The sequence below is a fragment of the Lissotriton helveticus genome, chromosome 7, assembly GCF_964261635.1.
Source record: "Lissotriton helveticus chromosome 7, aLisHel1.1, whole genome shotgun sequence".
In the NCBI taxonomy this organism is placed as follows: Eukaryota; Metazoa; Chordata; class Amphibia; order Caudata; family Salamandridae; genus Lissotriton; species Lissotriton helveticus.
This window is the reverse complement of record NC_136068.1, coordinates 893,609,140-893,681,228: the sequence shown is the minus strand read 5'-3', so window position 1 is coordinate 893,681,228 and position 72,089 is coordinate 893,609,140.

Sequence of the window (72,089 nt, the reverse complement as noted above, 5' to 3'; positions counted from 1 at the left end):
GTTTGTTGTAGTAATCAATAGAATTCGATCACTAGATAAGCCAATCCATTTAATGAAGGCCAAAAGTAAGTGGAGAAGAGTAATTAACAGAAGTAATTTTTCTGAGGTTTTTTGGGGTGAATGGAAACATAGTTCAAGTTCTGAGCTTTTTTTAATGAAGAAATTTATCTTCAGAGTAATGATTTGTTGCATGCAGTTGGAGGAGGCACACTTATCCGTGCTGGGGGACGAGGGAGTCCTCTTCTGCCCACGCAGCCACCGCCAGGAGTCTTGACACTGCTGTGACAGCGCCGCCGCCCCGGGACTGCAACTCCCGGCTGCCTTAGCGGCGGCGCTGCATTTCCACGACCCAGAAGCGCCAGGAGGCGCCTGCAGGCGGCGCTCTGCGCGGCGGGGCGGGGGGGAGGCACACTTGTCCGTGCTGGGGGACGGGGGAGTCCTCTACTGCCCACGCCGCCACCGCCGGGGGTCTTGACACTGCTGTGACAGCGCCGCCGCCCCGGGACTGCAACTCCCGGCTGCCTTAGCGGCGGCTCTGCATTTCCACGACCCAGAAGCGCCAGGAGGCGCCTACAAACAGCGCTCTGCTCTGCCTCGCGGGACGCCGGGCTAAGCCTGGGCAAAGGGCGGGCCCTCTAAGGCCCTCTGAGGCCCGAGAAGGACGGGACGGGCCACACCCCTTGGCCTCTACTGATTAAGGTATAGTGTGCCTTTGACCTACACCTCTACAAACACTGCAGAGTTACCAGGACTTCTATTGACTTCCATTGACTCTATGCGGGGCTTTGCCTGCTGCACTGTTGCACTGTCGCTATGTCTCATAAGGGGGCTCTCAATCCTTGTACTCTCCCAAGTGATCCTAGTAGGGGGAGGTTTGACTGCTATGTAGAAAGGATAGACAGGGCATTATTACCTGTTATTTGTGAGTTGGAAGACCTAGAAACTCGCTTGCCCTCTCACAGCGTAGACTGCAAACAACCCGAGGTGCAGCTAGTCAACACTACATCTAGTGTGTCCTGGTTGAAGGAATTGAATGCCCTTTGTCATATTCAATATGTACCAGTTGAGAATATAGTCGACCCACCTCAAGCCCTACCCAGCTCTGCACTTCCCGTACATCTGCCGACCAATTCATTATTGAACGCAAATGATAATATCCTGGATGCCCCACTCTTATCCCCGTTAGTAGAAGTAAACATTAAACAACTAGGGCTCCCCAATTCTCCTATGGTCACAAGAAAGCGCCCCGGGGATAACAGCATGGGGAGGGAAGCTAAACTACTCAAGCCTTGTACAAATCCCTTACCGTCCTTCAGCACGTCATCTATAGTACCCGAGGTCAGTGATAGTATTGAATCCTTTGCATCTCCCCAACAGGCAGCCCTTCTGGCCCTGATTGAGCGAGTGGTCTCCTCTCTACTATCCCCCTTGACTACAAGAATCAACTCCTTAGGGGATAGACTAAGCGATATTGAGACCTCATTTAGGGCACCGAATCAACCTAATAAGAACTTGACAGGAGTGGGTCCATCACAGCCCTTATCTGCTACCAAGGTTTCCAAGTTAACACCTCAAAGAGGAAGCATCTCTCCTAATAGACCTATGGTCCCACAGATCTCCTCGCCACCCGTCACCGAATCCATTACCACGAAGAGTATCTTCGCTGATGTAGGGGTGCCAAATGTTAACCCTCTATATGAGGAGAAATCTAGTACTAACCCAGTTTACACTAAGCATATATATCTGCCCCCAATTGCCGCCCCCTTTGTTTGTGTCCTCACTGGTGTTTTACCAATTACAAAGGGAAAAACCAAGAGACCGGAGGATTTAAAACACAAGGTCATCTATTGGCTGTCTAGGAATCGACCCTTGCCAGCGAACATTGATGGTGCTATTCGAAGTGTTAGAAGGGTGGGATGGCTCGGCCCCCTTCCAAAGGCCCTTTCAGGCGACCTGGTGCTAGTTAGATTCTGGAGCGATCGGGTGGTGCCTTATCTACAATCTTGGTTTCCACAATTAAGGGATGGCCCGATATCTGTCTGGGGTCTCCAAGATTTTTACCCCAGGTTCCGCTATCCTCGGCCCTCAAAGACAAGACCAGAGAGAAAACACTACTTCCCAGAAAGTATTAACTTAGAGAATAATTATTGGCTGGATTGGAGTGTGTATGTACAGAATGGCTCCAACATCCCCACCCGAAATTAATTCCTATGAAGTGTCTTCTAGCAGTGATATCCTGTGTTTAGTTAATCACTTGAATCGATTTATTTCATCAACTATTGTATTGATCTATAACTAATGATTATGTAATTTATGTATTAATTTGCTTTTGATCGTTTACAACAACTGGAGAATAGGGACGTGATACTTATTAACTCATTATGATGTGACATGAATTTGCATATTTAGTGATTGCTTTTTGAACTTTTTTAATTGTCTGTATGGAAAATGTTAACTCATCTGTTCCCTGTGAAGATCCATTTTTCTTCTGGCATTTTTTATTTGGATTTTAATTATAAACTGATTAATGTAATGTACGCTTTTATGATATCCTTGTGATAATCGAATAAAGCTCTTTGATATGATATGCATGCAGTTGACACTAGTGGTTGTGGTTATGAGGTTAGAAATGGTTGTCCTATTGAGAAAGAGAAAATTGTTTCTAGAAATGCAGAAGAGGTGTTAACTGATGACGTTTTAGGGAGACGTCCTAAAGCTCCAGTGTACACTTGGAATTGCAGCAGTATTCGTAGTGTACAGCAAGAATCTATTGATTTTTTACGCAATTTCTTATGTAACTATACTAAGAAAAGTGTTAAATTAAAGATTAAGATGTTGCAAGGACGAGACCCTTGCAGAGTGAGAGAAAATACTAGTTTGCAAGGTCATTCTCTGCTTGTCTTTCTAAAAAAGTATGTCGAAGTGTTTTTAACCAGTTCAGGATGTTAGCAGTTCATCATACTCAAATGAGGAAATTAGTCAGAAGATTGCATTATGCAAAAAGTCCAGCACTAATGTTAAAAAAGTTGAACATTGCTCTTTTGCGTGGATCTGTATCAGATGTAATGAATGTTTGTGATGAAATTCAGGCTAGTTACTTTGGTCCTCAGGAAGACAGTGCAGAAACTGAGACATTAATAGAAGGAAATGTGGAAGAGAATGTACAACATTGTAGTGTAGAACATTTTAGCAAGAAATTACAAAGTTTAAGGTGATTTCAGGTGAAAGGTCAAATTATTCTTGTATCTGTTGTTGACAAACTCATTATAAAAATCAGACCAGGACTGTTGATTTGTATTTAAAAAGTGAAAAGGAAAATAATAATGAAGGGAAGGATATTGCAACTTATTTGTTGGTAGAGAATTGTTATGATTTGAGATCTGATCAGTGTATTTGTATATATGGTTATTACAAATTAGATGAGAACAAAATGCCTGCTAGAGCTGTGCATAATAATTTTGAGTTGGTAAATATTCCTTCTGAACTGATTTAAATACGTATGAGTCTATTCTTATTCAATGTGTGCATCCATTTCAGGCTATTGTTCGTATGGAGCATGAGACAGGAAAGTTGCCCCCTTCAGATTTACAGAGAGGATTAAAGGGAAGAGTTGCATATTTGCCTCTAGATTTAAATAAAAATATTTAAACAATTGGTGTAGAAAATTTAGAAGATGAACCTTTAGGTATTTTTGTTAATGGCGTTCCTACTAAGAGTAAGAAAATCTGGCAAGAATTAGGATGTTAGGAAAGTGAAAAAGGCAATGTTGTATCTGATAAAAAATAATCAATATTATAAAAATGTGTATGTGAGAGAAGAAGAAATAATTGTAGAAGAAGAAAGTGACTTGTCATTTGGACAAATTGAAAAAGTGGATGTGTCCAGAAGTGAAGAAATCTACGAACATTGCAGTGTTCATCCACTTCATTCTAAAGATGTGATGGGGAATACTATAGAGTTATTCCAAATGAAAGAAGCAAAGGGAAGTCCCATTAGTGTATGGGAAAAAAGCTTGGAAGCTCGTTGTTTCCCTCAGTTGTTTCCAACAGGGAAAGGAGGACGATATAATGACCGACCTGTGCAGATTCCTGCATCTGAATACCGGACATCAAGATTGTATGCAGAAGATCCAAGATTTCAACAATGTATTCCGTATTTGTTTCATCTTTTGTTTGAGAGTGATTTGTCTGGACTTTCTTATGCAGTATATTGAAAACAGGTGTACATCTGCAAAATGTTTCGGCAAAGGAATTTATGGATAAAGTACTGCAGAAAGACAATGTTTTGGAATCTCAGCTAATTAATCTCATGGCATGTCAGCGTGGTACTAATGAGTACTGGTACTGTCGTCAACGAGAACTTAAATGTATGCTAAGGAACTTAGGAACTCCTACATGGTTCCTTACTCTAAGTTGTGCTGAATATACCTGGGATGATTTACTTCAATTTCTTTGAGAGGCAAATCCAAATGTACCAAATATTGAATACATGACACCTGTAGAATTGTGTTCTTTGGATCCAGTTAATGTATGCAGGTTTTTTAATCATAGATTTGAAGCTATGATGTTTTTTATCACCAATAGAAAAAATCCCCCTCTTGGAGAGGTTCTGGATTTCTTTTGGAGAAAGGAGTATCAAGCGAGAGGTGCTCCTCACATACATATGCTAATATGGATCAAAGATGGTGCCAAATTCGGAACAGACTCAGATGATACTGTGTTGTCTTTTATTGAAGAATATGCTTCATGTGATATACCCAAAAGTACATTAGATAAGGACTTAAGACAACAAGTTTTCGATTCCAAAGCCATCGTCGTGGGAAATACTGTCGCCGAAAGTACAAATCTAAGGACAAGTTCTACACCAAATGTCGTTTTGGATTTCCATGTCCTGTAATATCGAAAGGAAGAGTGAACAGTTTTATGTCATCTTTGCAACATACTATCACAAGAAAATCTCCAAAAAATACCTACAACTTAAGAAGAAATGAAGAGTCAAAATACATAAATGTCTTACACAACCCAGTCATTTTGTCCATGTGGAATGCTAACATGGATATTCAATACGTTGCGGACAATTCCATTGCTGTAGCTCGATATGTAACATCCTACATAACCAAATCAGAAGAGACAGAATTGAAGGAAATGTGGGAAGAAATTTCTCATGAGAAGAATTAAGTAAGAAATTATATAGTTACAGTTTGAAGATGTTATCTCATCAAGAAATTGGAGCATATGAATGTTCGGATCGCTTATCATCAGCAGGCCTATACTCCAAATCTAGAAGAATCATTTGGGTGAGTCTAGGTCTTGCTGCAACACGAAATCAAGTACTTAAATCTGGACAAGAAATTGAATATTTAGCTGAAAAAGAGCCAGAAAGTACAGATATTGTAAAAACAAATTTGTTGGATACATAGTATCCAAATAGAAGTCATCATCTTGAGAACATGTGTCTCTATGAAGTGCTGCAAAACTATATTTTTAAATGGAATGTTACTGAAAATATCAATAATGGTATATATGCTGTGATTGGTTCTGAAGGATGTTTAGTGAAACAAAGAAAAGGACATTTGATTAATCACCGTAAACTGAGTTTCGAAACTCCTGACAAAAGGGAATTTTACTATTTAGCTCTTTTGCAACTTTTCAAGCCATGGCGTTCAGAATTGGGATTACTTGGAGATTTTGAGAGCTATGAAGATTCATTCAACGCAAGTAAAGATACTATAGAATGTCCTGTTTTTGCTAACTATGTGAACATATTGATCTACTAAATTGAGCAAGAAGCTACAATTGCAGCTGAGATTGCTAGAGACAGTTCTCAAGATAGTCAAACTTCTGCTCCGTTGAGTCAGGATCCACTAGGAGAACCAATTGTTCAAAATAAAGCAGCAACTGCTATGGAGGAGGTGGAAACAGCAATGTATCAAGCTCAAGAAGATGTAACAAACTTAGGAAACTTGGAAGAACAACTAAATGTTGAGCAGAAACAAATATATGAGCAAGTGAGAGAACAGATTGATGATAGATTACTTCATGAGAAGAAACAGTGCTCTTGCTCATCATTTCAACCTACCCAAATGTACGTGAGTGGACAAGCTGGAACAGGGAAACGTTTTTTAATTAAAGTAATCACAACTTTTCTACAGAAAACAACTGAGTCGCATTTGTCTTGTGTTGTCACTGCTCCAACTGGATTGGCAGCACACATTATTAAAGGAATTACTTTACTTCGTTTATTTATGCTACCAGTAGAGCATGAAAACAAATTGGAATATCACAAGCTATCTGGAGAAGCTTGTTGTGAAGTTTCAAGAGTCTTGAAGAAAATGAAACTTCTCATTATTGATGAGGTAAGCATGGTATCAAACTTAATGCTTGCATTTGTGCATTTAAGAATGCAGCAAATTCTTAAAACAAAGTGTGACATATTATTTGGAGGAAAACACGTCATCGTTTTTGGAGATCTACTACAACTTACTCCTGTCAAAGGACAACCAGTGTTTAAAACACTGGTGCATGAAGATACCAGAAAGTCTTTGGGGAGCATTGGAAATGTTAACATTTGGTCATATTTTGAGTATACGGAACTTATTACAAATATGCGACAGGCAAATGTTACTGATTATGGAACTATTCTTCAAGATATAAGAATTGGAAAAGTGACTAAACATGGCAAAGAAGCTTTAAAGGGACGATTACTTTCCAATTTGTTTCCAAATGAAAATATTGTTCCTGAGAAAATATATATGAGAAATGCAGAAAACAAATCTGTAATCTGCTTAATGCCAACACTGCGTGAATGTTCTATATTCAATGAAGACATTTTAAAGTTGGAAAATGAAGAAATTATAAAATTTTAAGCTATTGATAAAATAGAACATGAAGGAATCACTATTATTTTGACTGAAAATTTGAAGGATGAAATTGGATTCTTCAGAGAAATCGATAAGTAAAACTGCTGCTTTAGAAAAGAATTTATATGCATGTTTAAACTGTAGGGTAATTTTACGATGTAATTTGAATGTAGAAAAAGGTTTAGTAAATGGACCAATGGGTAAAATTGTTGATTTCGTTAATTATGTAAATAGAGATGGTATTGAATTTTTGAAAATCAAATTTGATGAAATTGCAGAAGTACAACAATTTAGTTGTTGTTCAGCTCGGTTTTTGCTCCTAAAAGATTTGTATGTACGCAGAAAACAGTTTCCTATTTCTTTGGCGTATGCGGTGACCATTCATAAATCTCAAGGTTTAAGTGTAGATAGTGCTTTAGTGAATATTGGAAGTACCGTGTTTAAAGAGGGTACGGCATATGTTGCATTGTCTCAAGTGAGAACTTTATCTGGATTGTACTTGATTGATTTTGATGAGACAAAGGTTAGTGCAGATGTAAATTGTGTGAAAGAGTATAATAGGTTAAGAAGAGAATATGCACCCAATTTAGGTCAATATCCAGTATTTGTAAAGCGTGTGGTAGGTAGAAAAAATAAGATTTGATAATATCTGTAGTGAAACTGTAGAGAAAGAAAAAAAACAAGATGAAGTTGTGATTGCAAGCAAAAAGAAAAAGGACAGTGTTGATGAGAATGTTGGTTATCAGTTTGAAAATAGTTCTGGTGTCAACTGCTATGCTAATCTAGTTGTTAATGCTTTTTTTCTTGAAAGTTTGCCACAGCAAATTGTTGAAAATCGGGAAGAAAGATTTTGTTCGTTGTTGTATTCTGTTTTTGAGAAATGTACTCAATTTACACAGGATATTCAGCAAGATTGTCAGGAATTTGTAATGTTTATGCTTGGTGTATTGGAAGATGAAGGTATAGATATTAAAAACCTTTTTGGTCTTTCTTATAAATGGCAACATGACTGTGAAAATTGTTTGTTTACATGTAGCACTAACATAGACACTGAAAGATTCATATATTTGACTTTTTTAATTGACTGTGAATCAGTGTATTTTAACAATCTAGTTAAAGGAGCAAGTCAAAACATGGAGTGTAGCCAATGTAAATCAGATATGTCATCAACATTATTCATACAAAGATATGGACAGTATGTAATTTTAATGCTGCAACGGTGTAGAGCTGATGGATGAACATTGGAAACTTTAATCAAGTATCAATATCAGAAAGAACTTTTGTAGCTGTTGCAATTATTTTTCTTGATGGTCCTTTTACAACATCTGGACATTACACTGTTTATTTAAAATGTCTGAAAGGTTGGATACATTGTAATGATAGTCAATTGGTTTTTAAACAGCGTTTGCCTAAAGAGTTACCAAATTCTTACTTAATATTTTTAAAGCCAAAATTTTGGAACAATATTTGGCCTTTCAACATTACTGATGTTTAGGTAGGTTGGTCTGGTGTTGTAGCGTACTTTGTAAGTGAGGGTGAGGAACTTGAAGGTTATCTTCTTGTTGCAAGCAAAGAGAAAAAGGACAGTGTTGATGAGAATGTTAGTTATCAGTTTGAAAATAGTTCTGGTGTCAACTGCTATGCTAATCTAGTTGTTAATGCTTTTTTTCTTGAAAGTTTGCCACAGCAAATTGTTGAAAATCGGGAAGAAAGATTCTGTTCGTTGTTGTATTCTGTTTTTGAGAAATGTAGTACTGATAAAAGTAAAATACAAAGTGTTTCTGATATTTGAAATGTTTTAGACATATGTTCTGGTTCTACTCAATTTACACAAGATATTCAGCAAGATTGTCAGGAATTTGTAATGTTTATGCTTGGTGTATTGGAAGATGAAGGTATAGATATTAAAAACCTTTTTGGTCTTTCTTATAAATGGCAACATGACTGTGAAAATTGTTTGTTTACATGTAGCACTAACATAGACACTGAAAGATTCATATATTTGACTTTTTTAATTGACTGTGAATCAGTGTATTTTAACAATCTAGTTAAAGGAGAAACTCAAAACATGGAGTGTAGCCAATGTAAATCAGATATGTCACCAACATTATTCATACAAAGATATGGACAGTATGTCATTTTAATGCTGCAACGGTGTAGAGCTGATGGATGAAAATTGGAAACTTTAATCAAGTATCAATATCAGAAAGAACTTTTGTAGCTGTTGCAATTATTTTTCTTGATGGTCCTTTTACAACATCTGGACATTACACTGTTTATTTAAAATGTCTGAAAGGTTGGATACATTGTAATGATAGTCAATTGGTTTTTAAACAGCGTTTGCCTAAAGAGTTACCAAATTCTTACCTAATATTTTTAAAGCCAACATTTTTGGAACAATATTTGGCCTTTCAGCATTACTGCTGTTTAGGTAGGTTGGTCTGGTAATGTACCGTACTTTGTAAGTGAGGGTGAGGAACTTGAAGGTTATCTTCTTGTTGACGTGAAGCCAGTGTAGATCTCTCAGGTGGTGGGTGATGTGGATGCGGCAGGGGACATTGATGATCAGTTGGGGGGAAGTGTTTTGGACTCATTGTAGTCGTTGTAAATGTTTGTCCGAGTTGAGATTTAGAGAGTTGATCCTTATACAGTTGGTGACGTCTTTCAGTGGTATGTGGCTCCTTGCTGAGGGAGAAGATGAGTTGGGTGTCGTTGTCTTAGCAGATAATGTTCAGGTTGTGATGGTGGGCCACTTGTGTGAGGGTGCTATGTAGATGTTAAATAGTGTCAAGTTGAGGGATGAGTCCTGGGGGATGTTGCAAATGATGTCGCTGGTTTTGGATCAGAAAGGTGAGAGACGGATGCTTAGTATTGAAGAACTTCAAAGCTAAGAAATTTCGATATACTATTTGGCCATGAGGAAAAGTATGTAAAACCATTAAGGACTATTTGTTGTATATTTTGTCAGCATATATTTGCAGTGTATGAAAATTAATGATAGTGTTTTGTTATTTTAGAATTGTTTGACATATCTCATAGTTACGTAAGAAATTGCTGTTAGAAAAAACATTTAACATATGTTTTATTTCCATTTTTTAGAATGTTATTGAGAATGTTGAATTTTTTTTAAGATAATCTTATTGATTGTCTTTTTTTGCCCGCTGTTATCTGATGAGTACTATTGAACTCACTGTTACTAGTGAAATTCAATATATTCTGAGAACAGCAAAAAAGGCAAATAAAATGCTTTACAAATTATTTTGTGATGTAAAAGATATATTGTAACTCTATTTCTTTTGTCTTCCACAGATGCTAATTGTGTGAGGGTGCTATGTAGATGTTGAATAGTGTCAAGTTGAGGGATGAGCCCTGAGGGATGTTGCAAATGATGTCGCTGGTTTTGGATCAGAAAGGTGAGAGACGGATGCTGAGGATTAGTATTGAAGAACTTCGAAGCTAAGAAATTTAGATATACTATTTGGCCATGAGGAAAAGAATGTAAAACCATTAAGGACTATTTGTTGTATATTTTGTCAGCATATATTTGCAGTGTATGAAAATTAATGATAGTGTTTTGTTATTTTAGAATTGTTTGACATATCTCATAGTTACGTAAGAAATTGCTGTTAGAAAAAACATTTAACATATGTTTTATTTCTATTTTTTAGATTGTTATTGAGAATGTTGAATGTTTTTTTTAAGATAATCTTATTGATTGTCTTTTTTTAGCCCGCTGTCATGTGATGAGTACTATTGAACTCATGGTTTCTAGTGAAATTCAATATATTCTGAGAACAGCAAAAAAGGCAAATGAAATGCTTTTCAAATTATTTTGTGTTGTAAAAGATATATTGTAACTCTATTTTTTTTGTCTTCCACAGATGCAAATTTTATAATATATGACTTTTTTATTCTTTATTATGTTTAAGGTAAGTATAAAAAACTGTTAAAAATGATCGATGGTATGTGTCTACAGAGCTGAAGTAACAAAACATGGATGTAATACATAAGTGTGTAAAGATGGTTTGTATCTTTTAAACATATTTCAAAAAATGAATATATATATACTGAGTGTACCAGTATTCTTTGCAGTTTACTGCAACACATCTACTAGCTTAGAACAGGTAAGGTGAATACACATATTGTACTTTTTTTAGTACTGCATTTTAATATAGCAGCCTGAGTTTTAAGGAGTGAGTGGTTTGAAAATTTAAGAACATTTAAAAACTGAACATTCATATTAATAATTATATTTATATTATCTTGTAAAGTAGTTGAGAATGGTATTTGTATAATATGTTTTAAAGGGCAAAATAGTTGATAAAGCTAGTTTTGTGTTATGTATTAGGAAAAATGATAAAATGAAGTGTTTATGTTTTTGTACAAGGACCTACAACATAAAAAATTCACTATTGAAAAACAACAGAACAATATGGAAGACGATTTCGAAATTAGTAGGAGTCTCATAGAAGAACTAAACACACATTTCACGGGCAGCGAGAATGAAGAGGAAAAAATTAGTGTAGCAGATATCAGCTGTGATTTCCTAAACGAAACCTTGGATGCTGATTTTGTGGAAGCATTAGATGACATTGAGTTTGATCATATGACTTTTGAAATTGAGAACCAGAAAAGAGAAATACCTGATGAAATTATTTTAGAAGCTCCATTAAATTATGAGATGTTACAAGAATAAATGTATTATTATATTATAATAATGGTTTGAGACACTCTTCTTGCAGAATTGTAATCATTCAGCTAGTACTGAAGTACTCATGGTGCGAAGTGGGCCTCAGGGCATGGACTGCTTCAAACCCCTATAGACTATGCATGCACTCTTCTATGCACTGGCAAACTTGTCTTTTATAGGTTCTATTTCCCAGTCTATATCCTTACATTTCCAGCAAACTCTCTGTGATGGCTGATTCAGTATTGTACTGAGCTATTCAGCAGAATGTCCTTATCAATGCACTGTGCTGAAAATGAAGCTCTTTTAAATTCAGTCAGACACGCTCCTTGCAGAACTGTAATTATCCATTCAGTACCCAAGTAATCATGAAGCAAAGTAGGCCTTAGGCCTTGGACTGCTTTAAACCCGTATAGACTATGCATGCAGTCTTCCATGTACCTGCAAACTTGTTTTTTATACATTCAATTCCCAGTCTGTATTATTAGACTTTCACCAATCACTCTCACTCTACTGTTTCAATATTGTAGTGAGCCATTCAGCATTATTTTCTCATATATGTACTGTGGTAAAACAGAAGCTGTTAGAAATTCAGTCAGGCACTTTCTTTGCATAACTGTAATCATCCACTCAGTACCTAAGTACTCATGCATTAAAGTTGGCCTTCAGTCATAGACTGCTTCAAACTGCTATACACTTTGCGTACAGTCTTTTATGCACCGGTAAACTTGTCTTTTATCCCTTCAATTCCCCAGTCTGTATCCTTACTCTTACAGCAATCACTATCACAGTACTGTTTCAGTATTATATTGAGCCATACAGTACTATGTGCTTATGTATACACTGTTCTAAAAGTGAAGCTGCTATACTCATGTGGTAAAGTGAGCCTTAGGGCATGCACTGCTTAAAACTCCTATAGACTATGCATGCACTTTTCTATGCACCGGCAAACTTGTGTTTTATACCTTCAATTCCCAGTCTCTATCCTTACATTTCCAGCAAACACTCTGTCATTGCAGATTCAGTATTGTACTGAGCTATTCAGCAGAATGTCCTTATGTATGCAGTGTGCTAAAACTGAAGCTCTTATAAATTTAGTTAGTCACTCTCCTTGCAGAACTGTAATCATCCAGTCAGTACCCAAGTAATCATGGAGCAAAGTAGACCAAACACTCTCACACTACTGTTTCAGTATTGTAGTGAACCATACAGCAGTGTGTGCTTATCTATACACTGTTCTAAAAGTGAAGCAGTTACACATTCAGCTTGACACTGCTTGCAGAACACTTATCATCCAGTCAGTACCCAAATATTCATGTAGTAAAGTAGGCCTTAGTATATGGACTGCTTCAAACTCCTATTTACTATGCATGTACTCTTCTATGCACCTGAAAACTTTTCTTTTAAACTTGTAATTACCTAGGGCCTCATTTATGAGGCCTTGCGTGAGTTTTGCGCTTCCGATGCGTCACTTTTTGTGACACATCGGCGGCGTAAAACATGCCTCCTGATGCGCACTATTTACAAAGTGATGCATCTAAGCAGATGCGTCACTTTGTAAACCCCTGCGCTACATTATACCTGCGTCAGGTATAATGTATGCAGAGGGGGCGTTCACCCGCAAAAAGCCTCGTAATAGTGACGCAGTGAAATCTATGAGATTTTACTGCGTCACTTTTAGGTCGCTGTTGCATCAAAATCTTGCACCTGCCTCACAGCAGGCGTAAGACTGACGCAAGCCCTTTCACATGGGGCTTTCCCCATGTGAAAGGAAGCATTGCTGGAGTTGCATCACTTTTGTGACACACTCCAGCAATGCGTCACTTTTGCGCCTACAGATACGTCAGAAATACTGACGTATCTGTAACTCCTTGCGACATGATGCGTCATATTATAAATATGACACATCAATCATGTCGCAGGGAGAGCGCAGTGAAAAGTGACGCATCGCTGCGTGAAAACATAAATGAGGCCCAAGGTCTCTATCCGGGAAACAACCTTTACAACGCAACTTTTACAACGCACTACCATTACAACGAAACTTTTACAACGCAAAAACTTTTACAACGCATACCATTACAACGCATGTTTTTACAACGCAAGTACTTTTACAACGCATGCCATTACAACGTAAGTATTGGTAAGTATATAATTATATTTAATATTTTATATGTTTTTTTTTTTTTACGTTTTCAGTTTTTGGGTAAAGGGGTATTTTTAGGGTTTAGGGTCAGTTTTCAGTTTTTGGGTAAAGGGGTATTTTTAGGGTTCAGGGTCAGTTTTCAGTTTTTGGGTAAAGGGGTATTTTTAGGGTTCAGGGTCAGTTTTCAGTTTTTGGGTAAAGGGGTATTTTTAGGGTTTAGGGTCAGTTTTCAGTTTTTGGGTAAAGGGGTATTTTTAGGGTTCAGGGTCAGTTTTCAGTTTTTGGGTAAAGGGGTATTTTTAGGGTTTAGGGTCAGTTTTCAGTTTTTTGGTAAAGGGGTATTTTTAGGGTTCAGGGTCAGTTTTCAGTTTTTGGGTAAAGGGGTATTTTTAGGGTTCAGGGTCAGTTTTCAGTTTTTGGGTAAAGGGGTATTTTTAGGGTTTAGGGTCAGTTTTCAGTTTTTGGGTAAAGGGGTATTTTTAGGGTTCAGGGTCAGTTTTCAGTTTTTGGGTAAAGGGGTATTTTTAGGGTTCAGGGTCAGTTTTCAGTTTTTGGGTAAAGGGGTATTTTTAGGGTTCAGGGTCAGTTTTCAGTTTTTGGGTAAAGGGGTATTTTTAGGGTTCAGGGTCTGTTTTCAGTTTTTGGGTAAAGGGGTATTTTTAGGGTTCAGGGTCAGTTTTCAGTTTTTGGGTACAGGGGTATTTTTAGGGTTCAGGGTCAGTTTTCAGTTTTTGGGGTACAGGGGTATTTTTAGGGTTCAGGGACAGTTTTCAGTTTTTGGGGTACAGGGGTATTTTTAGGGTTCAGGGACAGTTTGGGGTTTTTGGGGTACAGGGGTATTTTTAGGGTTCTGGGTTAATTTGGGTTTTTGGGGTACAGGGGTACAGGGTAAATTAAATTAATTAAATTAAATTAAATTATATTAATTACAATTAATTAAAAAAAAAAATATTATATACTTACCAATACTTACATTGTAATGGCATGCGTTGTAAAAGTTTTTGCGTTGTAAAAACATGCGTTGTAATGGTATGCGTTGTAAAAGTATGCGTTGTAACGTCATACATCCCTCTATCCTTATACTCCCACCAAACACTTTGCCACTACTATTTCAATATTGTAGTGAGCCATATAGCAATATATGCTTATCAATACACTGTACAAAAAAAGTAGCAGTTATACATTCAGCTCTACACTCTCCTTGGAGAAGTGTGATCATTCTGCCACTACCCAAGTAGTCATGCAGCAAAGTAGGCCTAAGAGCATGGACTGCTTCAAACACCTATAGATAATAAATGCACTTTTCTAAACATCTGCAAACTTTGCTTTTAAAGTTTGAATTGCCCAGTCTGCATTCTGACACTACCGCCAATCATTTTGCTACTGCTATTTTAGTATTGTAGTGAGTTATACATCAGTATGTTCTTATGTATGCACTGCTCTAAAAGTGTAGGTGCTATATATACAGCTAGACAATCTCTTTGTAGAAGTGTAAGTATTCAGTTGCTTTCCAAGTAGTCATGCACCAAAGTAGGCCTTAGGGCATGGACTGCTTCAAATCCCTATAGACTATGTATTCACTGTTCTATACACCAGCAAACTTGCCTTTTATACCTTCAATTGCCCAGTCTGTATCGTTACACTTTCACCAAACACTCTCACACTACTGTTTCAGTATTGTAGTGAACCGTACAGCAGTATGTGCGTATCTATACACTGTTCTAAAAGTGAAACTGCTATACATTCAGCTACATACTCTCCTTGCAGAATTGTAATCATTCAGCCAGTACCTAAGTACTCATGGTGCAAAGTGGGCCTTAGGGCATGGACTTTTTCCAACTCCTTTAGACTATGCATGCACTGTTCTATGCACCTGCAAATTTACCTTTTATATGTTCAATTGCCCGGTCTCTATCCTTACACTGTCACCAAACACTCTGTCATTCCTGTTATAGTTTTGTACTGACTCATTGATCAGTGTGTAGTAATCCGTTCACTACATACAAACAGTAATCAGCAGATGTACAATAAGTGGTACATCCCCAGAGATACGCCAGTTATTGTGCACTGTGACATCACAAACAATGGATGCACTGTATTTACAATGTGGTGTCTTATGGGGCAAAAACGGCACAGATATGTGATGTATTTGTGTTGTGAAGGTGGCACATTACTTGACTTGCATTGCAAGCGCAATGCAGCTCCAGCAATGCTCTTGGGACCGTATGCTTACAATGCTGTGTCAATCCTTACACCTGTTTCAAGCAGATGCAGGGTTTTGACGCAGCATAAGCCTAAAAGTGACTGAATGAAATCTTATAGATTTCACTCAGTCACTTTTAGGAGGCGTTCCTGCGCCAGAACACCCCCACCCCCCTTCGTAGGAAAGCCTCCTTCTGGTGCTGGGCTTTACAATGTGATTAACCTTCCATATGCGTCACATTGTAAATACCACACACCATGGCACATCTTTTGCACCACCACTGCATCAGAGAAGTGACGCAACAGAAGTGTAACAGAGGCACAAGGGGGTTGTAAATCCGCTCCTAACACAGACAAATTCACCCAGGCAGTTTCACCAGCAGTGCAAATTGAAGCATTGGCTTGTAACATATTTATATGCATATGTTACATTCTAGTGCTTCGGAGGTACTACAGTATACTATAGGTAAATACCTTATAGATTTATGCTGTAGCACTTCCTTATAGTTCTACACTTTCACATTCATCATACACTAGTAATGTATTCATTCATTCATTTATGAACTACACATTCATTCTGACAAACTTTTTTAAACCAAAAAAATGGACCTCAAACCCAAAAAGTGTCCAACAGGAACAAAAGAATGAAAAAAAAAACTAATGACGAGGAGAGCGATGCTCCTGCTTCCTGCGTTTTATCAGGTAGATAGACTGTTCCCCGTAACATAAAAGTTTGTCGCAATAACTGCAAAGGATTTTAAGTTCACCGAAATCAGGTTCAATCTGTGGGTGTGAACTGCTTCCCAAAGGTGGTTGTGGTGCATTTGATGTACTTGGTACAGCAGCAGATGGATTCTCTTGCAACCTCCGTGTTGCAGCTCTCGCAAAGTTGTTGGGGTGCAAGGTTTTCACGTGCCGCACCATACTCTCAGTGCCAAATTAGTATTTCTTTGCAGGATTGCCCCATGAAAGCGTTGTTTGGCATATTTTGCACGTTACAAGTGGAGCATTAACCTTTTTTTCCCCTTCAGGGAAAGTAAAACATTTCCAAAAGAGTACCTCTTTTTTCTTCCTCTGCAACAAATTCTCCATCAGATGAGTGGCTGGAAGACGACTCCATAGGTGTTGTCATGGTTGTCTTCCTTCTAATTTTGACCGGCTTCCGAGAAGAGATGCTTCTTCTTAGAAAGTCAAAGTAGAATGATTAAAAGGCCCCCCGTCCACTTTTTGCCCAGCACCTTTTGATACCGTAGTGAAAAGTGAGGTAGAGGCTGCCATAAACAAGATCGTCCTGGCAAAAGCCCCTGGTCAAGATGGGTTACCAGGTGATTTATTCCGAGCAAATCCCAGTAAACGGGCCACATATTTCGTTCTTCTTATTAACGCTCTTCTGAAAGGGGCCCCCGTCCCCGATTCATGGAAGGGGCGAAGTAATTCCCATCTATAAGAGGGGCCCCCGCAGGGTCCTACTGGAGAGAGGAGAACAATATTCTGTCGCAATTCCAGGCAGGGTTTAGGGCATGCACAAGTACGGTTGATCAGGCCTTTAGGCTGGCACTTTTGTAGTGGAAAGTGGTGGTCATTGGCAAGGGCAGTCTTTATATTGCTTTTATCAACCTAAAGACTGCCTTTGACTTGGTCCCTAGAGACCGCCTATGGTCGGTCCTACATGGGATGGGGTTTCCTCAGCCTATCTTAAATCTCTTGGCCCGTATGCATGAGGACAACTACGCCCGAATCTGGTGGGGGTCACAGGAGCAGAAAACAGACAGAATCCCTGTTAACAGAGGCGTCCGTCAGGCATGCGTCATGGCTCCCACCCTCTTTTCACTGTTCGTGAATGGGGTGGTCTCTTTTTTATTGGAAGTAAATGCTGATGCCCCTGCTCTTGCGGGCGATAAAGGGCCTGTTCTACTCTTTGCGGACAACACTTTATTAATATCTAAAACCCCTGTCGGACTACAGAAATTGTTAAACAGGTTCCACCTTTTTTGCCACTTGAGGGACTTAGCAATTAATACCTCTAAAACAAAGCTTCTCTACTTCAATCCCAGCAGGTCAGCCAAGTCCCCCCTTACTCTTGATGGGGCTCCATTAGAGTGTGTCAAAAACATTTGATTACTTGGGAATCAGAATTTCTGATAACTTAAGTTGGCGCCCACACATTGACAAAATGGCTTTGAATCACAAGCGTGTTGTGGGTGTGATAGGAAGGGAACATTGTGCTTCAAAATCCAGGCCAATTGCTCCCGCTCTTGAAATGTATTCTGCCAGGGCCGTAGGTACGGCACTATATGGTGCCGAGCTTTGGGGCTATGACAGTGTTGATTTCATTACAAAAGCGGAAAATAAATTTTTGGGAGAATTGACCTCCTTTCCGCAGGGAACCCCTACCAAGCCACTCCTAAGTGATTTGGGACGCCGCTCAATCAAGGATCTTGCCACCTCACGCCCTCTTCACTATTGGGCACGTCTTTGGCGAACACCTGAGTTATCTAAATATGCTGACGGCCTTTGAGAGGTGAAGAATCTTGCGGGATCCCATAAGATTAGTTGGCTAACAAACACAAAAAAGTTTCTCTTGGCATTGGGATTTAAAGGGGCATGGGAGTTAGAGACCCTGTTGACCAAGGCAGAGATTAAGGGAGCCCACTGGGCATGGGTTGATAGTCAGGAAACCAGAAACCCTAGCTCAGGTAGACTGACCGATGAGTTTCATCAGCACAAGCAGGTTTCCCGCTTGGAGCCCTATCTGGATTTTATTCAGAAACCCAGGGATAGGGCCCTTTTTATTCAGTTTAGATTAGGCACGCTTCCTGTGCGTGAACAAACAAACAAATGAAACCCCCCTATCAAACTCTTCCAAATTGCCCGCACTGTGAAGGAGTAGTTGAAAGTGTTCCACATCTCTTGTTCGAATGCCCAGCCTACATTAATCCAAGAACTAAGTGGCTGAAACCCATTTGTTGGCAACTTGGAACTAGGAACCACCGCGAAGCGCTTAGAATTTTGCAAGCTGATGCTAACACAACTATTGCCTGCGGTGTGGTTAAATTCTTAAGCTGGGCTTGGGCGATAAGATTAAAAGCGATGGGACCTGCTTGAAGATTTTATCCTTTTTTAAACCTGTTTTGTACCAAAGCTGATATAGTTTAATCAATTTTTAACTTTTCCCTGTGGGGTTCTCAATTTTTTATCTCGTATTAAATTGTTATTTATTGACCAAATGATTACGATCAATGAATCTCTCAGGTCATGGTATGCAGTTGATTAATTGTTTAGAATTCTGAACAGCCACTACATTGTCCTGTACAGTAACCTGCACCCCTTGAGAGTTGTTTTTTTCCCCTAATTTAACTTTTATGTGTATCCTTTTTAAAATGTGCTTTTTTATTTACCTTGCAAAATGATTTTAAGATATTTTTATATCGAAATAAAGCTTTGTTGATGATGATTAAAATGGGAGGGGTCTTTCAACAGTTGGACTAGGAAGTGTTATGAACCAATCAAATCTCTTCTTTTTAAGTCACATGGCTTTGCGTACGCTTACGGTGCGCTAACGGTGCTCTTATGCTGCGAGTATGTACGACGTACCTCCGCGATTTGCGTAATTGCTTTTAAAAGTAATATACGCTAATTAAAAGTTTAAAAAAACTATTTTCATGATTATCCCAGATAATGTCTTCCCTCAATATGTACATTAAATACATAAATATATGTTTTTGAACAATTAGAAACTTTCGCGCCGTACGCGTATGGGGCATGTACATGACGTCACTCAGAAGCGTTGATGCGACTTTTTTGCACTTTTTTTGCATCACTTTTAACATGGCTATGTAACACAAAGAAACAAAATCTATTTGTAAAACACTTGACACAAAGCAACATTTTAAATACACAACTTTCTTCATAATTTTCTCCCTAAACCATACTATTCTCTACCTAAATTAAATGAATCTTTTCTCACCTTAGCAAATACTTTATGAGTTTCAAAACAGTCTCAGAAACACACCAAATTGTCTTTAGCAGAGCAAAAGGTATGCACTCCAGAGTCTGCAGCTATGAAAAGCACAGAAATGCTGTAACTCATCACACATATCTCTCATGTCACCCAATCAAAACTCTTCCCTCACTTTTTTCAAATCAACACCCTTCCCCCCTCTGGCCTTTCTGCCTTTTTTGCATAGCAACCACCTCCTGAAAGACCTCTCATGTTTGCAAGTTCACACAACAATGTTTCAATTGAACTCTGAACTCTCAGTGCACCTGCGTATCCAGTGCAATCTTTCATTAAATGATTTTTTCTTGATCATTCAAATTACATCTTTCAAACAACACATCCATGCACCCTAACTTTCTGTTTTCAGCAATCAAAATCCACCAATCACTGCTACTCCTTCCTTAACACATAAAACTCCACAGTTTTTTTCATTTTAAACTCTTATTTTTCCAACTTCCATTTCATTGCCACACTTCATCTGACTGCAGCAGAACCTTCTCTCACCATGTTTTCTGTCTGGATTGTTGGACATAGTTACATCTACTGGGCTCAAAGGTATGCTGAGAACAGAAATGTACCTAACCTCAATTTACAAGATGTGGAAATTAAGTGGTTTGGCCACAGAGGATTAAAATGTCACCAATTGATACCATTGGTGAAAACCTTTATGCATTTGCCTAAACCTGACCTGTTAATTTTGCACTGTGGAGGTAATGACTTGGGCACTTTGACTGGTGTAGGTCTGGAAATGCTTTTAAAGGACACCTTTGAGCAATTGATGGCACTTTTTCCTCAAACTGCCTTGGTATATTCAAATATATGCCAAAGACAGAAATGGAGGTGGTCGAACCAATTTTGTCCACAAATTGAGAAGTCGAGGAAGCATGTAAACAAATCTGTTTCAGCTTACATGAGAGACCATGGAATGGGCTCCATGTACAACAATAACTTGCGTTACTACATGCAAGATATCTACAGAGGAGATGGAGTTCACTTCTCAGATGAGGGCAACAGAGTTTTCATTTTGAATTTAAGACTGTGCATTGGTACCTACTTATAAGTACCTAAATGTACCATAAACCCAAAAGCTCTTCTCAGAGCTACCCTACATCTGATCACTCTCAATTATTATTTGACTCTAACTTTTTTCACAAATTTTCAACAAAGTACGCTCCCCGGAGCGCTACCCGGTACGCGAACCGGAAGCTAACCGCGCGAAATTTTTTAAATTTTTTTTTATGGGCCTCCTCAGCCACCCTCAGAAAACCTAGGGGGTCAAAATACGTCTACCGTGCCCCCTTCTACCCATTCTGAACATTATTTGCTCTCCATCTTGTATTTTAATTTGACCGAAACAAAAAATGGTGGACTCCCGTAACGCTGCAGGTTCACGTACCGGGGCGCTCACCGGGAAGCGCTCCATCAAAAAAGGTGGGAAAGTAATTTACAGAAGAAACCCTGGAGACACTTTCACCAAATATAGATTTGCTCATACTACATACCAATCCCTACCATTTTCACAAATTTGGTTGGAATTCCATTTAGCCATTTAGCCTGTAGACCTCTCTAAATACCCTGAGGTAAATTACTTCACAAAACACATCTGAAGTGTTGGAATTCACAACCAATTAAAATGTTACTTTCATTTTCTATTTTTTTTTACCTGACATTTGATTGGTTATGTACCTGAATATATATAAAGGAAGAGAAGGAAACACAGCCATTTTGACTACTACTTCCTGGTGTACATTTCAATAGGATTTTCACTAATAACTTCAAGTTCTTTTTAAAGGTAAGTTGTTATTTTAAAAACTCAACTATATTGTGCACTTTAAGTTAATATGGTAAACTTTTTCTGATAGTTATATACTATCCCTCTGTAGTAGTTATACATTTAGATAGACTTCTCTGTTATAGTTATGGATGGAGTTAGGCTTGTCTTGTATAATTATGAATTTACTTACGTTAAATCACATACACTTTTTTATATTCCTACTTCCACTCTGATACTATACACTGCCCAAAGATAAATTCACTGTTAAAAACTGCCTATCTAAAATTAATCCCAACAGTGCCCTATCTCTACTAATATATATTTTTTTTAATGCAAATTTCAGACAAAATGGAAGGCGAACAGAAAATTTCATTTGAAATTCTCCTTGCAGAGACCAACCAAGAAATCATTGATCCAAATGACATTGATTTTATGGATGAAACTTGGGACCAAGAACTACTACAATGTGTGCAATCAGTAGATGTCCTCCTTGAAAATGAGGACATTTTACACACTCTAACATTACAAGCTATGTTCAATGAAAATAACGACATTTCAAACAGTGAAATGTTAGACATTTTATTAAATTTTGAAACACAATCACAATAATAAATAATTGCTTAAAAAATAAAGAAATAAAAAAAAATCAACAAAACAAACAATCAATTAACATACAATATTTGAAAAGTCTATCATTCTTTTTTCCTTATAGTACGCTCCCCGGACCGCTTCCCGGTTCGCGAACCGGGCGCTACCCACGCAAAAAAAACAAAAACATTTTTTTTTTTTGCCCCGCGGGGCCCTTTTAAAGCCTCCACATCAAACCTAGGGGGTCAGGGAGGATCTACTATGCCCCCTTATGGTCATTTCCCCCTTTGTTTTGGCCTCCTCTTGTCTCTCGATCCTACCGAGAGACAAGATGGTGGCCGCTCCGGACTGTTTAGAATGTTGACAGACACCGGAGAGCCACTACGCGAAGTTCCGTTACGCGTCAAGTACGCGAACCGGAGCGCTACCCGGAACGCGCCTACAGATATATATCTTTTTTTGAACGTTAATTTCTCAAAATCCACTGGATCACATATATTGAGACCTAGCAAAGGCACATCGGGCTACCAGTCCCTACAATTTTGCCAAGTTTCGTGCAAATCCATTCAGCCGTTCGGGCTAAAAGTGAGGCCAACCGCCCTATGGAAATTAACATGGGAAAAACACGTTTTGGGACCCCCCTTTTTTCTCAGCCCCCCCTTGACAAACCCCCCCCCCAAATTGTCAGTTGCTGCTCAGAAACAAAATGTTCCATTTTCCTGAAAATTTCTGCCAAAATCCGTCCACAAACGCCAAAGTTATTAGACATAGAATTTTCAAAAATCCCATAGAGAAAAAATCCTAACTATATATACCTACTGGCGACCGCCAGTAGGTAATATATATATATATATATATATATATATATATATATATATATATCAATGCAGTTTCTCCCACCTTGGAAGAATCAGAGGCCACAACGGAGACACTGGTGGAAGCGCTTTATTTGAAAAATCGGCAAGATGCATTTCGGCCAAATGTGGCCTTCCTCAGTTGCAATTGAATGATGAACTGGAGAACACAGTCACGCGTTAAAATCACCCTGCCGCCTTCCCATTGGTGATGGGTCACCACACCCCCTTGTAAAGTTACAACACGGCTTGTAGTTAATGCATACTACAGACCCCAGGATGCATTTCCAGGTAAGTGTTGAATGCGGTGTGTCACTGTGGATTTCCCAAAATTGCGGCAGGTTCACGACATGACGGGCAGTCAATATCCAGTAATTGAAATCATTAAGTGCTTCCTCCGGTCTCCGAACGTTCCAGCCACTCAAAACACTTGTCAGACGGGCATGGGTGGAAATGACATGCAGATTTCCACCTTCGTGAAGTCACGATCCACTTTTGCGGCAGCCCTGTAATCCGAATGTGAAGAGGGGCGAGCACCGGGCTGTTGCAATACCTTGCAGTGATGAGAAAACCGCCGAAGCTGGAACCAGTTGAATCCCGGGCCACTTTGTAGAACGGAACCTCTGCAGCGCGTTACTGGAAACCGCGCAATAATGTCAATGCAGTTTCTCCCACCTTGGAAGAATCAGAGGCCACAACAGAGACACTGGTGAAAGTGCTTTATTTGAAAAATCGGCAAGATGCATTTTGGCCAAATGTGGCCTTCCTCAGTTGCCATTGAATGTTGAACTGGAGAACACAGTCACGCATTAAAATCACCCTGCCGCCTTCCCATTGGTGATGGGTCGCCACACCCCCTTGTAAAGTTACAACACGGCTTGTAGTTAATGCATACTACAGACCCCAGGATGCATTTCCAGGTAAGTGTTGAATGCGGTGTGTCACTGTGGATTTCGCAAAATTGCGGCAGGTTCACGACATGACGGGCAGTCAATATCCAGTAATTGAAATCATTAAGTGCTTCCTCCGGTCTCCGAACGTTCCAGCCACTCAAAACACTTGTCAGACGGGCATGGGTGGAAATGACATGCAGATTTCCACCTTCGTGAAGTCACGATCCACTTTTGCGGCAGCCCTGTAATCCGAATGTGAAGAGGGGCGAGCACCGGGCTGTTGCAATACCTTGCAGTGATGAGAAAACCGCCGAAGCTGGAACCAGTTGAATCCCGGACCACTTTGTAGAACGGAACCTCTGCAGCGCGTTACTGGAAACCACGCAATAATGTCAATGCAGTTTCTCCCACCTTGGAAGAATCAGAGGCCACAACGGAGACACTGGTGGAAGCGCTTTATTCGAAAAATCGGCAAGATGCATTTCGGCCAAATGTGGCCTTCCTCAGTTGCCATTGAATGTTGAACTGGAGAACACAGTCACGCGTTAAAATCACCCTGCCGCCTTCCCATTGGTGATGGGTCGCCACACCCCCTTGTAAAGTTACAACACGGCTTGTAGTTAATGCATACTACAGACCCCAGGATGCATTTCCAGGTAAGTGTTGAATGCGGTGTGTCACTGTGGATTTCGTGGTCGCCAGTAGGTAGTTATAGTTAGGATTGTTTTCCATAGGGAAATCGCAACATTCTATTAGGAATAACTTTGGCGCCGGTTGAGGAATCTGCCTGAATTTGTCCTCAACTTTGCCTCGCGGTTCTCTGCTCCTTCCCTGAAAGTTTGGGGGTGATTCGTCAATCGGGGGCCGAGATAAAAGGGGGGTCCCAAAACGTGTTTTCCCAATGTTAATTTCCATAGGGCGGTCGAACTCACTTTTAGCTCGAACGGCTGAATGGATTTCCACCAAACTTGGCAAAATTGTAGGGACTGGTAGCCCGATGTGCCTTTGCTATGTCTCAAGATATGTGCTCCAGTGGATTTTGAGTAATTTAGGTTCAAAAAAATATATATATCTATAGGCGCGCCCCAGTACGCGTACTGGGCGCGTACCAGCGCGCCACGCGAGTTCGCGAGCGGAAAGCAGATTGGCTCTCGGGTGTCTGTAAACATTCCAAACAGTCCGGAGCAGCCGCCATCTTGTGTCTCGGTAGGATCGAGACACAAGAAGTGGCAAAAAACAAAGGGGCAAATGACCAAAAGGGGGCAGGGTAGACCCCCCCCTGCCCCCCTAGGTTTGATGTGGGGGCCATAAAAGGCCCCGCGGGGCAAAAAAAAAAAAAAAAAAATTCGATTTTCGCTGGGGGAGCGCCTGGTACGCGCACCGGGGAGCGTACCGGGGAGCGTAGCATGGGGAAAACCCAGTTCATTCACTGCGTCACCTCTACGACCCTTTCTTGCGTCAATACACTCTTTTTGCACACATTACACCTGACGTAGGTATAATGTGGCGCAGGGGTTTACAAAGTGACGCATCTGCCTAGATGCGTCACTTTGTAAATATGACTGAATAAGGTGCATTTTTAACAGCACTGGTGCGTCACAAAAAGTGACGCACCGGTGGCGTAAAAGTGACGCATGGCCTCATAAATGAGGCCTTCAGTCTTCTACTCATGCGTCATATTAAATATATGACGTATTATGTCGCAAGTACTTTTAGATACGTCAGTATTTCAGACGTATCTGTAAGCGCAAAAGTGATGCATTGCTGGAGAGTGTCACAAAAATGATGCAACTCCAGCAATGCATCTTTTCTTACCCTTCCACACCCCCGTTCCTTTTCTACATGTTGTTTGAATAACCACATTCCCCATGTTCACTCTCCTTCTCCTTACTTTTGTTCCCAACACTCACCTTCTTTCAGTCCTCCTACTTCACTTCCTTTCTCCTCTCATACTTTTCTGTTCTTTCTTACTCATTTTCCTTTCATTTATCAAGCACTCCACTTCACGTACTCTTTTTATTTTTTTAAGAATATAGCTCTTTGATGAGAATTGGAGGTAGTTCTGAAAAGAACTTTTTTTTTTCTTCTTTTTTATTTTTTTAGAACTACAACAAAAACAGGGAATGGAAACTGCTCAACAGGAGCAAAAAAAATAAAAATAATAATAAATTAGGGCTGGATGCTCGAACCATGAGCAGAACACTTTGCTCCCCACAGGAAAGTAGCTGATCACAGTATCTGCATTTAAGGGCGCCTTTGTTAAATGCAGGCTGAATGTTCGGAACCTGCTCTTGTGATCTCCCCCTCACCGATGGTGTTCGTCCTCCGGTTGATGTAGAGGCCCCATCACTGGGAACCTTTTGTGCCAGAGCCCTGACACTTTCCCGGGCAAAATTCTGGGGGTGCCTTCTCTCCACATGGCGAATCATTGTGGAGTTCCCAAAATAATATTTTTTATTGGGGTTACCCCGTGACAGGACTGTGTGACAGATCCTGCACTCCACTTTTGGAGCATTTACCTTCTTCTGGTGATCAGGTATGGAAAAAAATTCCAGATGAAATGTTCTTTGTATTTTGGCTGAGGAGGCTCTTCATCAATGAATTCATTGGAGTCATCTTCACTGCTGGATGGTCTGGCAGCCATGATAATCCAAGATATCCAACAAAGAACCGACAGCAAAACAGGCAGGTCTTTCAGTCACAGAAGTGAAAGAAGAAGTGAAGGAAATGGGTGGGGATTTCATTCTTTATAAAAAAAACGTTAGCAACCAATGAAAAGTGTTATTTTCAGGTCACATGACCCGATGCGCTTACGCTGCGCCCCCCGGGGCGCGCCCCCGGGAGCTTACGTAGCGCGTTCGTATGCGCGTGGGTACTTCCGGGTATGCTTACGCCGTGCGTATCACGCAGACGCGGCTACGCGATACGTTACAATGTTGTTTTCGTTCGCGGCAATAGCGCTAACGGGACGCTCACCGGTACGCGCCCCGGGGCGCGCTGTATCACTGCGCTTACCGGTGAGCGCACCAGTACGCGCCCCGGGAGCGCTCCGGACAAAAAATCTTTTTTTTTTTTAAACTATTACATAATTATACAATATAAAATTCAATTCAATATCACATTTCATACCTATAGAGATTTGCTATTAAAAAACCTATGAAATTCACTGAAAAAACCATAGGTTTCACACCAGTTATAGTTAGGAATTAGCATTTAAAAAACCTATCATAAATTCACTGAAAAAACCATAGGTTTCACACCAGTTATAGTTAGCTGGAAGTTTTACTCGCATAAAACCATTGAAATTCCCACGTTATAGTTAGTTGGACTCACTATAACTTGCGCGTGCAATGCACTGCTGATGACGTCACATATTACATCACTCATGACATGGTCAGTGACATCACTCATGACATCACTGATGACACCATCCTTGTGACAGAGTGACAGACCTCCTTTCACTATAATGTAACCCTTGAAACACATATTCAAAAATAGAAACTAAAATTTTCCCAAAAATGGAGATACCCATATCTGTTACAACAACCAATTCAGTAATTCCACCATCTATATACACATCCACTCATTGACAAACAGTTCTATATAGTCACTCATACATATACTCACTCATCATATGTAGTGATACACCTATACATCCTGTTACACACCGACAGTTATCCATAAGTTACTCACACACATACTCACACATGCAAATAAACTATTGAACATCCATTTATTTGCATATACAGCTATACACACACTACCACTTTACTTCTAAGGAAACTTACACATACTTACTCTTTTAAACAATCACTTATAGAAACACATACTAATTTAAACAAGAACTCTTACCATCCCTCTCTCTCACATATACTCACTTATATACATCAATATTCACATATACTAGATTAAAACATATGTAGTTACTGATAAAAACACTAGTGAGACAGTCATTCACTCACTAACACACACATATACACACTCATCCACCCATACAGTCCTGCACATATGCTGTCTTCAAAAAACATACAAAGAGAGAGTCAGTCATTCATGCATCTATGTGCTAAGTAATACCCCCACCAAACCATAGAAAAACTCATACTGCTACTAAGAAAAACATCTAATAACCCATATACATACACATGTAGCTACTCACCAACCCATGCAGCCACGTATACACAAAGTGAAACACTATAACATATATTTAAATATTTAAACATTACTCACCAATATTTATTTTTCAGAAAGACACACATTCACTGGATGGTGTCATCAGTGATGTCATGAGTGATGTTGCTGACCATGTCATGAGTGATGTAATATGTGACGTCCTCAGCAGTGCATTGCACGCGCAAGTTATAGTGAGTCCAACTAACTAAAACGTGGGAATTTCAATGGTTTTATGCGAGTAAAACTTCCAGCTAACTATAACTGGTGTGAAACCTATGGTTTTTTCAGTGAATTTATATATATATATATATATATATATATATATATATATATATATATATATATATATATATATATATACAAAAATGTATATATTACCTACTGGCGGTCGCCAGTTAAAGTTAGGACCTATTTTCCATTGGAAATCTGCAACTTTCTATTTGGAATAGCTTTGTTGCCGGTTGATGAATCTCCGCGGAATTTTCAAACTTGGTGGGGCGTTCTGGTCCGGTCCTATCCTGAAAATCTTGGGGTGATTTTTGAAGCAGGGCTGAGAAAAAAGGGGGGTCCCAAAACGTGTTTTCCACATTAAATTTTCCATAGGTACCGTTCATCACGGCCACAGCCCGAACGGCTGAACGGAATTACACCAAATTTGGCAAAGTTGTAGGCCTCGGTTCAGACTTGTGCCTTTTTCTTACGTAGTGTAAATTTGTTCAATAGTTCCTGAGAAAATTACAATTAAAAGTACATATATATCTATGTCCTCGGTGGATGCGCGCATCCTGCATGCACACTAAGAGCTCCATCCCAATCACGCGCTGAATGCTAATTGGCTGTCAAGTGGTAGTCAACATTCGAAACCAGGAAGTGTTGGCAGTCATTTTGTGGCTCGGTAGAAGCGAGGATTTAGAAATTTGTGGAACAAGTTTTCAAAATGTATAAAGGGGGCAGGTAAGAAATATTTTGACCCTCTAGACATGCTCAGGGGGTCCATCAAGGACCCCTAGGGCCCACAAAAAAGTATTTTATTCTATTTTTTTTTTACTGAGAAATGTGCGTTGGATGCATGGATCTGCCGTAATAAAAATAAAAATAAAAATGAAGCGGGGGCTCCTGTGCTTGTTTAAAAATTAGCTACCTGGGAGGGCCATATCCCGGGGTCTAAAATATTAAATTTGATGGGGGTTCCGAGCGGTCGTGTAGCCCAGGGACCGCAATTCCTCGGAGCTAGAAAATAAATGGGTGCGGGAGCTCAAAGTTCCATTTAAACCAGGGGATTACCACCCTCCTAGGCTTTTTATATTTTGAGAGCGGGGCCGCGTGTTTTCTATTCTGGAGCAACCGAAAGCCTTGGGGAACACCACCTCCCAGGAGCGGCTCCTGCTGTGTCTCGGGTTGCCTAACCCCGGGACATTGCTGTTTGCTATAGCAGGGCGGAGTCAAGGTTCCCGCTGTGTCATAGGAAGTTTGAGGGCATATTAACAAGTGCGATTTTGCCGCAATTTTTTAAAAAAAAGCCAAAAATGCGGTGAAAATTATATCGCCCTATTTACTAGGTGACGCTATGATGCATTAATGCATGTTAGCAGCCAGTTTCATAAGGGCCAATGAGTTGCAATGTAGCTGTTTTCAGGGTTTTCAGTGGCAAGGTAGGTGTTTCTATGAGAATATAAAAAGGAAGAGGGAGGTATGGCAATAGCGTTGTATTTACAAGTCGGCCCTGGATTTGAGGGCTGATAAGAAAACTCTAACTAATTGCAATTTTAACACCGTCCTTGTAAATATGCCCCTAAGTATTGTAATGTCGATAATCCCGTCTCCCATTTAAATAGGTGCAAAATATTTAGTGAAGTGCATTGTGAATCGTGAAGCAACACTGTCTAATTGTGATCGATAAAGAACTTATAGTGGAGTTTAAAAAAAAAATCATAGGAGACGTTAATGAAAGGTATAGAGTTTGGTAAAGAGTTGTAAAGAGTTAACCTCAGTATTATACTTCTAGTTATAAACATCATTTCTATTTTTAATTGTAAGTATGATAATCACACTAAATAATAGTGAAATGTTGTTAGAAAAAGAAGACATATATACTTGTTTAATTAACTTTTATTAAAACAACAATAAATAACTAGAAACATAACTTTAACATAACAATTTAATAAACAAAATGTGAGATGGAGTCCAATGGAAGGAGAGTAGGTTACCTGCAAAACAAAAATGAAAATAAGTGTTTAAAATTAGATCTATGAGACTGAATGAGGTCAAAGATCACAAATTAAGGTAACACTTGGCCATATTAGTTAATTTGCACGTCTGCAATGTGCCTGATACATTCCACCTCTCTTATAGGCCCGCGTTGAAGTGGTGTCTGTAAGGAAGTGCCTACTGCGTCAGATTTATAGTATGGATTAACAGGTCTTTAAAATGATTCAGAGATGAGACAGAATTAATTGAGAGATCACGTCATTATGCAGGACAATATTTTTAATTTTGAATGCATTTAATCTGAGCCATTGTGTACAGAGGAAGCCAGGAGGATCCTGGATAATGGAGACCCGGCAGCCATCATCCTCCTCAACCTAAGTGCCACCTTCGACACTGTAAACCACATCATCCTACTGCACCGACTCAGCAGGAAGGGAATCTCAGGAACGGCAGTCACCTGGTTGAAGTCTTTCCTCTCCAATCGCTCCTTCCAGGTATTCAAGAGTGAATGTTCCTCTTCCAGCAAGCCCTTGAACTGTGGCGACCCGCAGGGCTCCTACCTAAGCCCCACGCTATTCAATATATACATGAGCCCCCTAGCTGAGATCGTCTACCCCTTCGGAGTAAAAATCAATACCAATGCGGACGATACCCAGCTAGTGGTGGCTCGCAATCCCCCGCAAAATGCTCCCTACGGCCTAAATAACTGCCTGGAACAAGTCACCGAATGGATGACATCCTCCCGCCTTAAATTAAATGGGGATAAAACGGAGCTTATGCTCCTCGGCAACTCCATTAACAGCACTATTGACCCTCTCTGGCCCCCCTGCCTGGGACCTGCCCCCACACCAAAAGATTCGATCAAAAGCCTGGGCATCTGGCTAGACAAGTCACTTGACTTCAACAACCAGGCAACTAAACTTTCAGCCACCTGTTTTGGCCTGCTAAGACTCCGGCGCAAAATCTTTCCCTTGCTACCTTTTCACGCTAGACAGATAATGGTCCAGGGTCTGATCTTGTCCCGTCTAGACTTTGGGAATGCTCTGTATCTAGGGGCATCCCAGGCCACTCTAAACAAGCTGCAGATTATTCAGAACTGTGCAGCCAGAACCCTCCTCCAAATTCCCCGTCGAGCCTCAATCAAACCCAGACTGAAGGACCTCCACTGGCTCCCAGTGAGGGCAAGGATCGAATTCAAGGCAATGTGCCTTGCACATCGATCCTTCTGGAAAACAGGCGCTATCATCAATCAACCCCTGATAACCGCCTACCACCCAACCAGACAGCTCAGATCTGGGTCCTCCTTCCTGGCTGTAATACCCAGGTTCAAGAAAGCTAGGTGTGGAGGCCGCTCATTCTCCCACAATCTCGCCAGGCTCTGGAAGTCCCTCCCTCTTCTTCTCAGATCAGAGCCCAAACTACTCACCTTCCGTAAACTCCTAAAAACCCTGCTTTTAATAAACCAGAGTAGTTCTCAACTGTTTTGCAATAAGCGTGACTTCTGCAGCGCTAGGACGCCTAAGGGTAGCTATCGCGCTATATAAATGGTCTTTTCATTTCATTTAATTTCATTTCTAGGCCGCTCTGCTTTCCTTGTGTAAACACTGTGACCAACAGAGTTCACAACTTGCACCCTGAAGCTTTACATCTAAAAGATAGTAAAAGAAAGATGTTATGATTGATAATTGTTACTATCTTAATGTGGAGTAGAATTACATTGCCCTTTCACACACCTTCCCTCCCGCATTTAAAACACAACTATTTGTACAGCTCCAACTTGTTAAATAGGCTTTGATTTTTGAAAAATGATTATAATAGTAATGTTCTTATCCGGTTGTGAAAGCAAGTGGTGCGCAATGATACACATGGTTTCGATCATCACGAGCGTCGAACATTTGACCGATTATAAAAAAAATTCTGCTATTGGAAAAAAAATACAAATGCTATAGGGTACGGTATATAGGACTGCGTCTGCCCAAATCGCTGCCTCGCCTTTTTGTATCCAGTCTTCTGCACCCCATCTACTACCTCCGCTGCACATCCAGGCCTCACTGCTCACCTTTTCGCAGACAGGGCACCTTGTACATCACGCTCTTCCACCAAGAAGTCTCACAAATGGTGCCGAGTCTTGATATCGCTATGGCTAACGATATACTCGTACTCCCATCATCATCGCAGGTTCCTCACCCGCTCAGTTTAAAGTCCTACAACATGGCCAACATGGAAGGTACTGGGTATCACTGACTCTATTTTCATTCATAGTTGCATACATAAAAGATGGTGGACATGACGCATTTCTGTGTATATGAATGTTTGTTGTACATTCAGTGGAGTGTTGTAGCTGTAGTAATGTAGGGCTATGAAAGCTTTAGGTTGCAGTTTTTGGCACATATACGTATGTGGTCATTCGGGTATACTGTTGAACTTGGTGCTGGAAATCAGTGTTCCATGCTCGGAGTCGTGTCCACATCCTGTTATTGAAGAGAAATTATGTCATCTACGCATGCCTGAAAATGTACTGTAAATACAGTGGTCATGTAAAGTGTTGATATAGTTTTGGGTTGACTTTGTGCTATATAAATATGCTAAAAAATAAAATAAAAAAAAGAAATAGAACACATTTATAAATTGACTATACAGTTTATTTGCAGCATTGTAAGGATCCATTTTGTATGTTCGTATTTGTAGAATGATCGAGAGAAAGTTATACAATCGAAGTTTTTGTTATTGGCAGAGGTAAGATGGTTGCATATGCTGTTTACAGCACAATATAATGTGGTAGGGCGCAGGAGCAGCATTTTACAAACATAAGTACACTGACACAGATAGATAGTTGGCACGGGCACGTCTGCTCGACTCCATTTTAATGCGTTTCTGTTGGTAAGAAGTAGATTACTAATCATGATATCATACACAGATATTCAATCATAAACGGTTTATAAAATCCGCTGTACAAAGGTAGGAGCATTATATGTGAAATAATACACAGAAGATTCTATCCTAAAGGGTTTATGAGTTGTGGTACTCTGAGGTAGGGGTGGATTGTCTAGAGCCTGCAATGATGCGTGGTTCAAGCAGAACGCACTGGTAAAAATGTCTTTTGGCAACTGATTTTTGTCTTAATAAGGCCACGTGGCGATTATTTATGGTGCACTGAGTTAGTGGTACAAGTGGTGCTCTGCGTGTGTTCACCCTGCGATGATGCATGGTTCTAGCGGTCTGTGCTCAAAATATTGAGTGTTGCATACTCGTCTGCATGAACTTTGAGGTTAAAAAAAAAAACTACCATCAATAGTTATCAATTGCTCTGCAAACTAGATCTACTGATTGCTCCCCATAACAAATTAAACGATTGCATTTCATGCAGTGCATTCTAACTTTCTCAAAATGGAGATGTATGTCTGGTGGTGTTGTTGGAGGTGATACCCCAGAGGTACTTGGTATTGCCGGTGGTGGAGTTACATTTTGGCGCTGTGTTCTACATTTTTGTAAACATAGTTCACAGGATGTAGGGATTAAAGGGGCTTGCGCATACTAGCAGTGCCACAGGAGCATTTTTTGTCTGTGCCTTAAATAAATCAAGGCTAAATTCTCTACTGTCTGTAGTGTAGATCCAAAGCTGATTTCAAGTTGTAAACCCTGCTGTCCACAGAGTAGATCTTAGGGTGGACTGCATTATCTGCAATCATGATTGAAATGAAAGATAGAACATGTATGTAGCGTAAATTCTGTTTTTCAACTAAATTTATTTGATATAAAAGAAGTTTTTGAAGGAAGCATAAAAAAGGGATTTTGTGTAGGTTTGATAGGTGTTATATTTAGTTTGGTTTGCACTGAGTTAGTGGTATCTGAAACAACAAGGTTCTGTGGAGCCTGCCATGATGCGTGGTCCGGGCAGGCCGTACTGATAGTAATGTTTTTGTGTTGTGAATGCTGCCTTAGTAAGGCCACCTGATAATGAATTTTGGTGCACTGAGATACTAGTACCTTTGGTGCTTAGCGTGTACGTATCCTGCGATGATGCGTGGTCTGGGGGGTAGGAGGGGCACAGTAATTGGAGTAATGTCTTTTGTTGATTAGATTCTGCATGAATTCACTTAAAAGTGATAGTATGCCTCATTGCTGACATAAAACTGTTCACTCTTCTTTCCGATGATTTATGGTGCACTGAGTTAGTAGTATCTTTGGTGCTGAGTTTGTACGTACCCTGCGATAATGCGTAATGCAGGGGGTCTGTACTGGGAGCAATGTTTCATGCCTAGTGAATTCTGCTTTATTAAGGCTACGGGGAAATGACTTGTGGTGCAGTGAATTTGTGGTACCAAAAGAATTAATCGGGTGAGTACCCTGCGATGATTCGTGGTTCGGGGGGGTCGCAGTGGTATAATGTCTCTTGTCTACTGGAATTGGTCATGTACAATCATCATTCTACCTGAATGGTGAGCCCTCACAATGTAGATTGCAGGCAGTAGTCATCACTGACATCAAGAAAATGTTTTTGTTGTATCTTTTATTAAGATCTGAGGACATAAAGTACAATTAACTATACCTTAAAAAAAACAGACTAAATTTCATGCTGTTCGTAGTATAGATTCAAAGCTGGATTCAAGATGTGAACCCTGCTGTCCGCACTGTAAATCGCAGGCAGTAGTCAGCAGAGATATCGACAAATGATTTTTGTCACTTATTTTAACAAAATCAGAGCACATGCAGTAAAATTGTCTCTGCATTAAATTAATCAAGGTTGAATTCCTTAGTGTCCGTATTATACATGCAAAGTTGACTTCAAGTTGTGAACCCTGCCTTCCGCAGAGTACATCGAAGGCAGTAGTTGACACAGACATTGAGGAATGCTTTTTTGTCACATACTTTAAAAAAATCTGAGGACACAGTACTATTGTCTCTGCCTTAAATAAATCGAAACTGAATTTTATGTTGTCTGTGGTGCTTATGCGCCACTGGTATCAAGTGGTAAACTCTTTTGATGGCAGTGTACATTTGAAAACAGAACTCAGTACAGTCATTGAGGAATGTTTTTTGTGGCATCCTTTAACAAAATAGTCTTTGCCTTACATAAATCAAGGATAACTTGAATGCTGTCCGTAGCGTAGTTGGAAAGCTGAATTGAAGTTGTGAACCCTACTGTCCGCAGTGTAGATTGAAGGCAGTAGTCGACATAAACATCGATGAATGCTATTTTGTCACAGTTAACAAAATCCGAGGACACAGTACAGTTGTCTCTGCCTTAAATAAATCGAGAATGAATTTAATGTTGTTTGTAGTGCTGATGCGCTTCTGGTATGAAGTAGTGTACTCTGTTGATCACAGTGTACATTTCGAGGCAGTACTCAGTACAGAGATTGAAGAATATTTTTTGTTGCATCATTTAACAAAATTGTCTCTGCCTTACATGAATCAAGGTTACCTTCAATGCTGTCCGTAGTGTACAAGGAAAGCTGAATTCAAGTTGTGAACCTTGCTGTCCGCAGTGTAGATCCAAAGCTGAATTCAAGTTGTGAATCCTGCTGTCTGCAGTGTAGATTGAAGGCAGTAGTTGATACAAACATAAGTCTGCGGTGCTGTGGCACTGAGTTCGCAATGGGCCTGAATCGAGGTCATGGCGGCAGCCACGTGGCAAGGTGAGAACCTTCGCTGTGGTGGAGTCTCTTATCTTTGCAGAAGTGAACCACGCCCAAGGCGTAGCCTAATTATTTATAGTCTTAAGCTGATGTTGCGTACGTTGGACCAGCCCACTTCGCTTCTGCTTCAAGGGGGGGATGGAAACACAGCTACATGACCGAAATATTCCCCAGTGTCTGAGATAATATGGTTGCGCCCACTATGCAGTACACTACACATATCAATAGTATATCTACACACTGAATCGTTTTTGGTTTCTATAGTGATTTGTGTATAGCATTTCACCAGTAGTCTTGCCATTGTGTAAATTATTGTTGATGTGCGAGTTCCTTCCCTTATTCATAGTGGGTTCCTACATCTCTGACATTGAGCTAATGTGCTGTTGAGGGGATATATTATTTTGGGAAGGTCGTTGTCCTATTTTGCGATGCCTGTGAAGTAGTAGAGGGGGAGGGGTTAGGAGAGGTGGTTGTAGTGGTGGTGGCGCCAGGTATTCTGATTTTGATTGGTGCTGGAAGTGTAGAATTAGTACCTCTATCACATATGGCTCTTTAAATATGGGTGTGAGTTGGATGTAATTCACACAGTACATAGTCGACGTCCTTACACTAGTTAAATGTTGATGCTAATTTGTTAGTGGCAAGTGGAACTATTGACTGTTTTTTTAGGTAGCATTGCAGACTTGGTTTCTTGTTGAAAATATGGGGAAGTGGTCAACATTATAACTGGGAATTGTCATTTAAAAAACCTTTGAAATTCACTGAAAAAACCATAGGTTTCAGGCAGGTTATAGTTAGGAATTATCATTTATAAAACCTTTGAAATTCACTGAAAAAAACATAGGTTTCAGGTAGGTTATAGTTAGGAATTATCCTTTAAAAAACCTTAGAAATTCATTGAAAAAACATAGGTTTCAGGGGTGTTATAGTTAGCTGGACATTTCACTCATACAAAACCATTGAAATTCCTCTGTTACAGTTAGTTGTACTAACTGTAACTCTTGCGCCAGCAATCCACTGGTGATGATGTCACATATTACATCATTCATGATATGGTCAGTGACAACACTGATGACATCCCAAATGACATCACTGATGACATCACTGATGACATCAGTGATGTCATCAGTGATTCCTTGGAAAAAGTAACAAATCAGGATGGATGGCTAGGAAACATATCCGGACATTACAGCAGTCTTCACCAACATTGCCAGGAATCCATTCATAGCATTGGACATTCAGAGTGACAGCTTCTGAATTCTTGAATACTTCACTGTAATCTCGTACCAGAGAACAAGCTAACTGGAGTCATTAAATAAAGCCCGTAGAGTTAGCAAAACAAGACAATGGAAGCCATCCTACCAACACAGTCTGCTCTTATTGAACATACAAAGGGTGCTGTTTAGTAAGCAGGGATCTGGTCCACATGTGACATACCTCAGCAAGAGCTACTCACTCCATAGGGATGGGGGTGGAAAATTGACTGAGACAGTCAGTGCTGGACCCCATTGTGAACAGCACTACCAGTGACATCTAAGGCATGTGGTGTACTTGTCAAGTGTGACTGAAAACCTGCAGCTGGGTGCATAGGCAAGTGTGCTTGCAAGAAACTGCTGCTTTTCTAATACTGAACTTTGCAAATGTAATGGTATCAGAAACAGAGCTCATATAAGAATTTTTCTAGAAACGTTTATTAAACACAGAACATATCTGCAGATTTCAAAGTGCTGTTTTAACCTATGATGGTTTTTTTTAAGTTCATTTAATATAGTAGAAATCTGTAATTAAAGTGAAGTCAATAACAGAAGTATTCAAGGTTAGCCTGTTCTTTAGTGCCCATTGCTCAGCCCAATTTCTGAAAAATGTTACGTGCCAGGATTCATCAGCACTGATCGCATGGATCCTTCCAAAAACTATTAGCATACGACCAAACAAAAATCCACACACAGTTTGGTGCTTTTATTCAACCTGCCCCTTTTGATCTTGCTAAGGGGCCTCACTAAAATACTCACCTGTTTCTTCACAGTGAGGGCCTCAACGCATCTTTAAAAGCAATATTTCTTTGGTTCCCCTTCTGGGTTGTGACGATGGAACACTGCCCAGACTGATGTGGCAGTTTCCAGCCTGCACAAAAGTGAACGCATGAAATTAAGTGGAGTTTAGGGAAATAAAGGAGTGCTGCGATCTGACTAGTGTAATGCCGCTCTGAGCAGCAGTGCTGAGCTGTGCAATTTGCTTGGTTTCAGCTGGCTTCCTGCTTTACGGCTTCCCGTTCCGTCCTACTGGGATTTCCAGATCGTCTGTTATGTTCTGACCCTGCTCCCTAAAGTAAGGTGAGATGCATTATGAATGGCACAGATCAGTAACTTAACCGGTGATTATCTTGCTGACAAGATCTTCACAGTTGTGCCATATTATTGCTTTGACTCTTCTGCCAGCAAACTATGCAAAGCTTTTGTGTCTGGCTCTTTTTTTGATTTCCAGTCCAATATCTCAAAGCATTTGTTGAGGACCCATGAAAGGTGGTAGTGGACAAAGAGGGAACTGCTTTGGGGCCTGGCTTCAATCAAGGTCCAAGGAATGATAAATGGGATAAAAACCTATCTACTGTACATTTTAAGACTACTGTATTTAACAAAGCAGTTTTGTGACTATATAGAGAAACTATGTAGAGGGCTAAGCTTTTATAAGGTAATGTGACTTGCATAGCGTTACAATGTAAGGAATACTTTATTCCTTATAATACATGGTTACACCATCACCATTCGGCAATGTGTATTTTATAAATGAGTAAGTATTGGGGTCCAAAGGTCTGCTAAGATGTCCACGGATGAAACTCTTGAATGTCAATGTGGCAAATTCCAAGGCAACAGAGTCTTGATTCCACCCCAGGCCTGTTTAATTCATCCCAATCACTTTATGCCCCTATAGCTCACTCCTGCAGCTCTTTTTCATAGCTGCTTTCTCCCTTTGTCCTATTTTCTCCATCTTTCACTTTCTCCTTCTATCATCCTTGTGTATTTTTCTCTCTCTTTTTCTGGGCCAAAGTCTAATGAGGAAAAATAAGTGCCGACATTCAGAAATGTGTGCCATTGGACTCCACCTGTAACCACCTGCTCAAATTAAGCACTGCTATGCCTTCATATCACTTTTAAAACCATGGGTTTTGTACCTTCTGAATGTAGAATATGCACTGTTAAAACAAATGCATCAAAAATTTAAGAGAAACACAAAGATAGGTATAAAACCAATTAAATTGAGGAAAGGCAACAAAAAGTTGTGGTGTTAAAACATAAGAAACCGAGATACAAATAGTACTTTACGTGGTTTATGGGTTTAGTTTGTGTTCAAGTATTTCCTCGTGTAGTCTATGCTGAATTTTCAACCTCCACAGGGAACTTAGAATGGCCCCTGCAAGATAGTTAACATTGTGCAATGCTCAGTATTTGCTGAAACGGGCCTTGAGTTGCTTGTGTTTCAGTTCAGAAATGACCTAGCTTGACAGTCTTGGCTGGACTGTTCCTATTGGAGAAGGATGAAGGCTGTTTTGTATATTGCTAGGTTTACTCTGGTGCTGGGATAAAAATGATGGCTTGGAATACAGCCCAAGTAATTACCAGCGGCTGAGATAAATTCAGGCATTCATCACTTTTTTGTGTTCTTCATTGCTCAGTTTTTAATCAACAAGGGGGTATATTCACAAGAATGTTTGATAAATACCGCAAGAGTAGCGTAACGCAACTTTCAACATTGCAGCCTATCTCGGGAAAATAACCCTGTGTCAACGTGGAATTCACAACGCGGCTGTAGCATTCGATAGAAACCAGATAATGCGTCAAATGGCCGCGTACAATTCAATGCCATGCCACAAAAATGCGATACCCGAACGCTAAAAAACATGCGATGAGGCCAACCGCGGTACAAAAAGCGAAAACCAGCCTCAGGCCTGCAATTCCCATGCGTCTGTTGGGACAATGCACCATAAAAACCACAGAAAAAACACACCATAAACAAGCCACAGCACAAAGCAGCATGGATGCACCCTGACCCAGCGCGGAGGCCAACTCAAACCCCACAACCCCCACAGACCACCAGTAAGGAACAACAGGGTCGGGACGGCCAAGGAGAAGAGGGAGAGGAAGACAGGGTGCAGATCAGGGAAAACAAGACCAGGGTCACGGAGGTGACAGAACCATACCAGCAACTGATCCATTGGAATGCAGTCGGAGTGCCGAGGAGGCCAATAGGCGCCGGCATGATGTGACAACCTAAACCAGGCACAAACCCGCTGGCAAAATGAAGGCAGCAACGGAGACAGGAGGTGGCAGTCCAGCGCTACAGAAGGAGCAGGAGGAAACCCAGGCCACAGTCATCAGTGTGGAGATGGTGCAAGGAGTAGGGAGTACGGACACAGCTCGAGAGGACCTGACACAACATCAACAGGGAGTGCAATGAACAGGGATGGGGGGACGGGGGGATGGGCACCACAACATGGTGTAGCACACTGCACAGCCACAATCACCCAAGATCATGTCCCAGATCCCCATGGCACACTGCAGCACACACACATAGCAAGAACAGCATACCCACATTGATTGGTACAATGCGCATAGCCGATACTGCAGAACAGAGGACACAACTGGCTCCGCACATGCCCAGAAACATGCCTACTACATCTGACAGAGCCGGAAACTGTGAAATGGAAATGTACGCGTACGACCTCACATCTGTCATGCAGTCCAAATGTACACTGTCCTGCAGAAGAATCCAGCACCCGCCAAACAGTCACAATGTACATTGCCAATACAATCTGCATGCAAACCAGCACAATGCGCCAACATACATGTCAACACAAAGTCAACAAGCATCTCCCCTTCACATAATAGAGGGGCACACAACACCTTCAGCAGAGCACAGAATACAACACATCTGTGATGCTAGAGAGGACCACCACACTGTCAACACTGACACCCTATGACAGCCCATGGATATCCCACGCAACCCCCTACCAGGACCCGGTCAGCCAAGCTACTCAGAGAAGAACACAGAGCCTGCAGCTGACCACACAGCAGGAAGCACCCACAAGCACATCTGGCTCACAACACTTCACCCACCCACACATGGCACCCCAATTCCATGTGTCAGCACGACAAAAGGAGGTGGCCCAAAAGGCGTTGGTGGGGGCTGAACCCATGGAATGCAAACTAGGACACACACTAGGTGTCTATCACCCTTCAGGGCCCACCCACACCCCACTAAGGAGACCCACACTGCCATAAATACACATGCAGATGCACATTCACAGTACAGAACCACGCTCAGGGGCGCTCAAATAGCAGTTACATACCCATGTTGGCTCTGTGTACGACGGCCCTGGCCACTCCCCTTACAAACTGAGTGGGTGAAGACAAAGCTACATGTCCAAGCTCCAACCAGCTGCCTGCGATGACATGGTTTCATCCGATTTAGACAGCACAATGTAATGTCTTAGGGCCCAGGGCCCTCCTGCATATAACCAGACCACAGGGACACACGCATATCTCATGTTGAACTGGGTATGGGCACATGCGCCCGGCCCCTTTATTCGCAGGGCCACATGTACAGTGACGCCTGTGCTGGATGTGTGTGGGGTGAGTGTAAGCCATTCCGCACGGAATGTCTGGTGCTGGCAACCACTTGAACATTGGACACCAGTGCACCGTAACAGAAAAAACATGCATAAACTGCTGAGGAACATGGAGTGAGCCGGAGAAAGTCCAGAGGACAGTCAACATGCATACAAAAGTGTACGTGAGTTGCAGTGCACTGGGGTTGGGTAGCATCAGTTACAGGTTGGGTAGAAATGAGTGCGCTCATGTGAAGAAAATACCTTGGATTGTGTCCCTTCAATATATTCCTGATGCAGACGCAGTGGGGTGTGTTAGACCTGCATCATCTTCCCCATCAACGTCTCAGGGCCCCCACACTGTTTGAGGTGACATAGCTGCGCAACCGCTCCACAGCACAAAACACTCAGCCACAGGACGGTGATTTGCAGTGCAGTCAGATGGGCTATGAAACCTGAGCGGGTCCTCATCAATGTCTGAGGTGTATGTTGCAGAGGGTTGCGGGGACAGTGAAGGTGTCCTCCAGGGCATGACGTGGAAGGTTTGATTTTATCTGGAAGCAGCAAATTGTGCGGTGGAAAGCGCAAGCCTCATTTTTACCAACAATTCGGTTTCAGCTACATGAGGATGAAAACTAGCCCCTAGTCCATAGACTCAGACGCCACCAATGTACGACCAGTGAGTGTCCATGAATGTCGGGGAACAGACTAAGTGGCACCGGGGCGAGAGGGGATGCAGTCTGCGATGATGCTGGTACACTGATATGAACTCCGCTATTGCTAAAGCAAGACTCTGTGACCTACTGAACCGCAGCATAGGCCGGAGGCAGCAGTCAGCAGTGGCCCACAGCCAGATGTCATTGGCTCACGATGCACAGAGTTAGTGACACCAGGGCAGTTGTTGGTAGTGTATGCTCACCTCCGTAACAATGATCCTTTTTTTCCGCTATGATGCAACGCATCATCCTCTTACACCTGTCCTTGCGTGCAATGACATGTAATCTGCCTTTGCATACTCGATATTCAGTTCCAAATCTGTGACCTACTTGAGCGCAGCCTAGGCCGAGAGCAGTGTAGGCCAGAGGCAGCGGTCAGCATGGGCCATTCACTGTGTGTCACCAACATAGGTTGGTGGCTTCACCGGCCTGCCTAGTTCAGGTTCAGTGGCACCACGTGTTCAGTCACCTCCGTGACTGTGACCCGGCTTTTGTACGGACTGAGCCAGATCTTCCTCTTACTCGTCTTCCTGCGACCACTGGTGTGGACTCTGGCATTCGTGATTCCCGACTAGGTGCTGGATGTGAAACTTACTGGCCTGCAGGGTAGTCCTGGTTTCTCATCTACGTGTCGCTGGCTGGCGTTGAACAGGGTTTGTGGCAGCACTTGTTGCTAGCTGGCGTGGAACAGGGTTTGTGGCAGCATGTGTCACAGGCTGACGTTGAACATCATTTGTGACAGCACATGTTCCCGGCTGGCATTGAACTGGGTTAGTGGCACCAGGTGTTGCAAGATGCCCATATGGAACTATGCCCTACGGATTGGGGGTCTGGTGCTTTGGCCGCTGGCCCAGATTTGGGGACACTGCTATTCAGGACCCAGGACACATTTTCACATTTGGGACCTACTGGGCCACAGAGGACGCAGGTGGAGCATGTAAATGAGGAAGGAGTAATGTGGGCCAGCGTCGGGGGCAGCGATGGTCTGAGAGGCTGGCAGAATCGTGTGCCTCGGGCTTGGGACTTACATAGGCACATGGTGGGCCCTCCTTGACACACGCCGGTGTCGGCAGGTGATCAGTGTGGCCTGGCTGTGCAGGGGGGACCTGACGGGTTTGTAGTCCAGCGGGCCGGGGTACGGCAGTTGCACAGGATCGCAGGCAACTCCGCTAACAAGGACAGCATCGAACTCGGGGTGGGGTGGGATTCACTGCCCTGGCAGAGACATTGGGCTTTCCAGAAGAGGACCACGCCCAGGGCTACGTGCTTTTTATTCACAACCCTAAGCTGGCCTGACGTAAGCCGGGCCATCCCATTCTGGACACGCTTATGGGGGGGTGTAACAGGCAACATTTCCATGAGGACCCCCACTGGCTGGGGTGACATGGTTGCGTCCACTGTCCACTACACTCCATACACCAGAGGTGTATGTCGCCATAGATATGGGTGTGTTCTGCATACTGCGGTCAGTCCAGCACATCGCCGCCACTCTTGGCATTGTGTTCGTTCCCAATCATGGTTCTACTGCATCCTTCACACATGCATTTTTGCCACCTCTCCCCACATTTGGCTATTGTGTGGCTGAGGTGCCATGCCGTTGATGGATCATGCTCACGGCTTGCTCAAGTTACCATTGCAAGTTGTTCAGTCGTGTCTGGTGGGTGGGCATGTTGTTGTGCATGTTGGTTGTGATTTTGTGACGTGCGCATTGCCAAAGTTGTGGATTGCATGGTGTGGAGTTGGGGAGAGTGGGGTGTTAATTTGGAACTTGCCAAGGGGCTGTGTATTTCCCTTGGTGCCATCCTGGGAACGCTGGTTGCTGATGGTCTGTCGAAGGGTGAAGGGATCATGCACACTGGCAGTGTATTTTGAGGCAACATTGGTGAAGGTCCCACGGTGTTCTGATGTTGCCTGCACATTGATGTGTGACGTGTGTTTCCTGTTGCGGTCATTGTGTGCTGTGTCACCAGGGGCCACAGGTAGGACATGTGTGCTGTGGATTGCCCACAACACGTGCGTGCATCCGGCTATGGCGTATGGTCCTTGTTTGGTCTCCAGCGGTTCCTGCACATTGTCTTGGATGTATGGGGACTGGGGTACCAGAGTGATGGTGATATCCAGGACAGGTGTGGGGGGCTTGGATGTGGCTGGTTGTGAGACTCCGCCGACTCTGGCGGTTGTTGGTTGGGGTGTGCCAGGGGCCAACAGATGCAGCACAGCCAGCAGCTTGGTGTGGGGTGGGATGTTGGTTGTCTGCTGTGTTGGTGCCGTAGGCCTATTAGGCGATGATGGTTAGGATGCATAGGATGGTTGTCCCTTTCAGCCTGTAGTGGATAGTGACATTGTCAGATGTTGGGCCTGTGAGGCAGGTGACTTTCCTGGGGGGCCGCTGTCTTTGTCTGCGCTGTCTCTGTAGTGGTTCGGGGGGAGTGTTCTAGGTGGGGGTTGGGGTCCAGGGATGGTGGCGGTGGGTGTTGTGGCCCTCTTGGGTGTCCGGGCGTGCAAGATGAGTGGCTCCATGGTATCTGTTGCCCTTCCGATGATGCCCTGGGCTGTGCTCCCATTTGTGGTGCAGACTGTGGTCCAACTTTACACCATGTCAGAGCAGGTGTTCATTTCCTGCTGCTAACGTGCCTTATTGCATGTTTTGTGCTCTTATCGCCAATCTGGCTGGTCGTTGTGAATTTTGCGCCGTCGCGTTGTCGCGGCTTTTCGTATGGGAACACCTACTCTGCATCTCATTTATTTATTTATTTATTTAGTCATTTGTAAAGCGCATAACAGCTACCCCCAACGGGGGTGTCCCGGCGCTAACAGCAAGTGAGGTCCCAGAAGGTTCAGTAGAGAGTTCCTGCAGGTTAAATCTGAGAGAAAAACCAGGTTTTAAGTTTACTGCGAAAAACAGCCTCGGATGACAGGAGTCTAAGTTCTACTGGCAGAGCATTCCACAGTCTAGAAGTGGCCACGACGAATGCTCTACCGCCTGTTCGGGCCAGACGAAAACGAGGGCAAAACATAAGTCCAAGATGGTTGGATCTTAAATCCCTCGTAGCAAGAGATCGTCTGATTCTGTGCCTCAAGAAAGCCGGGCCACGATCGTTAAGAGCTCTAAAGGCCAGGACTAGAGCCTTGAACTGGATGCGATATCTCACAGGTAGCCAGTGGAGTTTGGCTAGGTAGGGAGAAATCGAGTGGCGATAAGGGATGTTACATATTAGCCGGGCTGCTGAATTCTGCACAAGTTGCAACTGATTAATAAGATAGGCAGGGGCACCTACATAAAGGCTGTTTGAATAATCCAGATGGGATGTGATTAGAGCATGTACCACTGCTCTACGGGAAGCGAGAGGTATAAAAGGAATGATTTTTTTAATCATTCGAAGTTTACCAAAACAGGCTGATGAAACCTTAGTGATTTGGGTTTTGCAAGACAATGCTGTGTCAAATTGAAAACCCAGGTTACGGGCCGCTTGCACCGGTACAGGGGGGGGATTGAGTTGGGAGGGCCACCAGATGTTGGAGGGGATAGGGGACTTTTGATTAAAAAATAGCACCTCAGTTTTGTCGGTGTTCAATTTTAAGTTATTAGTGGACATCCATGAGGCGATGTTAACTAGACAGTGGCGGAAGTGGGCCATGGTGCTGTCAGAGTGATCCCTAAAAGAAAACACTAACTGAGTATCATCAGCATAGGAAATCACTCTGACGCCACTCGCCTCAACTAACTCCGCCAATGGCCTCAGGTATACATTAAATAAAAGGGGACTGAGGGCAGATCCCTGCGGTACTCCCCATCTCAATGATTTTTTAGAGGAGACAAAAGGTCCAAGGGAGACCTGTTGAAATCTATCAGACAGGAATGATTTCACCCAAGCCAGGGGAGTTCCTCCTACACCCACCTCCTGTAGGCGAATCAGCAGAGTGTCGTGCGAGATGGTATCGAAAGCTGCGGATAGGTCGAGGAGGACCAACATGGCCTCCTCGCCCCTATCCACACACTCCCGAATAGATTCAGACACTTCAAGCAGAGCTGATTCTGTGCTAAAATCAGGCCTAAATCCTGACTGTGTATCATGGAGAAGATGGTTAGCTTCCAGATATTCAGACAACTGCTCCTGTACCGCTTTCTCCAACACTTTTGCGGGCTTGGGGAGCAGTGAGATGGGTCGATAGTTGTTGAAACATAGTGGGTCGGCACCTGTTTTTTTTAGGATGGGTATCAACAGTGCCTGTTTCCATAGAGAAGGAAAAAGACCCAGCTGCAGAGAGGAGTTCCAAATATCTAGCAAAGGTTTCAACAGGATTGGTGCTAAGTCACTCAATACACGGGCAGGGGCAGGGTCCAAGGGAGAGCCAGATTTACATTTCAGATACAGAGATAGAGCGTGGTCCTTCATGAGTGGCTGAAATGAGGTGAACACTGCCGTATCGTTAATGACCTGAGCTGTCGGCATATCAAGGGGATTGTGCTGGAAGTTTACAGTAATGTTATTAATCTTTTCATAAAAAAAGTCAGATAGTCCTTCACTGAGTGAGGGGGTTGGAATGATTGGGGATTCTAGTGCTGAGGGGTTGGCGAATTCCTTAACAATGTTAAAGAGAATCTTAGTGGAATTTTCCGCATTTTTAATTTTATCTGCGAAGTACTCTTTCATGGTCGAGCGTTTCAATTTATGAAAATCTTTTAGCGCAGATCTGTAGCGGGCTTTAGCTTCCAGGTCATATTCACGGCGCCAGCTACGCTCCAGTTTCTTACAGTGGCTTCTATTATCTCGTAATGGCTGGGTAAACCAAGGGGCCGAAGGTTTAGATCTTAGAGAGGAAAGGTTTTTTAAGGGGGCAATTTGCTCAATAGCATCAAGGAGATCATTATTGAGATTAGTTGAGGGGCTCCTCTGTAGCGATTTTTTTTGCGGCTGCTATCGCGGGTAAACTGGTGCTGTGGGCTGTTAGCACCAGCTTGTGAATGGAGTGGTAAATTTATCATGACTTTGGCTGCGATACAGTGCCGTTAATTCGGCGATAGCTCCTTGTGAATATGCCCCAAGGTGTATACGTATGCCACAGTCTGTGTTTGCATTCCAAGTATTTCAGGTGTAAAAGCCGCAGTTGAAAGTGTAATGCAAAATCTCACTTCTTGACACTGAGTCTGAAGTAAGTAAGAGGATTAAAAGGGTTGTTCTCATTCGTATGGATAGTGGATGGTCTATTTGTATTGAATATGGCAAACTAAATGTACCACATTTTGCATTATAGTAATGCTGGGTACAACACTGAAAACTGCTTTCACGGTGTTCTTATATTTGCTTGCATCAATCTAAACTTAAAGCAATCTGATTAAAACATGTTTTAACTTAATTATTGTATTTGTTCCTTCAATTCATTACAAATTCCCTGTGTTTATTGTTCATTATTTTATAGATAGATTACTGCTTAAAGCCCAACGCATTAAGAAGAAGAATGCGCTTCTTTAGGCAGGGTACATATCAAAGAACACAGCGGACCAAACAACAGGAGGCATTTACATGTGTGTACGTACTTTGGTTTGAAGCTTAAAAATCGTAAACGAAAAAAGGATGAAGAAACTGAAACAAGCATTTGCAATGCAATAGGTCTCACCTTTGGGACCTTGTAAGTGTTTAGTTATGCAGCATATTACTGATTATATTACATTAACCATTCAATATATTAAGGTTTGTGGTAAAATAGGACAACTGAGAGTACCTGTATACCACCTCTCTCAGAATTCTCAGACTATCAGTGTACTTAAGTGCTGGTAAAGTATTTAAGAGTTGACTTCACTGAAGAATAATCAAAGTATGTACAGTTAGCAGGCTTGCCTTTACAAAATGCATCTTCACACACATATACAATCAGCACACGGTCCTTTCATTCCGTAACTTGGCTAGATGTTCAAGTACATGAATCAGCTTGTACGCAGTCACACCAATGCGAGATCTTGCCATACAGACACTGTACTCATGTGCAACAGTACATGATCCTGTGGGCTTCTGCTTTGCCTGTATAAATCAGCACAAGGTCGTACAATACATAGTCACTTGAACTGCATATGATGGTATAATGTCCTAACATGCATTCACACACCCTGTATGTCATGATACGTGTGCGTTATGTGGTGCACAGTAACTGGGACTGAACCAGTAAGTGAAAGATCCTGCCATGCACAAGGCACTGTCAACTTCCTCCTTCCATGTACATATAGAAAGAGGAGAGAAAGGTAAGAACTGTTTTTAAAGAACTGATTTCTGAATGTCCTAAGAACAACTGTTCTTACCAATACAACTGACGTTAGAGAAGCCAGGTATGACACTTCAAAGACTGCTTGCTGTCAGTGCAGCGGGGGGTGGACTGAAAACGGGGCAGGTGATCACCTCTGCCAGCCCTACCATTCCATAGTAAAGGGCAGTAGGGTCAAAGGCTTAAAGAACAGTCAGTCTGTAACAGAAACCACAACCTTGTGCTATAAAACAGCCTCCCCAAGGACGAATCACCAGGCCCATCAAGGAGAGCACTCCATTTTCAAAATGTAATTCAGGCTGCCCAAAACAACTAGACCATGTCCTGCCCCCTCTAATCCTAAACAAATGGCTTTATTCAGTGTCAGGCGTCCCAGCTAAGGACTTCAGGACACCAAAAGCATTCTTCAGCAAGTCCTTGAAGACAGCACCGGGTGTCGAAAAAAAGGACTCTATACATAAAACCTGAGTAAAAAAAATTATTGTTTAAGCAGCAGGACATTATTAATATTAAAGCGAAAAGAAAGGCAGATAGAAAAAATCACCAACCTTGACATAGGTAAACCATGCGCCGTGGGAACTTAAAACCACTGTGACAAACAAGCTTTCATCTTATCAAAGCAGTGTGCGCTTCAGGACTGTATGTAGAGTGACCAACATCGTTCAAACAGGCAGCTTCTTCCTCCTTATTATGAAGTCTCAATAAACAATGGAGAAGTATTCTATTTTAAAACAGACTACGGAAACAGGAGGCCAAAGTTGTTACAATGCTTCTGGACGCTAATACCTTCATTTTAAGTTGTGTCACGCACTGCCTGAAACAACCTTTTTGTAGCCATTAAGTGGATTATTGCATTCAAATGAATATGCTATATGTTATGAAATCAAAAACTCATATTTAAATCACCATATGCTACAACATTGTACAAATGTTTAAGAAACAACGGACAACTCACCTGAAATAATTGCTGGCTGCTGCCAGCACTACATAGGGGCAACAGAACTCCTTGCTATCCACACATAGGACCACATCCGTGAGTGAGTAATTACACTGAAGGTTCTCCAGACCATTCTGAAGGAGAAGAAAAGGTCCGGTAATCGAACCTTTTGCGCGGGAAGCTTAAAAATACCCTGCATTCTCTATATTTGTGCCTGCATGTCTGTCTATGCCTCTCTGAAAGCACCACCTGAGCCTGCCCAAAATCTAATATGGAATGGATGGAGATGCATTGTCAGACTGCATTAAGCAATATACACACGAGGAGGAGGCACAGCCAGACAGGGACCTGGAAGCGACAGGAACACCAACATCATCAAAAGACAGCTTCTCCAGCCTGAACGCTCTATGACTTTATGAATGTTTTGGGGACATTCCTGCGTCATATACACTGGGAGCGCTTCAGAGTGTCTTCCATGTGAATAAGGCTGGGGCTTTTCTAGCTGCTTTGCGTTTTGGCTCCAGAGAAAGAACTCATCAGTTTCTGTTGGGTTGCATTGAAAGGGATGCAAGCTTCCTGTCGCTGACAGTCAAAGTGATCTACAGCTATCTCAGGCAAAACTGGAAACCTTGCAATCTCACTCAGTAATTGTAAAAACAAGGAGACGAGATGGGGTTCCGAGCACCGACTTGATTGAAAGTCGTAAATTGAAATGATGCGCCAGTGACACATTTGCCGGCTCCACTGACGTGATTCTCTTTTGCGAGAAATTAGATGCTTGGTGTAAACGCACAATCTGTTGTATAGAGCAACGGAGTCGTGTTAGGATATCTATCAAGAGGCAGAGGCAGACTTTTTGTGCGCATGCGTAGGATGTATAGCCTCGCACGCTTGAGGCACAGGTCAGTGGGAATGCAGCCAGCCAATCAGAGGGGAAAAAAAGCATTTACAAATGCAATAGGACTTGTATTTACGCGAGACCTATTGCATTGTAAATAAAAATGCGGGCATCCAAGAAGGCAGTGACGGGAGTGGGTGGGGGGGGTTGGTGGGCAGAGAGGTGACGGACTGCGGGAGGAAATGGGGGAGGCAGGGGAACAAAACAGTTTTAAAAGTAAAGGGGCTGATAGCTATGGAAGGAGAAAAATGACGACATGGCTGTCAAGAGGCGGGATTAAGTTGAGGAAAACCAATCAGATTGCAACATTTAGGAATTCAGCCAATCAAAAAGATAGGTGGAAAGTGGGCGGAGCTTCCCCCACTATACTGTATACAGCATCTCTCAACGAGACAGCGCATGCGCCGCCGAGCCAAGACCTAAAAATAGGATTACATTTTAAATATGACTTGTAATTTCCGAGCACAATGACAATGTTAAGTGTTGAAGTCACCAAAAAGCACACGATTCATATGAAGTTTCAAAATCAATAGTTGAACTTAATGTGCAGGTCTACATTGGGGTTGCACAGGTTTTCACAAATTTAGCATAGCTACCAGCATCGGAGCTGGAGAGACCAGTTCTGTGGTATTAATAAACAGTTCTTACTTTATGCCTTCTCTAAGTAGTAGTTGGAAGAAAAGCACCCTTGCTAGACATCCTGTGGACACAAGCACAATATTTCCATTAATGGCTAGAGGATTTGTAATGAAATGAAATCGCAAGTGCAATAATTTAATATAAAAATCTAAATTTGTTTTAATCAGATTATTTCAATTTGGATTCATCATTGCAAAGTAAGAACATTTTAAGAACAGAAAATATTTCTCGGTGCGATGCCCAGCATTACAATACCCAATACTTTGGCACATTTTTTTTGACAATTTGTAACACGCCTTAACCAGAGGATTTAGTGTTAAAGGATTTGAAATAAGATAATACATCTAATGTGTGCTTTTCAAAATGGAGGGCAGTATGTTCACCATTCCTAAGGTGAATATGGTTCAGGTTTGTGCCTCGCACATCAGAGACTCAGTGCTTAGGACTCGGGCTGCGGTTAAGTTTCAGCAGCACGGCAGGCGCTGTGTCAATTCTTCGGCCACACCACGGTGATGCGTTGGGTTTTCAGCAGCATGGCGGTGCTGTGTCCGGAAAAACAGGAACTGATGTTCGGTGCATGGATTTTCTTTTCTCTTTGCAGCAAAGCCGTATTTAAGGGCCCAGAACTAGAATTGGCACCACTTGGCAGGTCAGAACTCAGAGGAGAGGAGTCCAGGGGCTGCAGGTGAAGTCTTTGATGTCCCTGAGACTTCTTAACAAGAGGCAAGCACACACAAGCCCTTGGAGAACCTTTTAAACAGGATAAAGAAAGCAAAGTCCAGTCCTCTCACTACCCAAGACAGAAGCTGCAAGCAAAAGGTCAGCACAACACAGCAGCGAGCAGAGTGGCAGTTCCCCTCCTACAGCTTCTCCAGCTCTTCTTTTTGGCAGAATCTCCTCTTAGTCCAGAAGTGTTCCCGATTATATGGTGTCACAGCTTCAGTACTTACACCAGTTTCGATCTTTGAAGTAGGCAAATTTCAAAGGAAAGTCTTTGTAATGCACAAGACCCTGCCTTTCCATGACCTGGCTCAAGACACACCACAGGAGAGTGGAGACAGCTCTGTGTGAGGTCAGGCATAGCCCTATTCAGGTGTCAGGGAAAACTCCTCCCACCACTCTATCTCAGGAAGACCCTTCAGTCTGGTGATGGGCCACCAGGATATGCAGGGCACACCTCAGCTCCCTTTTTGTGACTGTCTAGAGTGAATGTACGAAGAGCCCAACTGTCAGTCTTAAATAGACAATGATTCCACAGGCAGGAAGAGGCACACAATGCTAAAACAAAAGAATGTCCACTTTCTAAAAGTGGCATTTTCAATCACACAATTTAAAAACCAATTTCACTAAAAGGTGTATTTTTAAATTGTGAGTTTGGGTACCCGAAATTGCAAATCATTATCTCTTCCCAATTGAAAGTTACACTTGTAAGAGGTTACAAGGCAACACAAATGATAAAGTGAAAGTGGTGGCACTTGCAAGTTTGACACAGTAGTTTAAAACTGCGCTCACAGACACTGCAGTGGCGGGCCTAAGACACAGTTGCAGGTCTACGCATGTGGGTGACATTTAGTGCTGCAGGCCCACTAGTAAAAATAACAAATGATGGACAGAATGCTGAACAATGCAAACATTCACCCCCAGTCACAAAGATCTGGGTTTAATCCATTGCCCTTTTACTCACCATGCCACCACTCATCAGCCAAGAACTTTGAATCCAGTAGCGCAGAGAGCATGGGACCTATGTCTGGGCACACCCTTCCCACTCAGGGTGACAAATGCAAAAGGAACAAATGATGGACGGAATGCTGTACAATGCAAACATTCACCCCCAGTCACAAAGATCCGGTTTAAATCCATTGTCCTTTTGCTTACCATGCCACCCCAGTTTGGACACAGCCATATGCAAAACACTCTTGACACTGTTCCTCATGCGAACAGGCCAGCCCGAACTGCCAAGCCAGGTCCTCCCTGAACTAGAAACAAGCATCCTAGGACCGGTTTTAGGCCATCACCCCATACCAGCTGGGCTAGCTTGATTCCAGTGGTGTAAGGACCAATATTTGGGCATACCCTTCCCACTTAGTCGACACCGAGAAAAATAGATTAAACCGAGATCCTTGTGACTGAGCACAATACCCCAAAAAAACCTGGCCGGCAGGAGATTTTGTAGAAAATATAAGGACTCCTTTGCAAAGCGCAGGTTGGTCTTGAAGGGGAAGGCCTGGTCAGAGCTGTTAGAGTCCAGCACCCTGAGAAATATCTCCAGGTTTCGGAGCAGTATTAAAAGTACCCTGGGAAATAGCTCCAAGTTTTTAGCATTATTAACAGGCCCTTCTTGGCAGGAGAGTGCGCCAATTAATTGGATGCCCCTATCTCTGAGGATGATTTGGAGAGCATTTCGAGGGCAAGTTTCAGTCAGACTCCTTCTCAAGGGAAGCCCAGGTAATTGCTGTGGGTAAATCCAAGGCCATATTCTCAGTACAGGAAGTGGGTGTAGGTATTATGGAGTTGTCCAAAAACAAGGCCCCTGGCCCTGACGGGATTCCCCCAGATCTCTTTATTTCAAATCTGCATATCTGGGTGCCTGTACTTACTTCAATCATTAATGCCTAGGTAAAGATGATCGAAAACCTGGATGCGTGGGCTTTATCCACCTTTGTGCCTGTCTTCAAAAAGGGAGACCGGGATAGCACTTACTGGTATGGGACCATCTCCATCATGGACTCTGTGGTAAAGGTGGTGGGTAGTAGAGTATTAGATAGGCTAGCGAATTGGACAGATAATGACAACACCATGGCTGAGGTCCAATACTGCTCAACGGTTGACCAATGTTTGAATTTATATATGGTTTTGAATAAGTACACTGTTGCCCGCACCTGTTCCATCTACCTAGCTTTTATGGATCTGTCCTCCGCATTTGATCGCGTTAACAGATCTAAGCTCTGGCAGATGATGCTTTCCATTGATATTGACAACGTAGCACAGGGCGAACATGCGTAGCGCAGCGTAGCGTAGTGCAGCAGTCATTTTTTGCTTGTTCGCGGTCCTCAACGTCATGTTCGCGACCGCGAGCAAGCAAAATGACATCCCGGCGAGACTCTCAACGCGGGGAGGTCAGGTTTCTCATTGCGAGTGGTCGTGCATGCTCGCGACCGCTCGCGATGAGAAACTACCAGTTTGCGTTGAGAAAGCTGCCACTCGAGTAAAAGTCTACTCGAGCGGCAGAAAACTACAGCTCGCACTGTGCAAGATGCCGTTTTCAATGATTGCACAGTGCCGGATGCTTGTTCGCACTGTGCAATCATTAAAAATGCATCTTGCACAGTGCGAACATGCTACTACGCAGCTCGCGTAGTGCTACGTGAAGTTCGCCTAGTGCGAAGTGCACTTCACATAGCTTCGCGTAGCGCTACTTCGCGAACTACGCCCAGGGTTAGTATTAAGGAATCGATATTTGCGATGTAGGTGAATATTCGGTAAAAAATATAGATTCTGTAAAATTCTGTAAAAATTAGCAATTTCATAGAAATCGGTAAAAAAATTACTGAAAACCCATTACCGAATCGGTATTACCGAATCTGTAATACCGATTCGGTAAAGACCGATTCGGTAATTTAAAAAATTCTGTATTTGCCAAACCTGAGCAAGCACATGACCTCCCAACCAGGAAGTGGCCACACCCATGCAGGTGCACTGAATCTGTAGCTGTTGGAGAGACAGGGAGCAGGAGCAAATGCAGAGGAGCTGCACAGCCAACACCCAGCTCACACAGAGGAACTGCACCATGGCCACACCTGAGAAAGGGAAGGATGCTGCTGGGAGGAAAATAAAGCACAAGTTTAGTGAAAGGAAGTTGGAGGCCCTCATTGAGGAAGTAGTGAAAGACCATGACCAGCTCTTTGGGAAGAGATCACTAAGCGTCCCTGAGTCCCAGAAAAGGAGCATTTGGATGGCAATCCAGGAGAAGATAAATGCAATTGGGGTCACACATCGCACAACTGAGGACTTAAAAAAGCGATGGTATGACCTGAGGGCACGTGCCAAGGAGAGGATGGCTGAGCGACAAAAACAAGCTGGGAAGTCAGGTGGGGGAAGCTCCACAGCGCCTGCTCCTACTGCCCTAGACCAACTAGTAGAATTCACCCTCCAGCCAGAGAGCGTCAGTGGCATCGGGGATGTGGATAGCTCTGCTACACCATCTAAAAGACAAGGTAAGTTGCATGCACAGCATGCTGTCTCCCCTCCCAAAGCCCATTCCCCCTGCAACAATCCCACTCCAGACCATGTTTTATGTAGGATCAGCAATGCATCATGGGAAATGTAGTCCCTATCAATGGGTAGCAAATCAGCCACTCCCCAAAGAGCATAGGCAAGTCACACACATCAATAGATGAGATAGCAGAGGACAGACAGCTAGAATGTCAGTTGTGAAATTTATTTGCACACAGTTGCTGCATGAAAAGTGAGTAATAGTACATTCTGTATCCCCTGGCGGAACTGCGCCACAGGCTGCAGAGGGAGAGACTGCTGATGCCCCCAGGGAGGAAAACAGAAGTGAGGAGGAAGTCCTGTCACCTCCAGACATTGCACCAACACCCCTCCTCACCACCACCACCACGGTCAAACACAGTGGCTCCACTCCAGGAGATAGATGCCACAGAGGAGGACAGGCAGGAAGCTCAACAAACAACACCAGGCGAAGACACACAGCCATCTGGGGCACAGTCTCAGGTGGAAAGCATCACAGTTGCCCATAGACGGCGACAGAGGTCACAGAGTCCTGACGCTGAAGGATCAAGTGTCTTCTCAGGACTGGAAGACCAAATGCTGAAGGTCCAGCGCCTGCAGGGGAAGACAATGAGGGCCATTCAGAGACAGATGGTGGCTAACAACAGGAAGGTGGACAACATGAAGGAGGCCATCTACTACCTCAACAATACTGTGGCCAAGGGACTGAAGGAGGTATCGGAGGCAGTGAGGCAGTTAGGTGGCAAAAAGGATGGGGAGCGCGCTGCAAGGCTGAGAGACAGGCAGGTAATTGCAGGCTTCACCAAGTCCGTGAACAGGCTGTGTAACTGTGACCCACGTGCTGAATAGGAGATCTGTGGCCATGCAACTTGAGATGGCAAAGTGTAGCCGTGAGGTCACCCAGGGCCTGGTCACAGTCACCAGTGCCGTAGAAGGGATGCAGACTAACCAGATTGCTGCCACAAGTACAGGGGATGTGGAGGAGAGAGAGGAGGCAAGCAGTCATAGCACTGAAACCCCACCCTTGCCAGAGAGCAGGAGGCATAGTGTGAGGCATGGGTCTGCTGCAGGACACAGTGCTGCTGAGGACAGTGTGCATGCAGAACGCAGCACTGGTGTGCGGGGGCGCAGGAGATAGGTACGGCCCTCTAATCACATTCTGTTGTGGGTGACGTAACCCTTTTGGACTCATAGCTGTTGTTATGGTGTGCTGCACATTTGCCTGTTGTAAGGTATATTAAACACCCTGAAACAAATGCATTACCTGGCTTTGTCTCATTACTAACTCAGAAATAATTTTGTGTTTCTCTGGCCGTCTCTGTCTCCCATCTGCTGCAGCTGCTCCGCCTGCTGTGCTGTGCTGTGGCTTTGTACCTTTCTCATCCTCATCCTCCTCTTCAGAATCACACATTTCCACAGGTGTACCCTTCTTAGTGGCAAGGTTATGCAGCAAGGCACATACAGCTATGATTTTGCAACACACCAGGGGCTGGTACTGCCGTGCACCTACACTTTTGTGCAAGCAGCGGAACCAGCTTTTGATGAGTCCAAATGTTCGCTCAACCACACTGCACGTCGATCTACGTGCAACATTATATCTCCTTTCACTTGGGGTGCATGGGTGCAGGTACGAAGCCAGGATGAAAGAGCGCACCGCATAGGCACTGTCACCTGTGTGTGAGAAGTAAGTAAGTAATTCCCAGACTACATTCGCAGAAACAGGTGTATACTTCAGGGGGTGTCACAAGTACTTATCTAGCAAGTATCCTTCTCCAAATTCACCTGCAAGGAGACGGGTATAGATCCCACTGTTCCTGAATATGTATGAATCATGGGTGCTCCCTGGAAATTTTGCAACTATGTCGGTGATAATGTTAGCCGCATCACATATGACCTGTACATTGATGGAATGTGTGGACTTGCGATTGCAGTAGATGTACTCAGTCGCAGCAGGGGGACAGATTGGTATATGTGTCCCGTCAATGCAACCAATGACGCGTGGGAACTGGGCCTTCTGATAAAAGACCAACTTGGTCTTCAGCAGTTCTGCCTGTGTGGTGGGGAATTTGATGTAGTGTGCCATCCTTTGCAACATGGCATCCAGGAATTTCCTGAAAAAATGCAACAGGCAACATTGTGAGACTCCACCTGATACAGCTATTACCCCTTGGTAACTGTCAGATGCCAGGAGGTGCAGGCAACAGAGTACCTGTACATGAGTGGGTATTGCATGCGCCCTTGGTGTCTTGTGCTCCAGGAGTGGGTGCAGGTCTCATATGGGGTCCAGGATGATGTGTGGGTGTTGCCTGTACCGCTCATGGATTTCACCCTCAGTCAGTTGGAACAGTGTTACACGCAGTCTGTACACGGGCTCCTCCCGTCTCCAGATCCTCAGTCCTGCTGGTCGCAAATGTAAACGCCTTGCTATCACGTAGAGGGCCGCCATTGTGTTCACACTTTTGCATTTTGTGGCTGTTTTTATGCAGGGCACCTGATTACCACCTGCTTTGAGTCAGTGCTAATTACCGATTCTTAAATACCGATTTTTAGCAAATTCGGTATTATGTATTTTTTGTACATCGCATTACTGATTTGTTACCAATTCCTTATTTACCGATTCGGTATTTTTGTCTGCCAATCAGTAAATAATGAATCGGTAACTGGAGAAGTGTGGCTCACTGGTTAGAGGAGGCAGACCTGGAAGCAGAGGTCAGCCTGGGACCAGGGTTCAATTCCCGGCTCGGCGGGGTCTTGAGTCCTAAAATGTCCATGGACTCGACAATTCTCGCTCCGGTGCCTACTCGATTCACGGGTTCACACTCTGCGACTCTGGGCAATAGCTTGCTTAATCTCCACAACGGCCCCTCGTGGCGGGATGCCTGGCTTTCACCTTGCGGATACCCTGCCGGGGTTATCTCACAGGGGAATACCAGGACGGGTTCCCTAAGCAAGCGCTTAGAAACTGCTTGGTGATTTGCGCTATATAAATTCCTGTACATTTACATTTACATTGGTTTCCCTTATTTTTTACTGAAGCCGATTGGTAATACCTACATCGCACAAGGCTAAATACCGGTCGTTAACACTGAAATTTACCAAATTTTGGCGTTACCGACCGGTATTTAGCCACCTACAGATAGCCCCATATTTCCCCATTGTCAGCCATTTCCAAAAGAGAATTTCTCCAACCGGCAGCTGGTATAAATGTCATGGAAAAATACAGGCAATGTGGTAGTATCACATCACTTGCAGTTCTCCATTCAGGAGTAATCTCTTTTTCTGACTCTGTGTCTCTTGCACCAATCCTTTTTTTTATCTTACATTGATGTACATTCAAAATTGTATTCAATTCCTTTTGTTTCCTTCAGAACTCCGTTGTATGAATTGTTTGCGGACTTGATGGCTGTTTTGAGTTTTTTGCTCCTAGGAATGGAACGTTTACTCAGTGATGGTATTTAGGTAGGGACTCGCTAACACAATTTCATATTAATAATTAATGATGCATCGTCTGACCAAAGGCATTCAATGATTATTACTTAATTCAATGCATTTAATTGTCCATAGAAAACTATTTTCTTCCAACGGTTTCAGCACATAGGTTCCTCAAGAGATGCAGGGTTGCCTGTCTTTTTGTTTGTGCAATAGACCCTTCATGAACATGGGTATCAATAAGAGTCAGGTTAATAATTATTAATACTAATTGTGCGAAATTGAGATGTAGGTTGATGGGGATGTGAACCCTACTCAAGCAGCACCCACAATCCTTGTCAGGGTGAACCACAACAGTCACTAAATTAACCAGCCATTAACCTTTGCTCCTAGTATAGCAGGACTATATGTACACCATTGAAAGAAACATAAGATTCTCAGCTCTACCAACCCATTCTTGACCCACCTCCAAATGTGGAAGTGGTACATTGACGACATTTTCATCTTATGGAATGATAATGAAGAAACAGCAAGCAAGTGATTGACATGGTTAAACTGCCAAAATTAATTTCTAAAGTTTACTCATACAGTATCCAATAAGAAGTAGGTGTTCCTAGACATGCACATCATCTCAGACGAAGTAAAACTAAAAACAACAACACATATAAAGCTGACAGCAAAAAATTGCCTACTAGTTTTGATAGCTTCCAGCCGAGCCATTTCAGAGAAAACCTCCCTTTTGGTCAATTCCCCAGACTCCGATGGTATTCCTCTGAGGTAAAAGATTTCAAAAACAAGCAGAAGTTTTCCGCTGCAAACTGGTGGAGAGAAATTACCCTCCTAACATCATTGATAAAGCAATGAAAAGTGCCAGAAACAATAACAGAGAGGGCCTCCGGGAAGCAAGACCTCCCAAACCAAGGGAAGAGAGACTGATTTGTATTACCACCTACAACATAGCATATAATCAAGTGGGAAAATAGTTAACAGGGATTGGCTCATCCTGAACAGCGGATCCCTGAATTTCCCAAAAACAAGGTTTTTGCATAAATGAGGGAAGAGCTTGAAAGCCATGATAGTAAATACCAGGCCACGCCAAAGGGAGAACTCAGAAACAATACAAGCTTCCTCTCTGCCATCTTAGGTCACATCCCATGTGGTAACTGTAGTGTCTGCCATTTGACCACCACAAGAAAAAAATTAACATTTAACAATAATACTACCGAGGAACAAAGACAGTTCACAAAGTGCAATTCACAACAGGTTATATATATGATCACCTGTCCGTGTCATCTCCATTACATCGGGATGACCAAACGCACAATCAAAACAGGCATTGGCAAAAATAGCAGTAACTTGAGATGCGACCGGGTCACGACAAAAATGTCTGCACATTACATAGAGAAAAGACATACCATGCAGGATCTTCATTGGACCATCCTAGAACAAATCTCAATGATACACAGTTATTTGAAAAGGAACAACATTGGTTTTCTGATTAAAAACACATAGTAACGGACTGAAGGAAGGCATACCCTGGAGCCATTTCTCATTATTATACCCAAGACGTACCCAGCAAGTCAGCGCCCATGTTATGAGAATCCCTTAAAAATACCAAGGCTACGTCCCGTGCCCCAACTTCATCACACTACAGTAACCTAAAAAAGAAATAGGATAGCTACCTCAAGAATATAAATAGATGATACTACACTTATTAATTCATGTTTTGATACAGCCTGATACAAGGAAGATGCTACTTTCCTGATTTTACCCCTAACCATTGCCTGATCTATGTGTCATACCCGTATTCTCCACCTCCTATCTGAACTTCACTTTAGCATCAAACACAAACTGCATTATTGTATTTATACCCTTTAAATATTACCATTCTTCATGCCTAGTCAAAGCAATCCAGAGGTATCATGCCCAAAACATCTTCTCCACAATGACCAAAAATTCTTTTTCACAAGATTGATTTCTTTTTATTCCCCATTATTTCATTTTCAGCAATCATCAATAAAAATCTGCACATAAAATTCTCCTTTTGTGAATTTTTACCGTTCCGTGACTGCAGACGCGAACCGGCATCACGGGGCTCTGAGCAACCCGGAAGTGGGGCCATTTGTAGGTGGACATCTTGCACAAGTAAGTATTCTAGCTTTCTCACTCACCTGGACACCGCCACCAAGCCGCCTGTAATTTACAGGTCAGACTCCAATAGACAGGTTATTGTCGGAGCCGCGGGCAGGCAAAATATGCATGGCAAGGGAGCAGCTTTGACAATGTGAGTATGGCATAGCAGGGACCTCTTGACAACAAGCATTTCTTCTTCTTTTTTCCATAATTTAGTAGGTTCTCCACAAATACTGAATATAAATTCTCGCTTTGCTTTTTACTCCTTTCAGTGTGTGACTATCAGCATCCCATTGAGAATGATCGGTTTTTCACCATAAGCACCCAATAAAGTGATAAAGTCAAAATCAACTATAATGGATACAGGAGCATACTGTTGATGAAACAGTACCTGTTTTCCAAAGCGGCATGCATTTGAAAGCTACCGAGTGTGTGAATTATGTGAAGTGTTTTGTACTGTCTTGTTTGTAATTTTAAAAACCTTCTAAGGGGCAGCACAACACAATCAGCAATAATGTTAGGGTTAATTTGGCACAATAGCCGATAAAGAAAAATATATCACATGTTTTTTCCACATATGGTGATATGTTTTCTAGTTAGCTTCAATTATCTTTATTGAAATGAATGTAATAACGTGATATTTTATCTTTCCAGGTCTTAACGGAACAAAATACCGATTGGGTATTGTATTATATGTATATTTCCTTTAATATTTATTAAGAACACCTAGGTGTGTCACTAATAGGAGTGGTACTGGGGATCATTGTTATGGTCCTGAAGAAAGGCATTGGGGTAATAGCATGAAACATGTTCACCATGAGATACACACACACAGATGTGTGTCTCTCCTTTCCCCACTTTTAACAATACCAGTTAGGGGATTGAATAAATATTTAGTTCCCACTTAGCCAGGTTTTTTTTATCCACATATAGACCCTCCCACCACTTTCATACCATCAGCTAGAAAGGTTACTCTGTACTGGGGCAAAGTCAAAGTTCGGGCCAACCGTGATGGAGAGCAGGCCAGCTACAGTATCTACGCAGGCCCCGGTGAACAAAGTACCTTTCCTGGTTGCGAACAGAGAGATGTGCCGATCTCCTCCATGCAGTGAAGGCACTGAGTCAGTTCCGCAGACGGTTGCAGGAGTTGAGAGGCATCAATCGATGAGCCAGATTCTGCCACACAGTTGAGGTGATGCACTGATCTCACCAAACTGCAGCAGCAATGATATACTGTCCGATGCTTCAATCTCTGGAGCTAAAGCGCTGGTTCTGAAGCGATGCAACAATTTTACTCCTGCAACCGGTTGATGCATCAGTTCTATTACACACAGACAGGAGATGCATTAAAATCCATGTTGCCCATATCTGGGCCACTTCAAAAGAACCACCAAACTGTAATGGGTCTTGGCTCTTACTCAGCAAGGCTGAGCCAATATCGTAATAGAACAACACAATTGCCAATGCTGAGACTGACTAACCAAATATTTCTAATCATTTCATGAAAGAAAACGTGAAATGTTGCTTTAAAAATTGCAACTTAGTCAAATGTACCTTATTCAATATTCATTTTAATTGTTCAAAAAAAATTTTTTCCAAAAAGAACAACATGATATAAAAGTGTATTTATGTACGTAACCAAACAACATATTGGAGAACAAACCAGTGAAAAAACAATCTCAACACCTTTCATTTGGCCAATTTCACACTCATGTCACAAACATCCATGCATACATCTCAAAAAAGAAGAAAATAAAAAATGAAAAATTATATATAAAAAAGAAGAAAGGGAGGTCCCTTTAACACAACTACGTGTGTAACACAATTAATGTACCATATGTCACAAATTTCAACAAATCAGAACTGTAACAAGGAAACTTTTTCCTTTATGTATACAAAGAAACTTTTTTTGTGTGTGCAGGGACCCCGTTGGTCGACGCGTTTCGAACCCCAGCTGATTAATGGGTTCTCCTCAGGACCAATAACTATCTATAAAAAACAGAATGACACAATTTTAGACTGACTACGTTTAGCAAAAACGATATCCTTAGATCAACACTGCGTCCCCCTAGACGCCTTCATACCTGAAAGTCTCCAGCTTATATTTGTACTCCAATTATGCCACGCTCCAAGTATCATATCATGACCACACTAAAAAGAGGAGAAAGTTTGAAAAAGCTCAGGTGACAGCATGTAGCGGATAAAGACTACCTAGACAAAGTCGCGAAAAGAAGCTAAACAGCTCCATTGGAGTGGCTTACCCAATGTTCAAATGCGGTGCTTGCACAGATTCCTGCCGAGTGAAGGCGGTTTCTTTTCGTCTGAATTGCTCGTGTTCTCAAACTCTAATGTTAAAACAAGGGGTCAATTTACTGACAACCCACAGGAATGACACGGCTGCTACGTTGACATTTAAACCTCATCTGCGCTTACCGTAGGTATATCTGTTTGCGCTGCTCAATGGTTCTCAAGCGCGTCCCTCGTTACTTGGCAGTCTTCGTCTCTCCTGTCGGGGACAGAAAACATTCAGCGTTTTAGTTGAACTGGGAGCTGCAACGAAACTGATCAAACTTGCAGCGCTGCCGCCTTACCGAGCGGATGTAAGTTCCAAACGCCACTGAATCCACTAGCTGTGTGTCATGGAAACGCGATGTTCAGTGTGCATCGTTATACTTCCTGTTTCCTCGCGGGGTTACCGCATGGGATGCTGGATGTGGTAGTTTGTTCACTGGATACATTGACTGACGGAGAAATGTACTGATAATTTGGCACCACAGACAGGCAGCTTCAATGGGCTTCAGCCAAAGGTACGCGGAAACAGAACAGGTGCAACCACCATATTTTTACAGCGGTTTGAAAATTTCAGAAATTTCATTAACCCCGTTCGTGGCAGTATTAAACTTCATAATAAGTAAAGCTTCTCTTTGACTTAGGCGTGCTTCAAGGTCCCCCCCTCGAGGATCCTTTTCAATTTTGGATAGGACAGTCCACTGGAATTCGTTCTCCTTGTGATCTTTACTAATCCAGTGGTTCACGAGTGGCGCATTCACGACTTTTCTCCTGATGCGGGACTTATGTTGTGTAATACGCTGTCTAATTTCCTGGGTTGTTTTGCCAATGTATAGGTTTGGACAGGGGCACATGACACCATAGACTACGTTCCTGGTTTTACAGTTGGAAAATGATTCATGTTTCCAATGGATATTCTGGAAGGAGAAAGTTGCACTTTCTATGGTTTGGTCGCAGCATGTGCAAGTTCCACACTTATGGTGTCCAGTTATAGGTTTCATACCCAACATGCTCCTTAATGTTGGTGCTGGATTCACAGGTAATGCTGCACGGACAATGTGGTTAGCCACACTTTTTTCTTTGCGAAACGCAAATAGTTGGAGTGCTTCAAAGTCTTCGTGTAGGTTCTTAATCAAATGCCAATTCGATGTAATTAATTTTTTAAGCTGATGGGCATTTGGACAAAACGTAGTTACGCATACAGCTCTTTGAACAGCCGGTTTGTTTTTCTTCTCTAGCAGTGTCTCCCGAGGTGTCCACCATGCTCTCTTGATTGACTGTTTGAGTAATTTTTTGGGGTATCCTCTTTGTATCAATCGATCTTTTAATTGATTTGCATGGAAGAAATAGTTGTCCTTGTTTGAGCAATTTCTACGGATCCGTAGAAACTGTCCATATGGCAGATTTTGTCTAAGGCTGCGCGGATGGTTGCTACTAAAGTGAAGAACTTTGTTTCTATCCGTCTCTTTCCGAAACAAAGTTGTTTCCAATTGCCCGTCCGATGCTACCACCTTTACATCCAAAAAATTTATGGTTGTATTAGACGCCACACAGCTGAATTTAATCTCATTTGTTCTTAAATTTAGCCATTCCACAAATTCATCCAGTAGTTCATGAGTGCCTGTCCAAATTAGAAATACATCGTCGATATATCTCATAAAATTGGAAATATGTTCAATAAATGGATTGTTGTTATATATGAACTTATTTTCATATAATCCCATGAACAAAACTGCCAATTCCGGCGCAAATGGGCAGCCCATGGCTACTCCTCGTATTTGATAAAAGAATTCAGAATCGAATGAAAAGTAGTTTTTTTGTAATGCGAATTTTGCAAGTTCCAGAATGGATTCTGTCGGTACTCTCATAGGTCGGTCCCTGGTGTTCAGAAAGAAGGATAAAGTCTCTAATGCCTGATCCTGGGGGATCTGTGTGTATAGTGACACGACATCTAATATCACGAGTAGCTGTTTGGATTCATCAAATTGTATATTGGAAATTCTGTTCAGGAACGCTTTTGTATCTTTCAAGTGTGCTGGGATGTCATCAATAAAAGGTTTTAGAAAAAAATCAATATACTTAGCCACCGGCTCAATCAAAGAATTGCAGCCCGAAACTATTGGCCGGCCTGGAGGATCAATTTCGCTCTTATGCAGTTTGGGTAATACATAAAAGACGGGGACCCTAGGGTATTTATTCTGCAGGAATGTACATTCCTTGGGTCCAATAAAACCTAGTTCAAACCCTTGCTGGATAATGCTGAAAAGGTAATTTTGCAATTCTGGTGTGGGATTTTTATCAATTTTTCTATAGCAACTAGGGTCATCTAGTTGTCGATGTATCTCCTTTTTATATTTAGCAATATCCCAGAGCACCACCGCTCCGCCTTTGTCGGCCTGCTTGATAACTACAGAGTTATCATTCTTAAGTGTGGTTAATGCATCCTTTTCATTTTTTGAAAGATTGTATCTGACATATGTTCTCTTCGATTCCATTGCTTTAATCCCTGATAGAATGGTTCTTTCGAAGGTTATCACTTCCTTTGGTACTTTCAGGCCGCCTGGGCAGAATGATGATTTATTCCTTAAACCCGTGACTTCCTCTGTTGAATTTTCTTGAATGTCCATGAAAAAAGTCTTAAGACGAATCTTGCGACAAAATTCGATGATTTCCAGTTTCATTTTAATGAAATCCGTTGGTCTCGAAGGTACAAAACTTAGACCTTTTTTGAGAATTGATAGTTCTGATTCAGTTAATATTCTGTCCGATAGGTTGAAGATTGGAGAGTTTTTCAGCTCTTGTAATATTGACGACGAGTCGTCATCTCCCATGGTTGAACAAAACGTGTCCTGCCTCTGCCTCTCTGTTGGCCTCTGCCTAAAAAAGGCGTCTGATTCTGTGGCTGTTGTGCCTGTTGTTGATTTTGTTGATTCCCTTTCCTATTGAGGTTCGACCTTACGTTGCCGTCAGACTCTCCTTCAGAGGATGAGGATGTATCTGAGAATGTTAAAAACTTTTGACGGGACCGGCCCTGATTGTTTTGCAGGAATCTCCTTGAGTCTGTCCGTGTGTAAAAGTCTTTACTGAGATAGGGATAAGTATTTTCCAATGAAAAATTCTTTTTATCCAAATCAAATTTATTGCTTTTCTGTGTAACTGTGTAGTCCTTGAATTCCGATATTTCCTTCTCAACTTTATCAAGAAGTCCTTTGATGTCCGTAATCAATTGATTGTTTTTGATTTCCGTCTCTAGTGCCACTATCTCTTCTAATTCTTTTAGTGAGATTCTATGAGCTGTTTCCACGGTGAGCACCATTAGATCCCTGCTGCACTTGGTCTCAATGCAGCTATAGCTTTTCTTATATTCTGGGTCATCTACAAAGACTACAGGAATATTGCGGATTTGGAGTCCGAAAGGGATTGTACCTGCACGTAAATGTTGCAACAAAAAATGGCCGTGAAGGTCTGTGCGTATTTGTTTTTTGCGTAATCTGATGAGTTTGTCGGATTCGTTTTGTGTTTTTGCTGTAGAGCTCAGGGTTGCAGAAGCGAAAATGGGGGGAGCGCTTATCAAGTTTTGTATATGTTCTTCGCTGTAAGCTAGCGTATCTTTATCAGCCATAACAGGGAGTGTTATAGACTGAGAAGAAAAGAAGTAAAGAAATAGTTTTGACAAATGTAACACAAAGGACTTATTTCTCAGATACATCCTCATCCTCTGAAGGAGAGTCTGACGGCAACGTAAGGTCGAACCTCAATAGGAAAGGGAATCAACAAAATCAACAACAGGCACAACAGCCACAGAATCAGACGCCTTTTTTAGGCAGAGGCCAACAGAGAGGCAGAGGCAGGACACGTTTTGTTCAACCATGGGAGATGACGACTCGTCGTCAATATTACAAGAGCTGAAAAACTCTCCAATCTTCAACCTATCGGACAGAATATTAACTGAATCAGAACTATCAATTCTCAAAAAAGGTCTAAGTTTTGTACCTTCGAGACCAACGGATTTCATTAAAATGAAACTGGAAATCATCGAATTTTGTCGCAAGATTCGTCTTAAGACTTTTTTCATGGACATTCAAGAAAATTCAACAGAGGAAGTCACGGGTTTAAGGAATATATCATCATTCTGCCCAGGCGGCCTGAAAGTACCAAAGGAAGTGATAACCTTCGAAAGAACCATTCTATCAGGGATTAAAGCACTGGAATCGAAGAGAACATATGTCAGATACAATCTTTCAAAAAATGAAAAGGATGCATTAACCACACTTAAGAATGATAACTCTGTAGTCATCAAGCAGGCCGACAAAGGCGGAGCGGTGGTGCTCTGGGATATTGCTAAATATAAAAAGGAGATACATCGACAACTAGATGACCCTAGTTGCTATAGAAAAATTGATAAAAATCCCACACCAGAATTGCAAAATTACCTTTTCAGCATCATCCAGCAAGGGTTTGAACTAGGTTTTATTGGACCCAAGGAATGTACATTCCTGCAGAATAAATACCCTAGGGTCCCCGTCTTTTATGTATTACCCAAACTGCATAAGAGCGAAATTGATCCTCCAGGCCGGCCAATAGTTTCGGGCTGCAATTCTTTGATTGAGCCGGTGGCTAAGTATATTGATTTTTTTCTAAAACCTTTTATTGATGACATCCCAGCACACTTGAAAGATACAAAAGCGTTCCTGAACAGAATTTCCAATATACAATTTGATGAATCCAAACAGCTACTCGTGACATTAGATGTCGTGTCACTATACACACAGATCCCCCAGGATCAGGCATTAGAGACTTTATCCTTCTTTCTGAACACCAGGGACCGACCTATGAGAGTACCGACAGAATTCATTCTGGAACTTGCAAAATTCGCATTACAAAAAAACTACTTTTCATTCGATTCTGAATTCTTTTATCAAATACGAGGAGTAGCCAGGGCTGCCCATTTGCGCCGGAATTGGCAGTTTTGTTCATGGGATTATATGAAAATAAGTTCATATATAACAACAATCCATTTATTGAACATATTTCCAATTTTATGAGATATATCGACGATGTATTTCTAATTTGGACAGGCACTCATGAACTACTGGATGAATTTGTGGAATGGCTAAATCTAAGAACAAATGAGATTAAATTCAGCTGTGTGGCGTCTAATACAACCATAAATTTTTTGGATGTAAAGGTGGTAGCATCGGACGGGCAATTGGAAACAACTTTGTTTCGGAAAGAGACGGATAGAAACAAAGTTCTTCACTTTAGTAACAACCATCCGCGCAGCCTTAGACAAAATCTGCCATATGGACAGTTTCTACGGATCCGTAGAAATTGCTCAAACAAGGACAACTATTTCTTCCATGCAAATCAATTAAAAGATCGATTGATACAAAGAGGATACCCCAAAAAATTACTCAAACAGTCAATCAAGAGAGCATGGTGGACACCTCGGGAGACACTGCTAGAGAAGAAAAACAAACCGGCTGTTCAAAGAGCTGTATGCGTAACTACGTTTTGTCCAAATGCCCATCAGCTTAAAAAATTAATTACATCGAATTGGCATTTGATTAAGAACCTACACGAAGACTTTGAAGCACTCCCACTATTTGCGTTTCGCAAAGAAAAAAGTGTGGCTAACCACATTGTCCGTGCAGCATTACCTGTGAATCCAGCACCAACATTAAGGAGCATGTTGGGTATGAAACCTATAACTGGACACCATAAGTGTGGAACTTGCACATGCTGCGACCAAACCATAGAAAGTGCAACTTTCTCCTTCCAGAATATCCATTGGAAACATGAATCATTTTCCAACTGTAAAACCAGGAACGTAGTCTATGGTGTCATGTGCCCCTGTCCAAACCTATACATTGGCAAAACAACCCAGGAAATTAGACAGCGTATTACACAACATAAGTCCCGCATCAGGAGAAAAGTCGTGAATGCGCCACTCGTGAACCACTGGATTAGTAAAGATCACAAGGAGAACGAATTCCAGTGGACTGTCCTATCCAAAATTGAAAAGGATCCTCGAGGGGGGGACCTTGAAGCACGCCTAAGTCAAAGAGAAGCTTTACTTATTATGAAGTTTAATACTGCCACGAACGGGCTTAATGAAATTTCTGAAATTTTCAAACCGCTGTAAAAATATGGTGGTTGCACCTGTTCTGTTTCCGCGTACCTTTGGCTGAAGCCCATTGAAGCTGCCTGTCTGTGGTGCCAAATTATCAGTACATTTCTCCGTCAGTCAATGTATCCAGTGAACAAACTACCACATCCAGCATCCCATGCGGTAACCCCGCGAGGAAACAGGAAGTATAACGATGCACACTGAACATCGCGTTTCCATGACACACAGCTAGTGGATTCAGTGGCGTTTGGAACTTACATCCGCTCGGTAAGGCGGCAGCGCTGCAAGTTTGATCAGTTTCGTTGCAGCTCCCAGTTCAACTAAAACGCTGAATGTTTTCTGTCCCCGACAGGAGAGACGAAGACTGCCAAGTAACGAGGGACGCGCTTGAGAACCATTGAGCAGCGCAAACAGATATAGCTACGGTAAGCGCAGATGAGGTTTAAATGTCAACGTAGCAGCCGTGTCATTCCTGTGGGTTGTCAGTAAATTGACCCCTTGTTTTAACATTAGAGTTTGAGAACACGAGCAATTCAGACGAAAAGAAACCGCCTTCACTCGGCAGGAATCTGTGCAAGCACCGCATTTGAACATTGGGTAAGCCACTCCAATGGAGCTGTTTAGCTTCTTTTCGCGACTTTGTCTAGGTAGTCTTTATCCGCTACATGCTGTCACCTGAGCTTTTTCAAACTTTCTCCTCTTTTTAGTGTGGTCATGATATGATACTTGGAGCGTGGCATAATTGGAGTACAAATATAAGCTGGAGACTTTCAGGTATGAAGGCGTCTAGGGGGACGCAGTGTTGATCTAAGGATATCGTTTTTGCTAAACGTAGTCAGTCTAAAATTGTGTCATTCTGTTTTTTATAGATAGTTATTGGTCCTGAGGAGAACCCATTAATCAGCTGGGGTTCGAAACGCGTCGACCAACGGGGTCCCTGCACACACAAAAAAAGTTTCTTTGTATACATAAAGGAAAAAGTTTCCTTGTTACAGTTCTGATTTGTTGAAATTTGTGACATATGGTACATTAATTGTGTTACACACATAGTTGTGTTAAAGGGACCTCCCTTTCTTCTTTTTTATATATAATTTTTCAATTTTTATTTTCTTCTTTTTTGAGATGTATGCATGGATGTTTGTGACATGAGTGTGAAATTGGCCAAATGAAAGGTGTTGAGATTGTTTTTTCACTGGTTTGTTCTCCAATATGTTGTTTGGTTACGTACATAAATACACTTTTATATCATGTTGTTCTTTTTGGAAAAAAAATGTTTTGAACAATTAAAATGAATATTGAATAAGGTACATTTGACTAAGTTGCAATTTTTAAAGCAACATTTCACGTTTTCTTTCATGAAATGATTAGAAATATTTGGTTAGTCAGTCTCAGCATTGGCAATTGTGTTGTTCTATTACTTCAAAAGAACCAGGCACAGGTGCAGGGGTAGTGACTTTTATGTCCCTGAGTCTCAAGCAACAGGAGGAACACCAACATGCCCTTGGAGTTCACTTGGGGTGAAGGCAGAATCCAGCTCTCCTTCAGGAGAGTCAAAGAGCAACAGGCAGCAGGGCAACAAACAGAAAAGCAGGCCTTCTAGATCAGCAGTCTAGTTGAGTGATTTAATCAGCACAGCAGTTTTTCTGGCTGAGCTTCAATTACAAGTCTAGGAGGGTCAGATTTTAGAAAGTCATAGACCCAGTACTTAAACCCAATAGTCTCTTTGATGTGGGAGGTGACTTTAAAGCAGCTCGCTGAAGTGCACTAGTATCCCTTTCCACCCAGTCTTGTATGCCAAGTTATCTAAGGAGAGAGTAATCAGTCCTGTTTGTGGGGACAGGATACAGCCTATCTAAAAGGTGTTTTAGCCCCTCCTTTACATTCTGCCAAGGCAATGCCATCAGAATACAGATGTATGTAGATGTGTACTCAGACACACTTATACTTCCTGTGTAGGGCTTTCTAGAGGGAGTGCACAAAGTGTGCAGTGACGGTTTGAGCATTTGCTACTCCTTAGATGATATGACTAATTTCAATCATACAGATGATTTCCTTGTTTAGGTTCTGATGTATGAAAGAGAGACAATTGTCTTCTATTGTCTTTAGAGAGAATGCTTTATTATCATCGACATCCTTGTAATTCCAGAAGTCATGTTTTTAGTATTCTGGGGGTGCAACAGCGGACGTGTTTCACCGTAGGCAGTCAATAAGACTAGGGCTTTCTCAAGGCTTATTGATTATTCAAAAGATCAGAGAAATGTTGCCTCCTGATACAGTACATCGGTCCTCAATCAGAGTACAGTAAAAGCTGAAGTTGTAGCAGCATAACAGATGTCCGGATTGGTGTCACTACAACGCATGCTTTTACATCGCATGCCTTTACAACGCGGTTTTTACATCGCATACCATTACAACGCATAATGCTTTTAGGCGCTGGATAGTGAATTATTTAATTTACTATTCCAACTCCAGTCCCCGTGGATAGCAGGGAAGGTGTTGGATAGTATATTAAATACATTCCCTATCCTAGAGCGCCCCCCAGCGCATTGCGTTGTAATGGTTTGCGTTGTAATGGTTGCGATGTAATGGTAGTGCGTTGTAAAAAATTCGTTGTAAGTGATGTTCCCCCAGATGTTCCGGGTCAATCCCTTATGCCGATCGTCATGGTGAGTTAGCTTACTCACCATGACAATCTGCATAAGGGATTGACCTGGGATCTTCTGAATAATTAATAAGCCTTGAGAAAGCCCTGGTCTTATTGACCGCCTACGGCGAAACACGTGTCGG